Genomic DNA, 72,089 nt, shown 5'->3' with positions numbered 1-72,089 from the left:
TATTGTCAGATAGAACCTTATAATTCAAAGGTTGTAGGCATAATATATTGTCCATATTAGAAGCCAAGGTCTGTGTGCAGTGAGAGCTGTCCTCCAGGAACCAGGAAAGCTGCACAGAAAGGAAGGCCTGTCTGCTGCTACGACTGTATACCATGTGCAGAGGGAGAGATCAGTAACCAGACAGGTAATTTCAGCATTACCAAGATTCAAAGACAAGTTGTTAATTGTACATTGTGTATCCTCCTTTTATTATTTAGGATACAGTTCCTCAGCAATGGTATTAATAAATAAAACCATTAGTTAAACTTTATTTTGCTTCTTAATGATAATAAACATGATTATTTTGCAGATTCAAATAACTGCGAGCAGTGTCCAGGAGAATTTTGGTCTAATGCTGACAGAGATAAATGTGTGTTAAAGGTCATAGAGTTTCTTTCATTTACAGAGGTTATGGGGATAGTACTGGTACTTTTTTCTTTGTTTGGAGCTACATTAACTGTGTTAGTAGCTATTTTATTTCTAATAGAAAGGGACACTCCCATTGTTAAGGCCAACAACTCTGAGCTGAGCTTCCTGCTGCTGTTCTCCCTGACTCTGTGTTTCCTCTGTTCACTTACTTTCATTGGACGGCCCTCTCAGTGGTCCTGTATGCTGCGCCACACAGCGTTTGGGATAAATTTTGTCCTCTGTATCTCCTGTGTTCTGGGAAAAACAATAGTGGTGTTAGTGGCCTTCAGGGCTACACTTCCAGGCAGTAATATCATGAAATGGTTTGGGCCTCTACAGCAGAGACTCAGTGTACTTGCATTCACTCTCGTACAGGTCCTTATTTGTGTGCTTTGGTTAACAGTTTCGCCTCCTTTCCCCTATAAGAACATGAACTACTACAAGGAAAAAATCATATTAGAATGCAACTTGGGCTCAGCTATAGGTTTCTGGGCTGTGCTGGGTTATATAGGAGTTCTTGCTTTTTTCTGCTTTGTTTTGGCTTTTCTCGCTAGAAAGTTGCCAGATAATTTTAATGAAGCTAAATTCATCACATTCAGCATACTCATATTCTGTGCTGTGTGGATAACCTTTATTCCAGCTTATGTTAGCTCTCCTGGAAAATTTACTGTAGCTGTGGAGATATTTGCTATTTTGGCCTCTAGTTTTGCTCTGCTGTTCTGTATATTTACACCTAAATGTTATATTATTCTGTTTAAACCTGAACTAAACACAAAGAAAAATATGATGGGTAAAATGGCATCTCAATCATTTTAAGAAACAAGTTGTTCAAATCTTCAAACATATATATCATGTTAGCTGTAAAATGTTGAATTTGGACACATACTGTCAAATATAATCAACTAAATAATATTTATAAAACTTACTTCTAATTAAATCTGTCCATAACATGGATATGCATAAGAACTGATTAAACTAATCAGAAAAAAAATAATCAGTGTTGTGTCTTATCTCTGCCCATAGAAATATATTTTGTATTCAGCAGCATGCATGTTTCAAGAATGTAATATAATTCTCTCATTGGCACTAACAATTTGTGATATGTCAATTTTCCTGACAAAAGGGAAGCTAAGAGTGATATCTTCTCATATTATTAGGCCCCAGTGTATATAAGCATAAATCAACAAATCAACCAATAAACAAACAAGTACATAATGTATAATGTAAGACAATACGTCATGATAGAATAAAAAAATAAACTTCACAAACAAAATATGATTGTGCTAGATGATGGATGGTCTTTCCTCTACTTTTAAAATGCATCTGCTATGGGATCCATTAGATCAGCAGAGGGCACTGAAGACGGACCTTTAAGACCACAATCACATGCGCTAGATAACATTTCTCACACAATTTACCCAATATGCTTATTTATTCCAATTCAGATATAGGAGCAGGAACATGTGGAATGGTGATGGAGGTGGTTCTGGTTTTGCAGGCTCTGAGAAGATTGTCCATATGGATAATCAGTTGAATGAAGTGCAAGAGGAAAGCGCTGGGAATCATTTCTGCGTTTGCAGAAGGGGTCACATTACTCACATTAGAAGCCCAGATGTGGCATTGCGGGTGCTCGTTGTTCCCCCTTGCAGACTCAGAGGAGATCTTGTACGGTTGTGGCCATTTACTGAAGAAGCTGCTCATGGTCACCAAAAAGTTGGCCACCGGAGGAAAAATCAGTCTGGAGATTGTGCATCTTAGCTGGATCCATCTTGGCAGGCAAAGCCTTCTGTAATGTGACCAATAGTAATAAGTGTTTACAATGATAACATTTTAACTGATCAAGACCTCTAGTCTAATGCAACCCAAACCAGGTTAATACTGACCTCACTACTATGGCACAAACAAAGGTTCATTTTAATACATAGGAAAAAAAGCAGGACAGAGGCATGATTCATCCCACAACTCAGATGATTGTAAACAAATCAGTTTATGGTAAACTTTGGCATATCTAAAAGCAAACATAGGGCAGCTGCTAAAAGACAGCAGCAAGCAGGGTCAAAGAGAATAAGCTGACACTCTAATAGCAAAGAACTGCATTTACAACTGGCAGACACTGTTATCTACAGTGACTTATATTTATATCATTTATGTAACTGAGGGCTAAGGGCTTTGTTCAAGTGCCTAGCTGTAGCAGCTCGGCAGTACCGGGATTTGAACAACCTTCAGAGCAGTAGTCTAACAGCTTAACCACTGAGCTATATTTAAACAATTGCAATTCTAAAAAAATAAATAATCATTTATTTCAATTAAAAAGTTCGTTTTAAGAAAGGCTAAAATGTATAAGAGAATTACAGGACCCCACATCAATTCAATGGGCAAAAAAACAAAAGAGCAACTGACAACAGAAACCACTACATAATCAACTAAATGGGCTCATCTGCATGCTTCCGCTTTGCTACACTCATGGTAGACACAACGAAACCTAGAAGGGGCGGAATATGGAAAAGAACTCAAAAGACATTAACAAGCAAATCACAAGAAACAAATTGCATAAATAAAAATGGCAAAACCAAACAACGAAAACAAAAAAAAGGCAAAAACAAAAACATACACCAAGACAAAGACCAAAAGCAAAATAAAAGCAAATACAACTAAGCAAACCAAAATAAAGGCAAAGTATGACAATGTGAGCATGCAAGCAAGATGGTGTTGCACACAGATGCAGCGGACCAGGGCTCCCCATGTAAATGCCACTTTTTCTTTTATCTTTATTATCTCATTTTATTTTTAAGCACACTTACATTAAAGAACCAATCACAACTATTGGATATTGGACTAAAAAGCTTCAAATCATCTCCTTCTCCCCACATCCCAGACGAGCTACTATGGACAACAGAGCCTGCTTGGGTCACCATCCAGGAGAAGAGGAGGTGCAGGTAGCGGCAAGAGAGGAAGCAAAAGCAAGTGTAACGCATGTCGCGTCACGAGTGCAATCCCCACTCTCACCCAGTGACTGATGGAGACTGATGGAACAGAAGACTAAACTCGCTCAACAGACAGGCTCGACAGTAAGGAGGAAAGGACACACAACAGCACTGGATGCATTAGAAATAGGTAGGATGTACTGGGAAAACAAAACAGCAAAATTCAAAACAGTGTCACAACTTGGGGGAAAAAAAAACAAAAAAAAAAAACAGTAACACCTTGTCCCAACAATTTAGATTTACACTGTTTTCTTGTGTTTTTGATCCTATTTAGCTCTTTACCCATTATTACTAATTTTTTATTTGTTAATTAGTTTTTCTTCCTTTGACCTACTTAGGTTCAAGCTAATAAAATTAACTACCCTTTATCTGCTAATGTGGGTTTATAATTACTCTTCTCCTATTTATTTAATTTGAATTTTGTAGTAAACAGATCTAGCTTCGCTTGGGGCTTGACAATTTGGGGGTTGGTTTGAGTAATGTGCAGTTCCCTGTACTTCAGTTTAGCAGCGGGTTATATGAAGGCTGTGTAGCTTGGCCTGTGAACGGATCATAAAGCACCTTTGTCCTCATTGGTAAGTGTCTTGCATGTGGTTACAAGTGGGGTATTTTAGCGGGTGATCATGTAATTAGTGACACTGTTTTGTTATTCGTATTTGCCGCAGGATTCTCCCTCCCTTTCGTTCTGGGCGATTATTGTTGCCGCGCTGCAAGAACGCTGTTACCTCGCAACTAATAAAAGGGGATCGCTGCTGCTGTCTGGTTTCTTCTTTATTTTTAGTTTATTTAATTTATCTGTTTTATCTCGGGGCGGAGGATCGTCTATTTCATTATAAACTATTTGATTAAGCAATTTTTCGATCTTGTTGAATTCAGTGTGAATAAATTTTGCATTTTTATACGACACCTACGTTTCCTGCCTACCTTTTTTTTTTTTTTTTTTTTTTTTTTTTTTTTTTTTTAAATAAGAGAAGCGAACCTGTGTGGCCTAATAATAAACTTTGATGTTTGGGGTGAAAATCCCCCAGGTGGCGTAGTCAAATTTTCTACAAGTAGATGAACTTGATGGGCTTGTGTGTTAAAACCTGTTCTGCACTCCTGCCACACTAACATAAGGACTTAAAGACAAAGGTGGTGGTGTTTGTATTTATATAAAAGACTGATGCAATACTATTGAGCAATTCTGCTCTCAGGCCTTGGAAGTCATGATGTCAAAATGCAGACCTTTCTATCTACAGAGACAATTCACTGTTGTCATCATAAATGCACAAGCTAATGCTAAGCTAAAACAGGCTGAACTTCATGATGCCATATGTGAACAACAGAACGCACACTCAGACAGTGTTTTCATAATAGCAGGGGATTTTATTCTGCCTGTAGATTTTCCAACCACCAGGAAATATACCTACAAGAATGACTACAAAGCATCCCCCTCCATGTCGGCCGGTCAGATCACCTTTCTTTCTTCCTAGCACCAGCGTACAGACCCATCATTGCAAAATCAAAACAAACCATGCTAATTGTAACAATCTTGCCTGAGGGAGCCATCTCAGAACTACAGGACTGTTTTGATAACACTAATTGGGATCCGTCTGCACGAGATGCCACCAGGGCTCTCACACAGACTTATGTCTTCTCCGTTGTAGCCTATATTAACTTTTGTATGGATAATGTTACCACTGTACAGAACATTTGCACATTCCCAAACTGGAAACCTTGAATGAACAAGGATGTCCAAACATCCTGTTAAAGGCTTGTTATCATGCCTTTCATGCAGGTCATATGGGGGCCTACAGAACAGCCAGGTCTGACCTAAGGAAAGGCATCAGGAGGCATGAGGCTTCAGCACTGCCATAAACTGCAAAACGAAGTGCACTTTAGCAGCTCAGACCCCTGACGCTTGTGGCAAAGCATAAAGTCCATCACTGATTACAAAAGCAACAACATCTGCACAACCACAATCAACACATCTCTCTCATGAACTGAACAACTGCTTCACATGATTCGACAGAGACAATAGTGAACTCATCAATAAGTTGATGTTGGTAGGGGATGCACAATCACTTGTGCTGAGCTCCCACAAAGTGAGATGAGCCCTAAGCCACACCAACCCTAACAAAACTTCTGGACCAGATGGAGTTCCCAGATGGGTAGTGAAGCACGGTGCTGGGTAGCTGACAGCAATTTTCACCAAACTCTTCAACATCTCCCTAGTACAAGCCACTGCCTCAAGTCAGTGACCATCATTCCAGTTCCAAAGCTAACAGCTGTTAAGAACCAGAATGATGATTATACGGTAGCACTGACCCCCATAATCATGAAGTGCTTTGGATGACTAGTCCTGGCCCACAAAAAAGCCACATCTACTCCACCCTAGACCAACTACAATATGCCTACAGAAAAAAATGAACAAAATGATTCCCCCCAACAAACTAGGCTTCGACCTTCATAATCTTGGCCTAATTGCACATGTATGCAACTGGATTCTGGACTGTCTAGGGCCCCATTCACACCTGGCATTATGTGATATTGTCATATGCATCCCAGACCACCTCTGAATGTGGTTTGTGTGGTCGGATCACAATCCGTCTTCGACACATAATCAAAGTTCACAGATGCCACAACCTTCATAGTGCTGATCTCAGACATGGGATAACAAGTCAGCCTACAGGGAGGAAATCAAGAACTTGGAGACATGGAGTCGTAATAACACTCTGGCTCTCAACTACAAGAAAACCAAAGAACTGATCCTGGACTTCAGAAAACAAAATCACAGTGTTCATCACCCAATCAGCATCAGGTTGAGGCAGTCAACAATTTACATTTTACAGCCCACATTAGGTCCACATTAGTACAGCCTGTCATGGTCCATCAGTACAAGTGTGATGGCAAAAAAATCTCAACAGAGGCTCCATTTCCTAAGAAGGCTAATGAATGCACAGCTTCCCCAACAGCTCCTTCTGAACTTTTACTGATGCACCTCTGAGTCCATAATCACATACTCTATAACAGTGTGGTACTAATGCTGCACCTCAGAGGATAGGAAGGCAGTCCAACGCATCATTGAAAGAGCACAATCACCGGATCACAGCTTCCAACACTGGAAGACATTTACAGAATTCGCTGCATCTGCCAAGCCACTAATATTTCCAAAGCTAGAGCATTTTCACCCATCTGCCTTCTGGTAAATGCTACAGGACCCTGTACACCTGTACAACCAGACTGAGGAACAGCATCTTAAAGGATCTGTTACATTACTCAACACTCAGTGTTTACTCCTACTTTATTTCTACTTTGCTTTATTTCTATGACATTTGAATACTTTTTATATTTTTATCATGTTTATTTGCATCCTTTATTGTATATCTATTGTCTTACCCTATACTCATTGTACTTGTACAGTGACAATAATGGCATCTCATCTTATCTCATCAGCGAATCTGAGCCGCTTTGATACCCTCTGGTCTGGTTTTTTCTTCCATATATATATATATATATATATATATATATATATATATATATATATATATATATATACATATATATATATATATATATATATATATATATATATATATATATATATATATATATGTGTCAGGTCATTTGGACAATGACAGAGTTTTTGTGATTTTGCCTTTATACACCACCACAATAGATTTGAAATAAAACAATCAAGATATGACGGAAGTGTAGACTTTCAGCTTTATTTTAAGAAGTTCCACAAAAATATGGCATTTACCATTTGGGATTGCCATTTTAAGCAAAGTACTTCCATTTTCAGGGGCTCAAAGGTATTTGGACAATTGGCTGACAAGAAGTTAATTGACCTCATTACTTCAAGACAAATGAAGCAGATAAAAGGTCTGCAGTTGATAGGTATTGAGTTGGCATTTGGCAGCTGTTCAACTGGAGCTACCAATATGAAGTCCAAGGAGATCTCAATGCAAGTGAAGGAGGCCATCATTAGGCTGGAAAAAACAACATAAATCTATAAAAGAGATAGCAAAAACCTTAAGTGTGGCCAAATCAACAGTTGGGTACATTCTTAAAAAGAAAAAAGCACTGGTGAGCTCAACAACATCGAAAGGCCTGGAAGACCACGGAAGACAACTAAAGTGGATGATTGCAGAATCCTTTCCTTGGTGAAGAAAACCCCCTTCACAACAGCAACAGAAGTCAAGAATACTCTGGAGAAGGTAGGCGTATCATTGTCAAAATCAACAATCAAGAGACGCCTTCACGAATGTAAATACAGAGGGTTTACAACAAGGTGCAAACCACTGGTAACATTCAAGAACAGGAAATCCAGATTAGACTTATTAGAAAACATCTAACAAAGCCTCCCATGTTCAGGAATAAGATTCTTTGGACTGATGAAACCAAGATTAACTTGTACCCGAATAATGGGAAGAGAAAAGTATGGCTAAAGAAAGGAGCAGTTCATGATCCAAAGTATACCACATCATGTGTCAAACATGGTAGAGGCAGTGTTATGGCATGGGCATGTATGGCTGCCAATGGAACGAGCTCTCTGGTGTTTATTGATGATGGGCTATGGGCTATACTCTCTGCTCACATTCAGACAAATGCTACAAAACTGATAGGATGCCGCTTCACAGTGCAGGTGGATAATGACCCTAAACACCTGCCTGATATTGTGTATGTCCCCCTTGTGCCTCCAAAACAGCTCTGACCCATCAAGGCATGGACTCCACAAGACCTCTGAGGGTGTGCTGATATATCTGGCACCAAGATGTTAGCAGCAGATCCTTTACGTCCTGCAAATTATGAGGTGGTGCCTCTATGGATGGGACTTGTTTGTCCAGCACATCCCACAGATGCTCGATCGGATTGAAATCTGGGGAATTTGGAGGCCAAGTGAACACCTTAAATTCTTTGTCATATTCCTCAAACCATTTCTGAGCAATTTTTGCTATGTGGCAGGGCACATTATCCGGCTGAAAGAGGCCACTGCCATTAGAGAATACCATTGCCATGAAGGGGTGTACTTGGTCTGCAACAATGTTTAGGTAGGTGGTACGTGTCAAAGTAACATCCACATGAATGCCAGGGCCCAAGATTTCTCAGCAGAACATTACCCAGAGCATCACACTGCTTCCGCCGGCTTGCATAGTGCATCCTGACCAGACCATCCTCATGATGTAAAAGAATATGTTGTTCATCTGTCTAGGCCACCTTCTTCCATTGCTCCGTGGTCCAGTTCTGATGCTCACGTGCCCATTGTAGGCACTTTCAGAGGTGGACAGGGGTAATTGTGTAACCATGAAAGTTGATTATAGTTTACACCTGAAGTAAATTTTGTTGAAGTTATCAACTGTTCACTGATTTTGACTTTAATGCAAAACTGTTTGTGCAAATTTCAGTCCTAAAGCTATCAAAGGAAATGTAATCCTAAGCCATCTTAGCAAAACTGGAAATGTAATCCAAAGCCATCTTCATGGTTTCTAAGTGGTACTATCCACAGTAATCTCATGTATCTTTCCTTGGTTTCCAAGTGGTGAGAGGGCATCAGGATGGATTAGGCAGGTCTGGAGGGCAGAAGGGGTCAGGAATTACAGGCATGTCAGGAGTAGCATGTGTAGCTCAACAGGGTGGTTGCCTTTTGATCAAAGGTTGAGATTATGTTAGACAGATCCGGCGTGGATGGCCTCTGCTTGCTGTATTTGAACAAAAACCAAAAGCGTTCTTTGAGAAAAAGAAGGGAAGAAGGGAAAAGTGAAAAATACAACAAATAAAAATGTGCGAAAGTGAAAACGAAATGAAAAAGAATTTAAAAAGAAAAAACAGTATAATTTAAACGCCAACACAGGCAGGAAACTCTCTGCAAAGGAATCGAAAACAGGAACTACTTGCTGCCTAATATATCCCACCCCTTGATAGGTGCCACTGTAATGAGATAATCAGTTTATCTCATTACAGTGGCACCTATCAAGTTATTCACGCCACCTGTCAGTGGTTTTAATGTTATGGCTGATTGGTGCTTGCAAGGATTTTGAACTCTCTACAGCCAAAGACTACCATGTACAGTGCTCCTGGTGAAGCCATAAGGTACTGCTCTGTGTAGCTATTGAATTGTTTGTAGATACAGTCAGATTGATTGATCATACAAGTGCCTTCATTCTATCCAGCTGAGTAGCAGTTTATACAGGCCATGTTAGATAGGTGATGAGGCTGAAGTTTGCATTCAACTTTGTGCCTCTAGATTGGACCATGAATCACACTAATATCACATACAATTTCCTATACCATTATCTTCTCATTATCAAAATCTCATTATCTCAAAATCTGAAAAAATCATATAAGAATTGAGTACTGTAGAAATACACGATATGAAGAAGTTTTTCTGTAGGGTTTTTTAATAATGATCCTGTGAAACTGGCATGTGGGACTTTTGGATGTGGGAAAAAGGCCAGAAGGTGGAAGAACTTTACAGCAGACCTCACCCAGAACCCTCCATCGGCTACACCCATGTATGTCACTTGTCGCATTTTGGATGAACATTGTGGGGCTGCTTTTATATTTTGGTCATGGGCAATGCCCAAATGTTTACTGAAAACCATAGCTCTGAGGAAAGCAACATCTTACAGAAAGCTTTCCTCCTTCCTCCATGGGGACCGAACTGGGAAAAATTCTCTACGTGAGCCTGAGCTACACCATATCCACACGGATGAGCTGATCAAGGGATTTAATCAAATGCTGAAGAGGGTGGCAGCTGACGGTGTATGTGGCTGGGACCTATTTCCAGTTTATTTATTATTTGCTTTTTTTTAGGATTTGCTTCATGCCTCAAGAGCTTCTCCCTAAATGATTTACTGTGGCCAATGACCCCATAGCCACTGGGGGCTTCTAGAAGCCCCATAGGCTTCTAGCTGTCACCAAAGAGGCCTAGGAGTACCATCTACTCCCCCACTGATCAGTGAACACTCACAAGAAAATACAACAACGTAAAAAGACTGGACATAGTTTGACAGTACATGAAGGCCTAGCGTGCATAAGGCAATAAAAGTGTTTGTAAATAATTTACATGGTCATTGTTGAGTGAATTAAATCAGATATAAATGAAAGATGCATCTACCATCCTGTCCCATAATGACATCACCAAGATTAACACTTCTCTGATATGTTTAAACTGAATGGTCATACCCAGAAGACCCAAAGCATGTCTATAAATATCTGAAGAGTATATCTGTTGAGGACTGAGCTAGCAAAAGCATTAGACAAGCTTTGTGATGTTATTCCTTGTACTATTCATTTGTCTTAGCCTGGCAAAGGGAGAAAATTGCCATATTCTGGAAAACCATGAATATCCTCTTATATATAAAGATGGAGATGTTATAAAGCTATCTTTTCAATACACGATGGTACACAGATCGAGTCACTGCCATATACTGAAAAACCTCAACCCTTAATTTGCATTAGGTTTGTTGTAATGGAATATTCCACATTGTAGTCATTTTTTAGGAAACATGTATTGTATTTGTGCATTGTGTTGGTTTTATGTAGCTTTCATTTTATATTAAATATTATTTGAAATTATTATTTTTATGTATATTTGTAGATTTAACCTCAGTGAATTACACCTTGCTCAGACCATGACTTTTGCAATTGATGAAATCAACAGAAGCAACAGCTTACTCCCAAATATCTCACTTGGTTACAGGATTTATGGCAATTGTCTCTCAAGATTGTTATCTATGAAGGCAGCCATGACTTTGATGAATGGTGTGGAAATAACAGCAGATAGTGGCTGCTCTGGACAAGCAGTAGTACAAGCCATCATAGGGGAGTCAGAGTCTTCTCCTACTATAGCACTTGCAAAAACTACAGGGCCTTTCAAGATCCCAGTGGTAAGTATCAATAATATTAATCATTATTTAATAACAATTTATTTAATAGTTATAAGACACATTTGAAATATGCATGAGATGATTATCTTCATTTATAGAGCAATGCCTACAGTTAAGTAATTACATATCCATTCTTATGTATTTACTAATCAACAGTCCTCTGTGATGAGTCACTTTAACTTCAACAGCTAAGAGAAGCCTAATTTTACTTTGAGACACATTTGTAATAAGTATGTTTAATATTCCATCAAATTTGCATGATTAATCTAGATATCTATTTGTTTTTGTACAAGGCATGTTATTCTTATGGGTGGTATGGAGGTGCAGTAAGCATCATTGCTTCCTCATAACCTCATGGTCCTGGGCTCAGTCTTGTGCTTGGGTTACTGCCTGTGCAGAGTTTTGCGTGCTCGCTCTGTGTTCATGTGGCGTTCCTCTGGGTTTCTACCCACTGTGCATAAACAGTCAGATAGGCAGACTGGCTACACTTAATTGCCCCTCGGTGTGGAAGAGTGTGTGAATGTGAATGTGTGTGTGAATTGTCTCCGTGTCCACTGCAACCCTGACCAGGATAGAGTGGTAAAGATTAATGAATGAATGTTATTCTTACTATCAGCATTATTTACATGCGTGTGCTTTTGGCCTTATAGTGTACATGATAATTAAGAATTGTTATCACAGCTTATGATTTTCTTTTGTGTTTTTTAGTGTTTGATGCGAGTTATATTATCCATTATAACAGGCTTCTGTCTAATTTCCTCTTGCTATGAAAAGTAAGCATAATTGTGTATAAATGTGTACCATCTCATAAATGTGTCTGCCTGGTCATTAGACTGTGAGTGATGCCCCAAGGACAGTGGTCCCTAAAAGCCTTCAAAAGGCTTTCTAGAAGTGGCTAGTGAACTGGAGCAGCTCAGCAGTGTGTTTGGCTGATGGAAGAGCCCGGCAGGGGTATGAATCAACAGGCCTTAGAAAAGCAATCAACTACTACTAGGATCACAGAGTTGCCTCAAAAGATCAGAAGACCCATAGTAAAATCGAGGGAGAGATGGGACCAGGAGAGAGAGAATAGGAAAGGAATGGAGCAGGCCAGCTGTTGGTGCCCTAGGGTTTTTGTTTTGGGCACACACCTGGCAAGCTGTGACATAGGAGTGGACATCCTGATGGATGGTGGGTCACCTGAAGTGTCTGCGTAGGACTTCTAAAGTTCTGGTAACACCAGGATGTCAAGCCAATCAGGAAACATGCCTCCACTGCAAGACCCTGGCTGCAGAGGGGACATACAGTTTTAGGAGTGGAATGAGAGGCAAGTGCAGCCTATCTGGATGGGCTGCTGAAAAGACTCAGTGCCCTGTGACTGCCACAGTGGTGGGCTCAGGGGGGGTACTTAATTCAGGAGGTTCCCAAAGGCAGTTTTTGAGTCTCAGAATCAGCTCATATAGTGACTCGAGATTCAGCTGGTTCGCGGGTAGTGAGCTGATTTCCTCCTGCTAAACCCTGCTGATAAGTGGCCACGGGTGCCTCTGAGTTCCAAGCACTCTTGGCCAACAGGGTCTAGAACTCTACGGCATAGTTGGCCACACTGCATCTGCCCCGCTGAAGGCGGAGAAGGCGAGAGGCGGCCTCTCTCCCATGCACTGGGCTATCAAAGGTCTTGTCCATATCCTCAGTAAAGGCACCAATGGAAGACGGTTGTTGTTCAAATACTAGCAAACACTGGAGGAGGAAACCTCTACACCGCCCAGGGTCCCATTGTCAAGGTCAAGGTCAAGTTTATTTATATAGCACCCTAAAAGCAACAAGTGCTGACCAAGGTGCTGCACAGGCAAAACATCAGAAATATCAACTAACAAAAGCATTAAAACATATAAAATTTAAAATCATTAAATAATACAATAAGTAATGCAAAACATCACCAAACAAAAGAAACAAACAGAAACAAAACAAAAAGTGTTTTCAAGTTAAGCAAAAGCCTGAGAAAAAAAGATATGTTTTAAGAGATGATTCAAAAGAAGATAATGTAGGGGATGATCTGATGGATAAAGGCAAAGAGTTCCAGAGCATAGGACCCAGATGTAACGTAAGGGGTCGACAACGGAGTTGGGGATCCAAATGCAAGGCTTTATTTACTAGCGTGGTCAAAACAGGCAGGGTCGAGCACCAGCAAACAGTATAATCCAAGGCAGAAGCAAAAGAGTAATCCAGAACACAGGCAATGGTCAGGGCAGGCAGCAAACAATCAAAAACATGGAAAACAGTCCAAGGGTCAAAAACACAGGTAAACTAGGAAACACAAACATGGAAACTCGGAAACTCGGAATGGCTATAACAGTCACAAACACAAAACAACAATCCGCCCCTAGGAGCGTGGGTGAGCAACTTTTATATAGAACAGGGAGAACACATGACAAAACCAACCAATGAAAACATGACACACGAAACAAAGGAACCAATCAGAACATGACACACAAACAAGGGGTAGCACATGACACAGGTGGGGCAAGGGACACATGGGAAATGGAGCCCTGGGAACAATGGCAAGAGTCCGGGGTGGAGTGCCCTCTAGTGGAGTTCGTGGGCACTCCAGCTGGTGATCGTAACACCAGAACTGCAAAAGCCCTGTTCCCTTTAGATTTTAAACGAGACTTTGGGACAATCAATAACTTCTGAGAAGATGATCTAAGCATTCTCACAGGAGAATAGAAATGGAGAAGATCTGAAATGTAAATAGGGGAAAGACCATGAAGTGCTTTAAATACAAATACTAAAACCTTAAAATCAACACTGAATTTAACAGGTAACTAGTGAAGTGAAACTACCACGGGGTAATATGCTCCCTCTTTTTTGTCCCTGTCAAAAAATCAGCAGCAGCATTCTGTACTAATTGTAAACGCGATAGTGAAGACTGGTTAATTCCAGCGTAAAGAGCATTACAGTAATCCAGCCTGGTTGAAATGAATGCATGAATAACAACCTCTAAATCGTTAAAACTGAGAAAACTTTCAGCTTGTGAAGCTCCTTATGCTGCAAAAAAACTGGCTCTGATTACAGAGTTAATTTGTTTGTCAAATTTTAATTCAGGATCAAAAACAACTCCCAGATTTTTAACCTTTTCATGGATGTTTTCTTCAAAAGGGCCCAGAGTAGGTTTTAAATTATGTAAAAGGTGAGAAGGGACAAACAAAATAACTTCAGTCTTTTATTCAACTGTAGGAAATTATTTTCCATCCAGTTCTTGATGTCATCTAAACAAGCCAGCAAGGAGGACACTGAATCAGAACCTGATTTTAGAGGGAAATAAAGCTGAGTATCATCTGCATAAATGTGGTATGAAACTTTATGAGACTCAGATATAAACCTCCTTTTATAGCAAATACAGGGAGGATAAAATTGTACCCAAAATAGAGCCCTGGGGTACCTCACAAGTGATGGGAACTGAGCTTGATGAAAATTCACCAATTTCCACCGAAAAACTCCTATTTGTGAGATACGATGCAAACCAATCTAATGCAGTACCACAAATGCCAACCTCAAGATTTAATGTTTTTAACAGGATGCGGTGATCTACTGTATCGAAAGCAGTGCTCAGGTCCAATAATAAGAGAATAGTACAGTTACCAGAGTCTGCAGATACAAAGAGATCATTTACTACTCTTAAAAGAGCTGACTCAGTACTATATTTTGCTCTAAAGCCAGACTGAAAAGGATCCAGAATATTATTAGAATTTAAGTAGAAATCTGATTTAATACAACCTTTTCTAAAACTTTGTGCAGAAATGGCAGTTTTGAAATAGGCCTATAATTATTTAATTCAGTGGGATAAAGATTTGTTTTTTTGAGTAAAGGCTGGACCACAGCGTGTTTAAGGCAGGAACAATGCCTGTCTGTACAGAACCATTAATAATATAAAGTAAGCTAGGCAAAACAGAGGGCAGAACATCCTTCAGCAGCTTTGTATACATCACAACAACAAGTAGTTGATTTCATATTAAAAAAATTATGTCTGACAACTCAGAAAGTGAGATAGCTTGAAAGTTTGAAAACACAGAGGCGCTAGTACTTTCATAATGAAAATTCTGGGATAAATTACAAGAAATCTGCACCCTGATAGAAGCAATCTTGTTAATGAAGAAGTTACAAAACCTCTCACATAACTCCAAGCTAGGATCTGGGCCAGTTGGTCTAGATGGGTTCAACACAGAATTTAACTTAGAAAACAAAATCTTTGGACAATGAGAATTTTTTGAAATTAAATTTGAAAAGTATTTTGCCTGTTCCAAAGAGACGGTTTCCCAAAATTTAGACAAGCTGCTCTGCAAGAGTTGATGTGAAATTTGTAATTTATGCTTTTTCCATCTTCTTTCTGCCCTCCTGCAATCCTTCCTTAAAGCTTTAATGTTGTTATTAAACCATGGCTGATTTTTTTTTGGTTTAGTCTTTTTGGATTTGAGAGGAGCAACTACATTTAAGATTGCTGAACAAGAGAAATTAAAACTATTTGCCAACTCATCAACACTTATATCCTGTACTGCCAGGACACTACTTTGAGCTGGCAGGGCTATAAAAGCTTCGGTAAACTGCAAGGCCGTGAAGGGGTTAATAGATCGAGAAAGGTAGGTAGAAGACTGGTTTACAGGGCTAGAACAAGCAATCACACTGTCAAACAAAACTGGCCAGTGATCAGACAGTCTGGCCTCACTAACAGTCACATTACTGACAGAGAATCTTGATGATAACACAAGATCAAGAGTATGGCCCAGCTTGTGTGTGGGACCTGAGACATATTGCGTGAGATTAAAAGAGTCCAAAAGTTGTACAAAATCTCTTGAAAGAGGTATCGAAGGACAACACAGATGTATATTAAAATCACCAACATTCAAGAGAATATCAGCACTTGGAACCACGTCTGACAGAAATTCTGAAAACTCCTTTAAAAAGTCATTGTTAGCTTTTGGAGGTCTGTATATCAGAACACAAAGTAGAGGACTAGAAAGCTCCACCCTGCACATTAAAACCTCAAAACTAGAGTAGGCATCAACAGGCAAAAGTTTGCATTTGAACAGGTCCTTAAAAATGACAGCAACTCCTCCACCCCGACTAGAAGTTCTGGAACAGTTAAAATGGTTACAGTGTACAGGGGAAAGATCAGATAGAGGGCTTAGATCATTTGGCGTAAGCCAGGTTTCAGTAATAAATAAGAAGTCTAAATTATTTGATAAAAGAAGTCATTCAATAAAAATATTTTGTTCAATACTGATCTTGCATTTATCAAAGCCATTTTAATCTCAAGCTGATTTGACTCTTGCGTTGAGACGCTTCTGGTAGCGAGCAAAGGTGATTCACCCCGCACGGGGATAAAGAGCGTTGCCACGAATGTCGCTCATTAGACAATATTACAGGAATATTGCCTGTTATTGCAGTCATAGAAGACAGTGTACACCGTGTAGAACGAGTGCCATGGTGAATATATTGTGACCGACGAAGAATCACCAGACCAGCGCATCATAGATAGACATCTGATGGCAGCAGAACTGACCGATCATTCAATCGGATAAGTTCAGAGGACGTGAACGTAATTGCCATAGTCTGTAGAAATGAGGAGACATCAGAGAAGTGTTGTTCACTATTATACTACTATATAATACTACTATAACAGCAGACAGAGTACAAATTCACAGTTAAAAGTCCCATGGAGAAAGACACTCACCGGGCAGATCCAAGGGAGTTCAATGGGAGTTTGACGGCATACCTTTGATAAACAATTAGACGACGCTCAGAAGTCCAGAAGAAAAACTAGGCATAATAATAATCCAAAAACTTGCAGCCCAAATGCAGCAGAAGTCTGAGGAAAATTCAGCAGCAAAGACTCTGATGAAGCAATCACAGCACCGAGTTGCCGACACCCAGAGGATGACATAAACGGCAATATGTTAAACCAGAAGACGTTTAAACACCAGGCCCGGTGTTAGCACCACTCCGACGGAGCGAGATTCCCAGGTTAGCTTTAGCATCAGATTGTAGACTGCTTGAATTTAATATTGCACCAATCGAGAGGAACTCAGCCAGAAGAGAAATTCTTGGTTATCACCAACTTGAAGACACCGTAAAACAGAAAGTAATTAACTAAAATAAAAATAAATAAATAACTAAATAAAACAATAAGACCGGAGAGCAGCGGCAGACAATTCACACAGCGTTCACTCAAACGGAAGTTATCTGTACCTTTGTACCTTTTTGTGGGAGGCACCTTTGTGGGTGACATCTGGAATGACAGGAGGTTTCTCATAACTTGAACCCGCAGCTGGCTGAGCAGATTCTGCTTCTTAATCAGAGCCCTCAGATAGTGCTTTCAATTGTAAGAGGATTTGTTGTAGAATCTTCTCATGCCTGCCTACCACAGCAACCTTGTTGCCAATGTTCTTAGCTGTTCCAGCTCTTCTGGGTCCATGTTGATGGCTCAGTCTTGCTGTAATATGGTTACTCATCCTGCAGCAGATTTGAACTCAGGCCTCAGTATACCGGAGACTTGAGCAAACAGTGAGAAACAAACAATTATCAAGATATAGAACCAAAGTACAGAGCAGCTAAATAGACAAACAGAAACCTCCAAAAAGAGAAATAAATACTAAGGCCAACACACTCTGTGCTGGATATAGAGAAAAGGAACAAACTGAAAAAGCACTCTCCTAACATACGCAAATTAAAGATCACCCAGAGTCACATTCGAACTCACAAAGGAGCTAGGCTTAAGAGGTATGAGGCCTGACACTCACTCTACAGCAACCCAAAACAAAGAAACCCAGATGAGGTAGTGAGAATGAGAACAAAGGAGAAACTAAAGGCATAAACTTAAGCCCATCGGGGAGAAACCTCTAGTTTTCAAAATACCATGGTGAACTCTTTGTTTGTTTTTATGTCACTGTTTATAATTGTGTTATTTGTAATTGTATAATGTCTTTATTGTTGTACCTGCTTTTTATGCTGCCTCATGGCCAGGTCGTCATTGTAAATGAGAACTGGTTCTTAATTGACTTACCTGGTTAAATAAAGGTTATTATTAACTCAAGACTGAGTGTTTGAGCAACTTGTAAGCAGTCCTTACATGGGGCAGTCACAGGTGGAGCCGGTTGCCATTAGTTACCCAGAGGCTGCTCTCTGGCTCCTTTGGGTGGTGGGCTGGGGCCATGATGGCCTGACCCCTCCAGATATTCCTATCTATTAGCACCTTTGAGAGTATGGATAAAAGTGATGGCTCAAAGATGACTGGGCAGTAGGGCTTCAAATTAACAATTCATCAATATTTTTTTTCATCCAAACTTTGGTGTTAAATTGCTTTAAACTGTTTTAAATCCATTGGTTTTGATGTGGGAAAATGAACACTGGTGGTTTTGATAACTATGTTATAAAAGAGTTTTTGCAAACAGCATTCCCTTGCTTACATAAAGAAATGTTTTCAAATTGAAAACATCTGCAGCAAAAATTGAGGTATGATACCATTTACTACAATCAAGATATATCAGAATTGAGATAGGCACAAAACATCTACAGTGCAGTTTATGCTGTGGCACATTCTATACACAACATTTTGAGATGCACAGAAAACCAGAGTTGTGAGAAAGATAAAACAATACAACCATGACAAATAACACAAAAAGGAGAAGTAAAGTCTATTAGTTCTGTCAAACAGTAAATATAATACAAACATAGAGTCTAAAATAAACACATCAGTTATAGTAATAGGATCCATAATTCATTTTGACTTCATAGTCCTCTTTGTCCTGGTATATGCAACAACGACAACAACAACAATAAATAGAATATTACTTTTATATGTCTTTATGCAGTGCACTTCTAATGCTTGAACACAAGTGCAAAAAAAAAGAAAATTAATTAGAAAAGTTAATAAAAAAGAAAAGTTAATTCTGTAAAGCTGTGGGCAGTGCCACCCACAGTATGCAGATCTGTACTGCCACCACAAAGATGGTGCAGTGTCATGGCTATAAGGCAGATTGAACCATGGAGAATATCCACAACAATCAGCAACAAAGATGAGAGCAAAGCAAATCGCTTTGCCATTAACAACAGCAGTGGATCATGTAGAGTTGACAGTCATAACAGAGCCCAAAATGGCACTGTAGACTCACCAGGAAAATCTAGCTAGCTTGCGAATATTTATTTTCCCACCTTTAGCACCTCATTGCCAAACTTTTGCACAACCTAATTAAGTTAACCTATATTACAGTAGAGATAGTGGAAAGCATTACAACCTAACCCCCAACCCGTCTTTTTGTCACATCACCATTGTGAAGAACGTTTGGCCTTGACATTACTGAGCTAGCTAGAAATGCAAGTTATGTTAGCCACTGACTGTCTGCACCTGTTAACCAGCATTAACATTCACTGAATGCATGAAGAAACATGGCCCTAACCCATCCTCCTAATGCTAATTACTACGGCTTGCCTTGTCCAAAACATTTGCTAAATGCAGTTAACATTAACCCACTCTCTGCATTTCATCGTTTTGATTAGCTGTAATGCTACTGTAACGTAGGGGTCGTGACAACAGAATTGGGGATCCAAATGCAAGGCCTTATTTACACACGTGGGCAAAACAGGCAGGGTCGAGCACCAGCAAACAGTATAATCCAAGGCAGAGGCAAAAGAGTAATCCAAAACATAGGCAATGGTCAGGGAAGGCAGCAGACAATCAAAAAACAAGCAAAACAGTCAAAGGATCAAGAACACAGGTAAACTAGGAAACACGGAAAGGGAAAACATGGAAACTAGGAACAAGGGATGGCTATACAATAGTCAGCACCCTAGGAGCGCGTGTGAGCAACTTTTATACAAGACAAGGACAACACATGACAAAACTAACCAATGAGAACAAGACACATGCAACCAAAGAACCAATCAAAACATAACACACAGACAAGGGTCGTACATGACAAGATCACATGTGGGGCAAGGAACACATGGGAAATGGAGTCCAGAAAACAATGGCAAGAGTCCAGGGTGGAGTGCCCTCTAGTGGAGTTCATGGGCACTCCAGCTGGCGATCGTAACAGCTACATTATCATTCACTTTCAAAATGGAAGTGAGAATGTATAACATTACAGTGAGCTGTATGCTAGAGTAATGTTATCAACTCAATGAGTGTCTGTGTTCCTACTGTGATTGGTGACAGCATCCACCTAGCTAACCCTAACTTGGAGCGTCAGATAAGATGCAGACCAAAAGAATTATAGAATAATCTCAGTCCATATTTCACAATCAATATAAACACATGACACTAGTAGCGTAACGCCAATACTGAGGAAACTGTACAAAATATTGACTTTTGATGCTGTCACAATAGGTAAAGTTAATTATCACTTGCTGAGTTACTGTTTTCCAGTGAATACATTTTCAAAACTCCCTGCCTAAACATCACAAACTCTACCAGGCATTTTTTTAGCAGCATTAATGCTAAATAGTGACAAATGCTAACTTACCTGTCTTCAATTCGTTTCCTCACCTCAGTACTCTGACTCCACTGTCACAATCAAAAGGAACAAACATTCATTTTGGGACGAGTTTAGATTTGGATGATGATGTCTGCACCGCAGTCCGCACGTGATTGGACAATAATTCAACAGATGTTGTGTTGGTCACTCGTGTGAAATGTTTTTATTTTTTAACACATTTATTGGATAATTTAACACAACCTGTGTTGAAATAGCAATAACAAAAAAGTGTGTAGGATACTGAAACATTAATTTAATACTCCTTTCTGATTTAGCCAAGCTCTGGGCTTGAGTTTATTTGGTCCTCACTTAGCACACTTTCAAAAAACTCTACAAAACAGGACAACAACAGAAAATGGGTCCATCATGGACTCCTAGCTTTCACTCTGTCAGGTTCAAGTTCATGCTCCAAGGCATGTGTATGAGTGAGTGTGTGTGTGTGTGTGTGTGTGCTCATGCATGTCTCATGAGCTCCACCAGCTATATCACTGTCTCTCTCTCTTGCCAGTTATGGGAGTCACTGAAAGCACAAAGAGACAAGTAGATAAGTAGACTGGCAGTAATAAGACACAGGTGAGAATCATCACGTGTTAACTGCTGGTTCAACCCTCTTTCTCTCCATCCACAGCTGACGCTTGACCACGCCCCTGCTGCCACATTCCTGTGGCAGGAGAGCTAAACTGCCACCACCATCTGCGCCCCTCGCCTGTGGACTACCTAGAATTTGAACGGCTGAAGTGCCAGATACCAAAGAGTGATCCCCCCATTGGCATCCTTCATGTGGTGGAGCCATTGGAACGCGGACATGATCGAAACATGATCGAGGGTAAAAGGGTGCCCCAGTAGGTAATACCAGAGGGTGAGGACCACCCACTTGATGGAGACAGTCCTTCTCAATCATCCTGTACTTGGTCTCCCATACCATCAGCTTCTAGCTGATATACAACATGCGCCCCTCCCCCCTCCACCACCAGGGAACAAAATGACCCCCAGCCCTCTGTCCAATGCATCAGTCTACAGAACAAAAGGGAGAGAAAAGTCAGGAGAATGCAACAGCATGCTTCCACAGAAAACCGCTTTTACCTGGCAGAAATCCCGCTCGCACAGCTCTATCCACTGGACCAGATTCTCCTTTTTTAGTGAGGTCAGTCAGCAGGCTGGTGATGTCTGAAAAATTAGGAACAAACCTATGATAAGCCACAGTAACTGCCTCACCCCCTTTTTTGGTCTTGGGTCTTGGCAAACCGCAATCGCTGCTGTCTTATTAATTTGGGGACGCACCTGCCCATGGCCCAAGTGGAAGCCCAGATACCATACTTCCACCCTCCCAGAGATATTGGAGCCAAGTGAATCTGCCAATACCACTTGGTTAAGTCCAGTGCCGAATAACAGCGAGCTTACCTAACTGATCGAGCAGTTCATCAATGTGAGGCATCAGGTATGTGTCAAAATTAGACACCGCGTTGACTTTTCTAAAGTTCACACAGAAACGGACAGAGCAGTCGATCTTGGGCACCAAGACCACCGGGCTGCTCCAATCACTGTGGGACTCCTCAATTACTTCCATGTCGAGCATAGCCTTGAGTTCATCCTGAACTACATTTTTTTTGTGTTCAAGTAACCGGTATGGGGTGACTGCGCACAACCACACCTGGAGGAGTCTCAATGTGGTGCTCTGTGAGGTCCCTGTAACCAGGTAGAGGAAAAAACACATCAGACAGTTCCCCTTGCAACCTGGCAACCTGTGCTCTGTGCGATGATGAGAGGTGGTCTCCACAGGGGACTGGAGTGGATTGGGCTGCACTTTTTAAACTTACCTCTGGTCCCAGCTCCTCCATCTCTGGAACCACCATAGCCAGCACCACAGGAACCACCTCTCTTCATGGTTTCAGGAGATTGTGGTGGTGTATTTGATGTGCATCACCTCTATCTATTTACTTGACCTCATAGTTGACTTCTCTGACTTGCAGTGTGACCTCAATAGGGTCCTTGCCACTTTGTGAGTAATTTAGAGCTTGAAGTAGGTAGTAAAATGAGTACTTTATCTCCTAGTGCAAATCACCATAGTACCCCCGTCATACAGTCGGGACTGTTGTTCTTGGACCTGATGCAAATTCTCCTGTGTTAGTTGACTTAAGGTGTGGCGTTTTGCTCTCAGGTCCAGAACATACAATTTCATTTTTGCTGTTAGAAGTCCCTCCTCCCAATTTTCCCTTATGATGTCTAAGACGCCACAAGGCTTGCGCCCTTACAATAATTCAACTGGAGAAACCCCATGGAGCCTTGTGGGACCTCTCATACTGCAAACAACAGAGGTTTGAGCCACTTAACCCAATTCCGAGCATCATCATGAATGAACTTATGAATAATATTTTGAAGTGTTTGATTAAACTGTTTGATCAGTCCATCCCTCTGGGGATGGTAAACACTGGTGCAAATCGATTTAAACCCCAATATTTCTGAGTCTTCCCTTGTAGAAACCCTGTGTGTGAGGGAGGCAGAATTTTAGCTGAAGCCCAGGCTCACATTTATTCGGTCTGCACACTTCAGTGCACCTTCAAAAAACTCAACAAAAACAGGACAACAACAGAAAACGGGTATGTCCTGGACTTGCAACTTTTGCTCCGTCAGGTTCACGTTCACAGATGATGCTCGACCATGCCCCTGCTGCCACAGTGTTTTCTAATATTTAATTTTTTTTATATAAAAATGCAGTTTGTCAGCCATATGTCCCCACAAGATCAATACTGTCATATGTTCATATCCTTGTTGGCAAATTTGGTCCCCACCGAGATATAAATATATGCCCATTATTTTACTGTAAAATATATATATAACTGATAAAAATCTGCCTTTTGTGAAAAACTAATTCCTAGACATAGGAATAGGCCTAATTTCACTACAGACATTGTATAACCCTAGAAGTCTGCTAAAACAATTCACTTTTAATTAAAACTTCTTATGCATATGGAACAAAAATGATACTATACATATAAACAGATTTCATAATTAATGATATGCTGCCTTGAGGCAAACACAGTGTAGCTGATGGGTACTTTGATAAAAGAAATGCAAGCTTCTCAGAACCTCCCCTAAACCTTCTGAGATGAAAGAACATTCCACAGAATTAACATTAGAATGTTATCTTCTATTAGATTGGAGAGATACATTGATCAAGCAGCACTAAGTGGTTTTCTATAGCTCAGGAGGCTCTCCTTCCATGCTGTTTGAAATAATACCAATTTAGTTTGATGCCATTTATGTTCTAATTTTCGAGTGGTCTGTTTTAAGGTGCATGTGTGATCGTTATACCATGGAGCTAATTTTGATTCTATAATTATTTTTCTTTTAAGTGGAGCTACATTTTCTAGGGTATAGTGGAACTTTGACTATAAGCATTCAGTCACCTGATCAAGTTATGTGGGGTCAGGCAGTGATCCAATCAAAGTTGATAACTCTAGGAGATTATTAATAAAACTACGTGCAGTAGCTGATGTGACTGTACATTCGACATGGCAGCATGGCAAAGTGCATATACTATGATCAAGACACATTTTAAATGAGATAAGGTAATGATCTGAGATCTTCAGACTGTGGAAATGTAACTATATTTTCTATATTTAATCTGAATGTTATTATTAGATCAAGATTGTGACAGCCATTATGAGATGGTTCTGTTATGTTCTAATTAACTCCTACTGAATCAAGAATGGACACAACCACTATTCTTAGAGGGTCTTCTGGATTATCAGAATTAATATTAAAGTCTCCAACAATTAATGCTTTGTCTAAAGAAAAAACAGGTTTGAGATGAAATCCACAAATTCTGAAAGGAATTCAGAATATGGCCCTGGGGGTCTGTAAATAATAACTTGGTAGACTTACTTTTTTGTGGCTATATGTTATGTTAGCTTAAAGAACTTCAAATGCATTGAATCTATGTCTATGTTTTTGTGTGTTCACTAGATTATCATTATTGTAGGGAAAATTTAGCTCAATTAGATTAAGCTGATGTATTCTCCACCAATATGTAAGGAAATTAGCTGTTTAGGTTAAGCTGTTGTATTCTCCACCAAAATATGTAGGAGAATAGCAGATCAGCACAAAAGGGGAAATTTGTAAACTTAATATTTTAATAGCTGATCAACTATTCGTCCAGCGATAAGTTGAAATGAGTGTATTTATTAATTGTGCATGGGATATTACCTCCATGGCCACCGGCAATAATATCTTAAATATAGTGAAACACTATATTGAGAGCACAGTAACAAGATCGGCAGTTTAAGGCAATAAATTTGAAGCACAGAGACACAAGACACTGGCCTTTATAAAAATCAGACGAGACTTTATTACTATTCTAACAACACAGAAACTAATCTAACACAAACACACACACACACACACATATAAACAGGGGTGAAAATGGCTTTGAAGAGAGAGTGAATGAAATTCCAAGTTACTAGCAGTTTCTCAGACCATGACCTGAATGAACCATCAACTTATCAGTTATTTTAATATTCGCTTCGTTTAGAAGGGCTTTAAACTTGTATTAAATGCACCAGTTCAGTGAGAATCTGGAGGTACTATACTTGCGTTTGTGTTGCCAGGGATTCCCTCGTTGCGTTGTTGTTTGGAAGGGGTTTCCGGCGATGTTGATTGGTCGGCGGTCTTGTTGGCCTTATGTAGCGTCTCGAAAGACCAATGAGGAAGATAAACAGAGTGAGGCGCGAACCCGGCGGAGTCTCATAGGTGGGTTGCAAAACTTTGAAGAATGGTTCACAGACGTGCGAAGGTGAGAGTTGGAGGCTTTGCAAAAACCAGTCTGGATGCAGAGTCTTGGAGCAAGCCTGATCTCCTCGTGATGAACGTCTAAAGCTCTTGGTTGATGAGACTTCCTTCAGATGTGGATGGAGACTCTTGCAGAGATGTAGTGGATGAGACTCCAAAGATGTGTTGGATTCTCTCAAAGATGGATAGGATGAGACTCAGAGTTTCCTTTGTGTCAGGGGGTTTTAACCCTTTCCAGTTGGGCTGACCCCAAAGTGTTTGCTCCAATCAGCAGGATCTTGGGGCAGGGTGTAAACTGTATTCTCCTCCTTTGACACTAATTAACATTCTGGTCTCTGCGTTATGGGCTTTGCAAACTTTGCATAAGGTTAAGTTAGAACTTTGTTAAGGAATTTGGTAACATGCATGTAATACATCATACTCAACTTTACATTATACCAACCCTTAGGAAATTCAATAGTGATCACACACATACCAAACATGACATACCTGGTGTTATTGATACACACACGAACACTATGGTCCCTGTTAAACGATCAAAAAGCATCATGATGACCTGGTGGCTATAAGCATGACACACATACGGAATGACATTAAAAGAGGCAACAAGTTTCCAAACTATGGTGCATCATCTTAAAAGTCATTGTCCTTATAGGAGATATAAAGTAGCCTTATGCAGTCTGTTAAAGCTGGGTTCTGTGGAATGTGTGAAGGCTGGTGAACTTTGTGTTCCTGGGGAGAAAAAAGGTCTCATTCCATGAGGTTCCTTGGGTCAGTCCCCCCCCTTTTTTGTAGTTATCAGTTTTAGCATCGTGTTGGGTGAGCCATCTGGTCTTGGCCAGCAATCTAGATCTAGCGATCTAGCTTCTTCCTCAGTTCCAGGAGCTCTTGGGTGGTGGCGTGGAGGCTGCGGAATAGCTCCTGGGACAGGGCTTGCTGCTGCAGGCTCGCTTGGAGAAGTAGTTGAAGTGTGGCTTCCATCACGCTGCTAGGTGCTGTGTTCATGCCCACATTCTCCACCACTGTGAAAAATTATGTGCGCGGGCCACGGGCCCACCATCACAATATGTTTTTTAAAAGAAAAGAAGAGTTGCATGATGAATCTGAATGTTAGTATTAGACAATTGTGACCACCATTATGAGTGGGTCCTATAATGTTCTGATTAACCCCTACTGAATCTAGAATGGACACAACCACTGTTCTCAGAGGGTCTTCAGGATTATGTTACTCTTAGTAACCTCTGACTGACAAAGTCATATATCATTAGCTCCTACATGAAAAACTTTGAAAACCTATGCTCACCTAAGACCCTAAGATTACCTGCTATGTCCGGTGCCCTGGCTCCCTGTATACAAATAACTATAGCTGCTGGTGCCCCTAAAGGCCTAGCTAATTTCATGCACCATAAGATAGAGTCGCCTATAACCAGAGCTCTTTTAGGTTTCTCAGTGGGTGCTTCACTGAATAAAGCAAACCTGTTAGACACGTGAAGTGGAGAGGAGGGTTGCTCCCTTGGGTAAGCCTTAGCATTAGCTCTGACTTTGAGATTACAATGCAGAGTCTTCAAATAAAGCTATTACTAACAATGGAGGAACAACGACTAAAGATCCTGCACTCAACACACTGAACATGTTGAATGTTAAATGTAACTTGGTCAAAGATTTGTTGACATTATTTTAGACAGATCCGACGTGGATGGCCTCCACTTGCTGTCGTTAGTTGTCTTTTTAGCTGTCTTTGTTCTAGATGATGGATAGTCAATCCTATTTTGAAATGCATGGTTTCCATCAGATCAGCTGATGGCACTGAAGCCTGGCCATATGTTTATTTGGAAAACTCCATGAGTACATTTCATCCATTTAATAAATGTTATAGCATACAAGTGTGTAATTTTTTGTACATTTAGTTGAGGACTTAAGGGTAGCAGTACAGATGAGAGCATGTAATAGGAACCAGTGGGGCGTTGGTTAGGTGTCAGGTCAACTCCCGCGTCCACCATCAATTATGTTTCCCAGAATGTGCACTGCATCAAAAGAACTCATTTCCTTCTATGGCACCCATACCACTAAGCACCCCATTATTCTGGGGTTTCCATGGATGCAACTACATGATCCCCACATATCATGGACTGATAAGGAAATCACTCATGTAGAAAGCCCAGGGAATCATGCACCACTCAATATCCCACCAGTATACCATGATCTTCTAGGAGTCTTCAGTAAATCCAAGGCTAGCGTTTACCGCCCTTATGATTGTGCCATTGAGTTCCTGCCAGGAGCCACTCCCCCACATAACTGGATTTACCTGCTTTCTCTCACCAAACAACAAGCTATGAAGGAATCTGTGAAGGAATTCAGGAATCTTTATAACAGGGGTAAATCAAACCCTCCACATCTCCCACCTCAGCTGGCTTCTTTTTTGTGGAAAAGAATGTATCAGTTGTTGGGGCCTTAATCAAGTAACAGTAAAATACCTATACCCGTTGCCACTGGTCCCCTCAGCCCTCAAACAGTTGCTTTCAGCTCAAATCTTCAACAAAGTGGACCTCAGGTGTGCATATAATATTGTTCGAATTCGGGAGGGAGATCATTTTGATCTAGTCTCCCTCCCCTGAAACCCATGTTCTTCATGTCCGCCAAGTCCTGGAGCACCTACTGCAAAATCACCTTTTCGTAAAAGGAGAAAATGTGAGTTCCACAAGACCCAGATCTCATTCTTAGGATATATCATCAGTGTTGAAGGAATAATCATGGACCAAGCCAAGGTATCTGCCATCACTGAATGGTACACACCCAAAACAGAAGGAGTCACAAAGATTTCTAGGTTCCACAAATTTTTACAGAAGGTTCATCTGGGGCTTCAGCTCAATAGCCCATCCCCTAACGTCTCTCCTCAGAAAAAGGGCCAAACGTTTGGCTTGGAACGATGTGCCTGCAGAGGTGTTTACCAAACTCAAGACCATCTTCAGAATATACAGAATCCTGAAACATCCAGACATTGCAACCCTTTGTGTTCGAGGTAGAAGCCTCAGAGCAGGCATGGGAGTCGTGCTCTCACAGAGATCTGTTAAAAGCCCAAACTCCATCCTATGGCATTCTTTTCCAGGAAGTTATACCCTGCAGAATGGAACTATTACATAGGGAACAGAGTTGGAGGAGGCCGCCCCCACCCATTCAGAATCTTCACTGACCATAAGAATCTTGAGTACCACAAGTCAGCCAAGTGTCTAAACCCTTAACAAGCCTGATGGACCGTATTCTTTCATGATTTCAGGTCAGCCTGTCATATAGACATGGCAACAAGAGCACAAAGGTGGACCTCTCAAGTTTACATGCTGCGAGCCCCAAGGAAAACAGCGAGGAAATCTCCTTCATGCTTCTTAAGGGCAATAACCTGGGACTTTGATCAAGAAATAGCACACACTTCCCCACAGGAGATTCCTAGATCATGCCCTCCCAACAAGCAGTTTGTGCCCCCCACACTATGATGTAAACTCACTTACTGGGTGATAAGTTCTGGTGGCCCGACAAGCTAAATAACATACAAAATTTTGTCTTCTCCTGCACCACCTATGCACAAGCCAAGGTCCCTCAAACCTTGCCGGCCGGTAAGCTCATGCCCCTGCCCACGCCACAGTAGCTGTGGTCCCACCTGGCGGTGAACTTCATCACTGACTTCCCAGAGCCAAATGAGATCATGGTCATCCTGGTCATTGCTGACGGTTTCTTCAAGTCTCTGCACCTTAGTCCTCTGCTTGGCCTACCCGTGGCCTTTCCTACAGCTTAACTGCTATTAACCCATGTATTCTGTTATTTCGGAATCCCTGAGGATATTGTCAGTGACCGAGGCACTCAGTTCACATCACGAGTCTGTTCGAGCTTTATGTCGAAACTTGGGGTAACCATGAGGCTAACCTCGGGTTACCACCAGCAGACCAATGGGCAGGTGGAGAGGACCAATCAGGAGGACTTTTTGTGCACAGAACCAGGAGGATGAGGCTCAGTTGCTGCCTTGGGCCAAGTATGCCCAGAACTTTCTCAGGCACTCAGCAACATAGTTGACACCCTTCCAATGTGTAGTCAATTAGTGATAAATCAGCCCATACAAGATCTTGAAACAGGTCACATATAAACTCGACCTACCACGCCGCTGCAGAATAGCAATTTCCTTCCACATTTCATGTTTGAAGCCCATTGACCTCTGGCCACTAATATTCCCCCAGTACTCTGCCAGCACCACTGGAAATAGAAGGCCAACATGCATACCTGGTCAGGTCCATACAGGCTCCTGTAAGAAATCACTCACAGGGATAGCAATCTGATAGGTGGCCATATGAACACTGTAAAGACAAATAACAACCATATTAATTAAACACAACTGGCATCAAAGTATGTCAGTAAACATTTTAAACATACTAACTGGTTTCAATCATATGTTGAGAAATGTTCCGTAATCAGATTTGTCAAACAGTTGTCACCAGCTACACTGTGGTTGTTACTTATTACAAGATCTCATATTCATTTGGTAAAACATAAAATATAATACAAATGAGACTAATATAAACACACCACATGTTACAGCACAAGGATTCATACATCAGAGAATACACACATGTCTTTTTGACCGAATAACTACTATACAGGCCTATGAAGCTCCTGCTACACAGAGTCTGAAGGTCCATACTGATGTCGGACAGCGGCACCACAAAGACTGTACATTGGTGCGGCTATAAGGCAGCTTGAACAATGCAGAACAGAGAGAACAATCAGCACCAAAAGAAAACCTAAAAAGAGAGCAAAGCAAATCGCTTTGCCATTAACAACAGCTGTGGATCATGCATGGATTATGGATGGATTATGCCATAAAGTGGCATAAAGTGATCAAGAGCTGCTATCAACTCACACCTGAGTTTCATGTCCCCAGGGGATCCTCCTTATTGCATTTTTAACAATAAAACTGGTTTGGAAAAAAACATGTAAATTGAGCAGCAACAGAGAAATTGAGGTTATATTGAGTGTATGATCATGTATATACAGAAAAGAGCAGTTAGCATTATTTCCCAAGCACATATTCCAAGCATATGTAAGCCTTTAGTCTTATGCTGGGAGAACAAAGGTAGAGGCAGATAACCTCAGACAATAAAAGTGCAAGCCAACATAACATTTGAGTGTACTGATAAAAGTGATGGCTCAGAGAAGATGAGACAAATAACAAATATAGTAAAAGTTGGTAATGGCAAATAATTAATTTCTGACAGAGTCATGAGGCCAGTCATTTCAAAATGTGTCTGCATTATACTGTGGTGTATATTTGAATAAGTCTCTCAGGCCATTTACATTTTCTTTGCTCAGCTTAATACTTCCCATGCCAAAATTTCACTTGGTAAGAGATGCTGTTGAAGAACTGTGAAAAGAGTGGGAATATTGGAACAACAGGTCAGTTTGTCAGTGGTGTCGTTAGAATCCATCACTATGGCCTTAAGCCTACATAGCATGTACATAGCTGACAATTATTTTTCCTCCAAAAAATCTTTTATCTTTTATGTTAACAACACCTGGACTGCTTTAATGTTTGTTTGATTAATTGAATTGGCTGAGAGGGTGACCATGGATCACTCAATAGCAGAAAGAAATCTCCAGAATGGTTAAATCTAAAGGGTGGACAGGATCTAATGGGCAATGGCATGTCACATAGGAATGAAACTGTCAAGAAGGCAATGTAAACTTGTCAGATCTGCATGCTTCAGCTGGAAACAAAAGCCAAGAGGTAGAAGAACCTGATAGTAGACATCACACAGAAGCGTCCATCAACTTTACTCATGTATGTTGCCCATCATGCATATTGGGATAGACATTGAAGGGATGCCATTACATTTTGGCAAGGGTCAACTATGCCATATATTTATTGAAGAGCATAGCTCTGAGGAAAGCAACATCTTAAATTATTGCTAGAGAGCTTTTCCTCATTCCTCCTCTATGGCTGAATGTAGGAAGCATTGCTAGGTGAGCTAGGTGAGCCATGGTATGGTACACCATACCACGAGATGGTCAAGTCATTTAATCAAATGCTGAAGAGGGTTACAGCTGAGGATGTATGAGGCTGGGAACTATTGCTACTTTATTTATTATTTGCTCTGTAGGATTTCCTCCAGGTCTCAAAGGGCTTCTCCCTAAATGAAATAATAATTGATTGATGACCCCATACACTTCTAGCTGTCACCAAAGACGCCTACTGTCTGTGCAGAGTTTTGCAAGTTCTCTCAGTGTTTGCATGGGGTTTCCTCCAAGTTCTCTGGTTTATACCCATTGTCCAAACACATGCAGATAGGCAGACTGTCACTAAATTGTCCCAGATCTGAAAGCATGTGTGAATGTGTGTGCACAGTGTCCTGCGATTCTCCTGCCTTGATCCCAGTGTTTCTAGGACTGGCTCTGGATCCACCATAACTGCAATCCAGAAACCCATAGACTGTCTCCAAAGAGATGTGCCATAATGACATCACAAAGCTCACAACCTTTCTGATTTGTCAATACTCAGAAGACCCAGAGCATGTCTATAAATTTGTGAAGAGCATATCTGTTGAGGACTGAGCCAGTAAATGCATTGGACACACATTGTGATGTTATTCCTTGTAGCATTCCTTTCTCTTAGCCTGGCAAAGGGAGAAAATTGCCATATTCTGGGAAACCCAGCATATCCCTTACTGGCTAAAGATGGAGATGTGATAATTGGAGCTGTCTTTTCAATACATGATGGTACACAAATGCAGTCACTGCCATATACTGAAAAACCTCATCCTTTAATCTGCATTAGGTTTGTTGTAGTGGAAAATTTCACAATGGAGACATTTTTTTTAGGAAATCTGTATGGCATTTCTGCATTGTATTATTTTACTTACTTGTACTTTTAGTTTTGATTTTATATTAAATATATCATTAACTTTTCTTATGATTTGTATGTATATTTTTAGATTTAACCTCAGAGAATTCCGACTTGCTCAGACCATCACATTCGCAATTGAGGAAATCAACAGAAGCAGCAGGTTGCTCCCAAATATCTCACTTGGTTACAGAATTTATGACAATTGTGATTCAAGATTGTTATCTATGAAGGCAGCCATGGCTTTGATGAATGGTATGGACATAAGAGCAGATGATACCTGCTCTGGACAAGCAGTAGTACAAGCCATCATAGGGGAGTCAGAGTCTACTCCTACTATAGCACTCACAAGAACCACAGGACCTTTTAAGATCCCAGTGGTAAGGATCAATGATTTTAAGAATTATTTAGTAATCATTTATTCAATAGTTACAGAACATGCTTGAAATGTACATGGGATAATCAGAGCAATAATTAGAGAAATAATATAGAGAAAAGTCTACATTTAAATCATTATATATCTATTTTTATCTATTTACTAATCATAAATCTTCTGATATGAGTCTCTTATATATCTTCTGATATAACCTCAGAAGCTATGAAAAGCTCAATTTTACTTTAATACACAAAGAGGTTAATTGTATTACTTATGTTAAATATTCCATCAGACGTGCATGTTCAGTCTACAGTCCAGGGTTCTGGGTTCAGTCCTGTGCTTGGGTTATTGTCTGTGCAGAGTTTTGCAAGTTCTCTAAGTTCACTAAATTGCTCCAAGTCTGAAAGAGTGTGTAAAGGTGTGTGCATGGTGAATTCTCCTGCCTTGATCCCAGTGTTTCTGGGACTGGCTCAGGATCCACTGAAACTCAAACCATGGTAAAGCAGTGAAGATGAATAAGGGAATGTTATTATTACAACCAGCTTTATTTATAGAATTTGCATATATAGTGTATATAATGCCTAAACTCTACAGTGTTTTTCAGTACTAGCTGTTAATTTTTCAGGCTTCTAAAAACAGGCTTCTAAAAATAAACATGTAAATGTTTTGGCGTAAGATGCACACAAACAGGCTTTAGTTATCTTTCTCTCCTCAGATAAGTCATGCTGCCACATGTGACTGTTTGAGCAACAGAAAAGAGTACCCCTCTTTTTTCAGGACTACTACGAGTGACTACTACCAATGTAGAGCATTGGCATATTTGGTCAAGCACTTTGGCTGGTCATGGGTGGGAGCTGTGAACAGTGATAATGACTATGGCAACAATGGAATAGCCATTTTTCTGAATGCAGCCAAAGAGGAGGGAATATGTGTTGAGTATTCTGAGAAGTTTGACCGGTCAGATACTGCCAAAATCATGAAAGTGGTCAATATTATTAAGGAAGGCACAGCCAAAGTAATTATCTTAGTTCTTGCCCAAATTGACATGAACATTCTAATAGACCACCTTATCCTAAAGAATGTCACTGGCTACCAGATTATTGGTGGTGAAGGATGGATTACTGCTGTCAATCTAGTAACACCAGCAAGTTACAATATTTTTGCTGGATCCATTGGATTGGATGTGGGAAAATTGAACATTAATAGTTTTGCTGACTATGTGGTAAATGAATTTTGGCAAACAGTGTATCCTTGCCTGCATACAGGGGGAAACATTTCTCAAACTGAATACAACTGCAAGAAATATGAAGATATGATTCCATTTGAAAACTACAATGAAGACATTTCAGAATTGAGATATGCAAAAAACATCTACAATGCAGTTTATGCTGTGGCGCAGTCTCTACACGGCCTGTGGAGATGCACAGAAAATCAGAGCTGTGTGAAAGACAAAAAAATACAACCATGGCAGGTAACACAAAAGAACAGAAGCAGGCTATGCCCATTACTGATATTTTAAGAAATAAATAACTATTTTCTTTTAACTCTGAAGGTTGTTGAGTCTCTAAAAAAGGTAAATTTTACCACCAAATTGGGAGAACAGGTGTGGTTTGACAGCACTGGGGCAACGGCGGCAAAATACGATGTGGTGAACTGGCAACGAGGGTTCAATGGAGAAGTGCAGTTTAAGGTTGTGGGCTATTACGATGCCTCTCTGCCAACTGGACAACAATTTGTCCTAAATGATGAAGATATAATCTGGGCTGGAGAGACAAGAGAGGTACATCCAATGTTTGCTAATTTTAAGTTTTTATTAAATATAATATAAGTTGGACTAGGTGATTTTTTTAATCAGGCCTTGTAAGGCCCTCTACAATCTTTCTGGCAAAACAAAAAACAATGTTCTTCTAATGTTAGCTATACAACACTGAATATACAGTACTGTGCAAAATGCAAAGAAATGCTGTAGAGCAAAGATGCCTTCGAAAATAATGAAATTAAACGTTTCTACATTAAAAAAATATTATAAAGAGCAGTAAACAGTAATAAATGAAACAAAGTCAATGTTTGGTGTGACAATCCTTTGCTTTAAAAAAAAGTAGTCTGAGGTACAATTTGTGCAGTTTTATAAGGAAATTAGCTGGTAAGATTTACTGAGCATCTTGCAGAACCAGCCACAGTTCTTTTAGAGACTTTGACTGTCAAACTTGCTTCTTATTTTTGCATGCAAAACCCAGCAGCCTTCATTATGTTTTTTTGTCTGAACAGTAGTTTCTTACATAACATGCTGCTTTCTTTACTGACACACAAACATTTTTCTGTAACATTTAATTTTGCACTGGCAAACTAATGTTTAGAAATCTTTAGAAAAGTTTTTGTACTGACTCGATAATGTAGAAGTCATAAAATAAAAATCTATAAGAAAGTTTGTACTAAAAAAAGGATGTCTAAGACTTTTGCACAGTACTGTAATGTGAAATGTTTTACACCAAAATAGTGCTTAAAGGTATTTTTAAAAAAATACAAAGCTGAAAAGCTGCTTGGATTTCATTGATGAGCAAATGATTATGGTTCAACAGCTTCATGGAACTGACAGATAGAACCTTATCATTTCAAGGTTCTGAAACATAGTCTAAATTAAAATATATGGCCAAAAGTATGTGGACACCTGACAATCACATCATCGTCGCCATGCTCTAAATCTATTGGAAAGCCTTCCGAGAAGAGTGGAGGCTATTATAACAGCAAAGGGGGTACTACATCAGGAGTAGGTTGTTCAACAAGCTCATATAGGTGTGATTGGTCAGGTGTCCACAAACATTTTCAATATAGTGTAATTTCTGACTTCTTTGTGAGGTGTACTGATTATAGCTATAATATATTGTCTGTCTTAGAAGCCAAGGTCTGTGTGCAGTGAGAGCTGTCCTCCAGGAACCAGAAAAGCTGTACAGAAAGGAAGGCATGTCTGCTGCTACGACTGTATTCCATGTGCAGAGGGTGAGATCAGTAACCAGACAGGTAATTGCAGCATTACTGATTTTCAAAGACAAGTTGTTCATTGTACGTTGTGTATCCTCCCTTTATTATTTAGGATACAATTCCTGAACAACAGCATTAATAGATAAAACCATGAGATAAAGTTTATTTTCCTTCATAATAAAATGACCATGATTATTTTGCAGATTCAAATAACTGTGAGCAGTGTCCAGGAGAATACTGGTCTAATGCTGAGAGAGATAAATGTGTGTTAAAGGTCATAGAGTTTCTTTCATTTACAGAGGTTATGGGGATAATACTAGTACTTTTTTCTTTGTTTGGAGCTACATTAACTGTGTTAGTAGCTATTTTATTTCTAATAGAAAAGGACACTCCCATTGTTAAGGCCAATAACTCAGAGCTGAGCTTCCTGCTACTGTTCTCCCTGACTTTGTGTTTCCTCTGTTCACTTACTTTCATTGGACGACCCTCTGAGTGGTCCTGTATGCTGCGTCACCCAGCCTTTGGAATCACATTTGTCCTCTGCATCTCCTGTCTACTGGGGAAAACAATAGTGGTGTTAATGGCCTTCAGGGCTACAATTCCAAGCAGTAATGTAATGAAATGGTTTGGACCTTTACAGCAAAGACTCACTGTTCTTGCTTTCACTTCCATACAGGTTCTTATTTGTGTGCTTTGGTTAACAGTTTCTCCTCCTTTCCCCTACAAGAACATGAACTACTACAAGGAAAAGATCATATTAGAATGTAACTTGGGCTCAGCTATAGGTTTTTGGGCTGTGCTGGGTTATATAGGATTTCTTGCTTTCTTGTGCCTTGTTTTGTCTTTTCTAGCTAGAAAGCTGCCAGATAATTTTAATGAAGCTAAATTCATCACATTCAGCATACTCATATTCTGTGCTGTGTGGATAACTTTTATTCCAGCTTATGTTAGCTCTCCTGGAAAATTTACTGTAGCTGTGGAGATATTTGCTATTTTGGCCTCCAGTTTTGCTCTACTATTCTGTATATTTACACCTAAATGTTATATTATTCTGTTTAAACCTGAACTAAACACAAAGAAAAATATGATGGGTAAAATGGCATCTAAATCACTAGAATAAACAAGTTGTTCAAATCTGCAGAAATCTAAATCATTATTTTAGGTGAAAATGTTAACATTGGACAAATATTCTCAAATATATTCAAAATACTTGTAGATATTTAACATCTAATCTATGGATGTGGTTTTGGATATGGATGAGAACAGATTAAACTTCTCATAAAAAAAAATATCACAATTGTGTCTTATCTCTGTCCAAAGAAAGTAATTTTGTATACAGCAATATGCATGTGTGACGGTCTTGCCTGGGCGGCCTCTTTACCGTGTGGAGCTGCACACTGCACAATGGAGATACAACACGTGGAAAAAAGGATTTCGTTGCACAGAGAATAAATCAGTTCCACAGCATGTCTCTTTAGCTCTGCTGTTTATTTAAAACAGTTTTCTTCTTTTTAATCCTTTTAAGCAAATGATATCTTTTAGTTTTGTGATCGTATAGTGGAATGAGTTTTCAAGATTAGCAGTTACAATAAACATTTTCAATGAATTAATCACAAATCAATTCAATAATTAAACAAATACAATGTTTTCAGTGAAATACAGAACAATGCAATTAAATTCAGAATTTAAGGGACAACATCCCCACCTAGTGGCGAACACGCGCAACTCTACACTAATGAAACAATTAATCCATTAAACACATTAAACAGCATTTTCTGTAACATACCTGCACAATGGAGATACAACCCATGGAAATAAGGATTTTGTTGCAAAGAGAATGAATCAGTTCTACATAAAACACAAGATAACACAAATTAATTACGATTGTGACAAAGTCAAAATAACTCAACATAAAACAACACATTCGACGCCAAATGCATATTAACAATTCCCCAGTGAGTTCACAAAGGGATAAATCCAAAATAAAACTGTTATTTGTGTGTTTCGATCACTTTTAATTGATATTTCTCTGACAGCTTAAAACGTGCAACTCAACCACAGCATGTCCTTATTCCACAAGTTAGATGCCATCACACACCCCCACAGCCGGCGCTGTCCCCATTTATGCATACATTTAACATTTATTTTACACTCCGTTACACATGTTTGTAATCAATTATTTTACAATCATTAATATGCCCCAATGTAAATAACCATAAACCTACCAGTCAACTGAATATTCAATCAATCGATCAATTAAAACTAAATAAAAGGATAAATCTGTCATTAGAGAATAAATAATAAAGTCCCCAAACAAAATATAAAAGTGCTTGTACAAGATGATGGATGGCCAGTTCTCTATTTTTAAAATGCATATGCTAGAGTTTCCAACAGATCAGCAGAGGGCACTGACGACTGGCATTTAAGACCGCTATCTCGTGCACCTGGCAAAATGTCTCCCACAATTTACGCAATATGCTTTGGAAAACTCCATGAGTACCTTACATGCACATAGTAAATATTTATAGAAATAAGTATTTAATTTACTGTGCATTTAATGTTGAATATCACTATTCAATATGCCAAATTAAAAGAATAATAAACAATAAACTATCTATTTTGTTTACAGTTATCACAAATGTAAAGTAACATTTTAACCATAATCAGATGTGTCCGCTATATTACCAAGGGAATGAGGACACGGGAAACAGGTGTGGCACAGGTGTGGGTTTTAATGGAACGAAAACCTGATTTTCAGCCTTGTTCACCAATATCACATGGATACACACACAGACACGCACACAGCTCCATGTGTCTCAGCTCTCTCTCTCATGGCTATTCTCTCCCCCCTTTTATCTCCTCATCACCACTCACTGAAACAGAGTAAACCCATTAGAAGAACCACCCACAGGTGCAGCCTCAACATTACCACTCACTCTCCCAACTCTGCCCTCACAAACTGACAATCGACCATGCCCCCGCCGCCACATACCCTCATTACCCGACTCAGGCTGGGGATAGTGTTGGAGGGTGAAGACAGCCCAACTGATGGCCAGACACTCATTCTTGATCATGCTGTACTTACTCTCATGCACTGAGAGCTTGTGCCTGATGTACAGCATGGGGCGCTCCTCCCCCTCCACCACCTGGGACAACATGACCCCCAGCCTGTGTCTGATGTGTCATTCTGCTAAACAAAGGGCAGAGAGTCAGGAGAATGTAAGAGTTGTCCACTACAAAGTGTAGCTTTTACCTGAGTAAAGGCTTGTTGGCATAACTCCATCCACTGGACTTGATCTGGTGCTCACATTTTAATGACATCAGTCAGTGGGCTGGTAACATCTAAATAATTTGGCACAAATCTATGATAATAGTCAGCTCCAGAAACTGTCTCGCCTCCTTCTTCGTCTTGGGTCTTGGGCAAGCCACAGTTGCTGCTGTCTTATGAATTTGGGGATGCACCTACCCATGGCCCAAGTGGAAGCCCAGATATCGTACTTCCACCCGTCCAATTGCACACTTCTTTGACTTTGCTGTGAATCTTGCCTGTCTCACTGTCATTACTATAGATAATACTGTCATTAATAGGCAGTGGTGTAGGAGGCATGTGGGCAGATGTCCATGAATTGTTGCAGTGTGGCTGGGCCCCAAATAACCTGAAAGGAAGGGTGAAAAAATTGGTGTAAAACAAACAGAGTGGAAAAGGTCTTTTTTTCATGAGATATGGGAGTCAAGTGGATCAGACAAAATCCCTTTGTCAAATCCAGTGTCAAATAATGGCAAACTGCACCTAATTGATTGACCAGTTCGTCAACACATAGCATTGGATACGCATCAAATTTAGACACTGTGTTGTCTTTTCTAAAGTTCACACAGAACCGGACTGACACATCTGCTTTGGAAACCAGGACCACCGGACTGGACCAGTCACTGTTGGACTCCTCAATTATACCCATATCGCGCATGGCCGTGAGCTCCTCCCACACCACTTATTTTTTGTGTTTGGGAAAACAGTAGCGCTGTCTGCATACAACAACCCCCAGGGGCATCTCACTTTTCAGTTCGATGAGATTACTGTGAACTGGTAGAGGTTAAAACACATCTGAAAATTCTTCTTGCAACTTGACACTCTCCGTGATTTGAAAGATGGTACCAGTGCCCCCACTTCCATCATATGGCATTGGTCCTGGAAATGCCCGACACCTGGAAACACCAGCACACTTACCCAGGTCTTACTCCCACACCTGTTTCTCCAGAGGCACTAACCTGGGGAGGTGGTGCCAGAGAAGACATCAATATAAGCTCTGCATCAGGGAGACACAGAGGGTGGGGAGGGCTCTCACTTTGTAGGTATTCCCCTCAGGGATTTCCCCTTGCAGCTTTTGCGCAACAAGATCCTGAGGCATGCCTTCGACCAAGTGAGAGCAATTGATGGTCAGCAAGTTCAGCCCAATGTTGCACTATCCCCCTTGTATTTGTCTGTTATCAATGATAGGTAATATCAAGTGATGCAGGACACTCAGACTAAGGAAGAGATGACCCAATTGTTGGTGCCAAACAGCCATAGGGAAATGAAGTTCCATGCAGCTCATTATAATCCCATGGCAGGGCATTTGGGGCAGGGTAAGACACTAAACTGTTGCATGGCCCCTTTCTGTAGGCTGGGCATTTGTAGCAATGTTCACAGGTGGTGTGTGGAATACTGGGAATGTCAGAGGGTGAATCTGCCAGCCACCCCAAAATCGCCATTGCAACCCCTTTCATTGATTGAGGTTCCCTTCATCAGAACTGGTATGGATCTCATTGGGCCATTAGAACAGTGTGCACAAGAGCATCGCTTTCTGTTAGTTTAGTTAGTTTAGTGGACTATACAAAGTGATACCCATAAGCAGTGGCTCATTTCAGCATGCAGTGTTACAGAAGCATGCTTCTGAGTTATCTCCCAAGTCGCGATACCAAATGAGATCCTGACTGATTAAGGCACGTCTTTTATGTCACACACCCTTTGCAAACTGTATGAATTAGTAGGGATTAAATTAATTTGCACCAGCAAATGGATGGGTTGGTTGAACAGTTTAATCAAACACTTAAAAATATGATTCGTAAAATCATTCCTGATGATGCTGGGAATTGGGATAAGTGGCTTGAGCCCCAGTTGTTTGCAGTATGAGAGGCCTCCTCAAGCCTCCACGGGGTTTTCCCCATTTGAATTGTATGCCCACAAGCTCCAGAGTGTCTTAGACATTATTGGGGAAAATTGGGAGGAGGGACCTTCTAACAGCAAAAAGTGTAATTCAGTATGTTCTGGACCTGAGAACTCCACACCTTGAGTAACATAACACAAGAGAATTTGTGTCCAAGGCTCAACAATTACACTGCATAACAGGGGAGCTCAGCTATGGGAATTTGCACTGGGGGAGAAAGTGCTTATGCTACTTACCACATCAAGCTCTAAACTACTTGGCAAGAGCCCTTTGAAGTCACATAGCGAGTTGGGAAAGTCGACTATGAGGTCAGGTGAACAGATAAAGGCAATGCAATCTCTTTACACTATGGAGAGAGGTGGTTCCTATGACTCTGAAAAACAATTAGAGAGAAAAAAAACTAGCACCCTGGTATAATGACCTCACACACACACACCTCCCTTTTATTTCTAAGATCCTAGAAATAGGATATATAGAAATAAGCTTGTAGCACAGCAGCTCATTCCTGCATATAAATAACTATCAGTCAGGATTTAGGCCTCATCACAGTACTAAGACTGTGATAGTTAAAGTAGTAAATGACCTGCTACTGGCCTCTGATCAGGGTTATTTCTCCTTGCATGTGTTGCTTGACCTTAGTGCAGCCTATGAGACCATAGATCATAACGTTCTTCTAGATAAACTAGAAAATGTTGTTGGAGATAAGAGTACAGTCCTCTCCTGGCTCAGGTCTTATTTAATTGATAATTATCAGTTTGTAGATGTAAATGGTGAGTACTCTATGCACACTAACAAAGTTTGGTGTTCCACAAGGCTCTGCTCTAGATCCACTGCTCTTTTCTCTATATGCTACATGCCAGCCCTGGGTACAATTTGTGAACATGGTATTAGCTTCCACTGTTATGCTGATGACACACAGTTGTACGTTTCAGCAAAGCCAGATGAGAGACAACAGCTTAATAAAGTTGAGGAATGTGTAAAGGACATTAGACACTGGATGCTGAGTAACTTCCTCCTACGTAATTCAAACAAGACAGAAGTACTTCTCCTAGGACCACAGGCAGATAGATGCAAGCTTTCTGATTACATAGTAACTCTGGATGGCCTTTCAGTTACATCATGTGCAGCAGTAAAAGACCTTGGTGTGATTATTGACTCCAGTCTCTCATTTGATGTCGAAAACATTACTAGGATAGCCTTCTTTCATCTCAGAAATATTGCTAAGATAAGAAATATAATGTCACTACATCATGCTGAAAAACAAGTTTTACCTCTAGGTTGGGTTACTGTAATGCCTTGCTGTCTAGATGCTCCAGTAGGTGAATAAACAAGCTCGACTTAGTCCAGAATTCCACCGCAGGCACATTGGAAAGCTCTCCTGACCACGCGAAGAGTGGGGGCTGGTGGAGGGCAGAGTTTTGGGCATACTCTGACCAGAGGAGTTATCTGCTCCACTCATGCTGATTGTTGTGACAGTAAGCTCTCAGGAACCACTCAATCTCCTGATTCAGTCTCTTTCTCTGGCTGTTGGACTGGGGTGGTATCCTGAGGAGAGACTCACATTGATGGTAAATCTTTGGAAGAAGGCCATAGAAACTGAACACTTCTTTAAACAGGTCTTTGGCTGTTTCAAGAGCTATGGAAATTTTGGTTAGTGGAGCAAGATGGCAGTCTTTAAAGAAATGGTTAATAATGATTAGAATAGTTGTGTGGGGATGTCGGTGACAAAGTCAAGTGCTATGTGGGACCAAGGACATTGGAAAATATGGAGTAGTTCTAGGAGGCCTGTGTGTAGTTCGGTAATCAAAACTGAACAGGTGTTGTCATACCTTTCCACATCTTGTTTCAGGTCTTCCCACCAGAACTTGTTCTCCACAAAATTTTGTGTTCTCAAGATACCTAGTTGACCTGAGCTGATGGAAGTATGAATCAAGCATTTCACCTTTTCCCACATGGTTTGTGGCACATAGACTCTTGTGGCAAGGCACTGTGTGTGGGATCCTCCCATTGGGCCCATTAGATGTCATCCATGATCTCCCACTGGACTGGGGCTGCAAAGGACACCACAGAGAGGATAGAGACCTGGGATAGTGCATAAGCTTTGTCATTCTTGGAATCCAGTCTATATATGAGTGTGGAATTGAAGTGGGTAAAGAACAGTGCCCACCTGGCCTAGCATGGGTTCAGTTTCTTGGCTGAACCCAAGGTTTTCGCTTCTTGGCCTTTTGGCTAAGATCAAATATAGTATCTGTTCTTATCAGTTTAATATCTGATGCGTCCTCCATTCGAGGACTTTATATTAAACAGATTTTTAGAGCGGCCACCTGGTATTACAGTATGTAACAAATGTCAAAGATGGGCAAGAAGGACAAGAAGAGAGTCTCCAGCTGCTCCTTTCCCTCCCTCCCACTGATTAGCCAACTCAGTGCCAGGCATGCATCCTCACAGCCTGGCCCCCTCCCTCCTGCTTGTCACACAGTAACTCCAGGAAGGGTGCACCTTAGTGGCAGTGGTGGCCAAATGGTTAAGGCTCTGGGTTACTGATTAGAAGTGTGGGGTTCAAGCCCCAGCACTGTCAAGCTACTGCTGTTGGGCACTTGAGCCCTTAACCACATCTGCTCCAGGGTTGCCATATCATGGCTGACCCTGCGCTCTGACACCAGCTTCCTACCAAGCTGGGATATGTGAAAACTGCATTTTCTTGGCTCTGTACTTGTACTCTGCACAATGACAATAAAGTTGAATCTAATCTAATCTTTTTTAGACAGCCATGATAAAATAGGGGAACTTCATACCCTCTAGCCATTGATGCCATTCTTGCAGGGCAGCCTCAAAGTTTCCCGCATCAAAATTTCTCTCAGCATGGGTTGACATCCTTGAAATGAAGGCACATGTGTAGCATTTAGCTGGGTTACCTAAGACAAGACAGCTCTACCAGCCAAAAAAGCCAGACAATTCTCTGATCTCACCTTCAGTTACTGCATGCAACCTTGGGGTAACCATGGACAACCATCTGTCTTTTTCTCTCATACTGCTAACTCAGAAGGATTCCTCCATTTCTATACACACACAGGCCACCCAGGTGAGATCTGCCCTTGTCATTTCGAGACTGGAATACTGCAACTCGCTCCTGGAAGATCTGCCTTTGAGTGCCATTTGATCCAGAATGCAGCTGCATGACTGGTTTTCAACCTTCCTAAGTTAGCCCACGCCATCCCATTGCTACCTTCCCTCCACTGGCTTCCTGTAGCTACCCACGTCAGATTTAAAACACTGATGCTTGCCTACAACCCAAAAACAGACCAACACCCACTTACCTCAAAGCACTTTTTCACACTCCACACTGCACCACACTCCCTCCAATCCTCTAGCACTGCTCGACTGGTCCCACCATCTCTCAGAGTACAAGGAAGGCATGCATCAAGACTCTTCTTTGTTCTGGCACCTAGATGGTGGAATGAAATACCCCTAGATGTCTGAACAGCTGAGTCACTGGCAGTCTTCAAACGACCCACCTTCTAAAGACCCACCTCTTCCTAAAGTACTTAAATTAGCACTTAAATAATAAGTGTTAGCAAAAAAAAAAAAAAAAAAGAAAAAACACTTTGTGTTGTCTGTGTGCTTTTTACTATATTACCTCTCCAACAGAATATATAGACTTCAAAGCACTTCTGTAAGTTGCTCTGGACAAGGGCGTCTGCCAAATGCCATAAATGTAAATGTTGAAGGGTGGATGTACCATTGGGCCAGGGCTTTTGTTTTAGGGAGAGAATGGGGATAATCTTGCCCTCTAAGGGGAGTGGTACCTGCTAGCAGATCTATGGCATAGTCCCATGATTGGTGAGGTGGAAGCTTGGATGCCTTAGCTTTGCTGAACACCTTAGCTAGGTTGACATAGGCTTCTGAGTACTATTCTTCCATAAGATGCTACGGTTGTGAGAGAAGAGCCAAGAGGAACCTGGGATAATAGACTTTTGTGGTGACTTAGTGATCATAACAAGAGTGTTTCCATGTGGAATATGCCAGTGTGCATCTGGAAGGGGACAGTGGATTTAATTACCTTTCATCCTCCAAGTTGAATGCCATTTGACAGTCAGTGGGCCTGTTAGAGGAATGGGAGGGATAGTTAATCTCTCCACTAGGGTTTCATCCAAGGAATACCTAGCTGCACCACAGTCAACAAAAGCAGAAACAAAATGTTCTTCTTTGGATAGCCCAAAGACAGCAATTTCTAAGAACAGTTTACACTCAAGCCTCAATCACTGAACAGTTGATAACTTACGTTTGATATGATAGAGTTAAAATTATAATGATGATCATGCTGAAGTTCCTTTTAACACACTTAGCAATACTTACAATAGTATGCTATAGTACACAGTTAGAGATATAATTTATAGTTGCACTATCTAATATAATTGCACTATTTAATTCTGGCAATACGGAGAAGTATAAACAAACCAGCTTTGCCATCTGTAAAACCATCAGAACAGAAAAAACGCCAGTACAGAGACAAGATGGAGGCACAGTTCAACACCACTAACACAAGAGACATGTGGCAAGGAATTAACATCACAGACTGTAAGGGAAATAAACACTCCATTATGAACACTGCCGCCTCTCTACCGTACGAGCTTAATATTTGATATGCTCGCTTCAAGGCAAACACCTGTGACCAAATTCATTTCTTGGTACAAATTTAATTTGCAACAAAAAAAAGCAAAACACAAAATCATCCAAATATGAAAAGAGAAAATGCTAGTGAGAATTGGCAGCACTGGTGCACACAGTGCCCTTGAAAATTACTAATGCAGCTAATTATTGCACTACAATTAAATCTAACTGATTTAATGGTGCCGTGGCAGTAGCACACAGAGGCCACTCCGGATACAAAATGGTGTTATTGTTGTGTTTAGCCTGACTTTTAATGGCACATGGACATCAGAGCTACTGGTGTTCGTGTATACCACCGCCAGACACTCCTAAGTTTCAGAAACAACACTACAGCTGTTACGATGATCTGGTGGAGAATCTACGCGAACTCGGCTTGCTGCGGGGACCTTGTTGTTGCCTGATCTCGGTGGCCGGGGGAGGGGACGTCGCATGCGGTGCGCGAGAAAGCAGAAGCACGGCAAGAGGGCGGGGGTCTGTGCTAAAAACAAACCCTAGCCGGCCGGCTCTCCAGTCCATCCTGCACTCCAATGTCTGCTCCCTGGACAATAAGTTGGATTACATCCCACTCCAGCAAACTATGCGGCGTGAGTTTAGAGACTGCTGTGTCTTTATTTTCACTGAGACATGGCTCAGCGACAGAGTTCCAGATGCCGCCATTCAGCTAGATGGGCTGTGGCAAGGCTTGCGGCGGTGGCTTGTGTGTTTACATCAACAAGAAATGGTGCAAGAACTCGTTCTAGTTTCTAGTTACTGTGGAGTTTGTGAATGTTAGATGCAGACCATTTTATTTACCATGGGAATTCACCACTGTCCTCATAATCGGTGTGTACATTCCCCCCAGCGCTAATGCTAAAGACGCGCTCTGTGAACTGTATGGGGCTATTAGCGAGCTACAGAATTCACACTCTGACGGACTGTTTATTGTTGCCGGAGATTTCAACCATGCAAATCTCAAGTCAGTGCTCCCTAAATTCCATCAGCATGTGGACTTTGCAACAAGAGGGGAGAACACGCTGGATCTTGTTTACAAACATCCCCGGCGCATACTGGCTAAAGCCACACCCCCACCTCAGCTATTCAGACCACATCTCTGTTATGCTAATCCAAAACCTGGCCAGCAGGAGCCATCTCTGCTCTTCAGGAATGTTTTGAACACAATGACTGGCACATGTTCAGGGAAGCGGCAACTGACAGAGACTTAACCAACTTGGAGGAATACGCGACATCAGTGACCAGCTATATCAGCAAGTGCATTGATGATGTCACTGTCTCCAAGATCATCACCACACGCTCCAACCAGAAACCGTGGATGACTGCAGAGGTGCGTGTGCTACTGAGCAGCCGAGACTCCGCCTTCAGAGCAGGCGACAAGGTGGCCCTAAGAACAGCGAGGGCCAAACTGTCCCGGGCCATCAGAGAGGCAAAGCGCATACACACACAGACAATCCACAGCCACTTCAAGACCAGCAGGGCATCCAGGCCATCACCAACTACAGGACAACATCACCTGTCTGTGACAGTGATGCCTCCCTCCCAGATATGCTGAACAACTTCTATGCTCGGCTTGAGGCGCAGGATGATGTGAGGGCGAGGAAGACCACCCCTCCTCCCAATGACCAGGTGCTGTGTCTAACCACAGCTGATATGAGGAAGACTCTACATAAAGTCAACCTGCGGAAGGCTGCTGGATCAGACAATATTCTTGGCAGAGTGCTCAGAGGATGTGCAGACCAGCTGGTGGATGTTTTTACGGACATCTTCAACACCTACCTGAGCAGCGCCATCATTCCGACGTACTTCAAGGCCACCACCATCGTCCCTGTGCCAAAGAAGTCTCCAGTGTCCTGCCTCAATGACTACCGTCCCGTTGCACTTACACCCATCATCATGAAGTGCTTCGAGAGGCTCGTCATGAGGCACATCAAGACCCTGCTGCCCCCATCCCTGGACCCCCTGCAATTCGCTTACCGTCCCAACCACCATCACCACCACCCTCCATCTGGCCCTCACCCACCTGGACAATAAAGACACATATGTTCGAATGCTGTTATAGACTTCAGTTCAGCATTCAACACAATCATTTCTCAGCCTCTGATTGGAAAGCTGAACCTGCTGGGCCTGAACACCTCCCTCTGCAACTGGATCCTGGACTTCCTGACTGGGAGACCTGAGTCAGTCTGGATCAGGAACAGCATCTCCAACACCACCACACTGAGCACTGGGGTCCCACAGGGGACTGCTGTTCACTCTGCTGTCTCACAAGTGTGTAGCAATGCACAGCTCAAATCACATCATCAAGTTTGCCGATGACACGACCGTGGTGGGTCTCATCAGAAAGAATGACAAGTCAACATACAGAGAGGGTGCAGTGGCTAAGGGACTGGTGCAGAGCCAACAGCCTGTCTCTAAATGTGGACAAAACTAAAGAGATGGTTGTTGACTTCAGATGGTTGTTGAATGATCACTCTCTGTGGAACATTGGCGGCTCCTCCATGGAGATCGTCAAGAGCACCAAATTTCTTTGTGTTCACCTAGCGGAGAACCTCACCTGGTCGCTCAACACCAGTTCCATAACAAAGAAAGCCCAGCAGCGCCTGTACTTTCTGAGAAGACTGAGGAAAGCACATCTCCCACCCCCCATCCTCACCATGTTCTACAGAGGGACTATAGAGAAGATCCTGTGCAGCTTCATCACTGCCTGGTTTGGGAATTGCACCGTGTCGGATCGCAAGACCCTTCAGCGGATAGTGAGGACAGCTGAGAAGATCATCGGGGTCTCTTTTCCCTCCATCACAGACATTTACACCTCACGCTGCATCCGCAAATCTGCCAGCATTGTGGATGACCCCACACACCCCTCTCACACACTCTTCACCCTCCTACCGTCTCGCAAACGGTACAGATGCATTCGGGCCCTCACGACCAGACTGTGCAACAGTTTCTTACCCAAGGCCATCAGACTCCTAAACACTCAGAAACTGGACTGAAAGAACACACACATACATATATACACACACAACTGTGCATCCTCCATCCTCTTTGCAATTTTTTTTGCAAGTTTTTGCACATTACATAATGCTGCTACAATATTTATTATACTGTACATAGGCTGCTACTTCTTATGTTTACACTATTTCATCAACTTATATTGTACTCTTTGCACTATTGAGACTGGATTCACTTTCTAATAGAACTGTGTACTGGTCGGCGCTGCACTGGGACTTACTGTGCCCATTGTCTATCCCAGTAGTCATTGTACTGTCTTGTGCTGTCTGCATGTGTTTGCACTTGTGCACTTTATGTAAATTTATGTAGTCCCTTGTAGTTCTGTGTTGTTCTGTGTTTGTCTTATGTAGCACCTTGGTCCTGGAGAAACGTTGTTTCGTTTCACTATGTACTAAATGGTTGTATATGGTTGAAATGACAATAAACTCCACTTGACTTGACTCTAACCTTAACCTCAATAAAAAAATATATTTTTTTCACTTTTAGTTTTTAAAATAAATGTAAATAAAAATAAGATAAAATACATGCCCCCTGCTGTACATAAAATGTGTAGAGCAGTGATAAAATCTGCCTTTTGTGAAACCTAATTCTTGTATATGTCATTTCTATGCTGGAATCAGCATCAAACTACATTCACCAAGTACATCATGGCCTACAAACATGGTTGCCTTGGAATACGATTCCCTTCGCCCACTCTCATTGCCACATTCACAATCACTTGATTACAAATCATTCACTCCTGATTTCAATCACACACACACCCTATATAAACAAACTCTGGACTCTCAATCTTTGTAAAGTGTCATTCAGTGTTGTTTATTCACCTGACATACCTGACCTTCAATCTTATCCGCAAATGGCCAGTGTGGCGGCACGCTTTCATTCCAACCAAGCAGGAGCCACACTTGATTTCTTGTTCACCTTAGTCTCCAATCAACTACCAAGTATGCCTCCAATTTTGCCATAATGAAAGCCTGCAGCCACACAGGCCCTTTGCGGATAAGATTGAAGGCCACTGTACTAAGCCTTTTGGTTCTGTGTATGCTCATCTGGTATTTGATCTTGCTTTGTTTTTCTGGTTTTTGGTTCTGATTTTGTCCTGGTTATCCTATTTGCGGATTGCCTGAACTCTTGCCTGTTTTTAACCACAATTTTTGCATAACATTTTGGAACTGTCTGTCAGTCCTATTTTTTATAATAAAGTAAGTGTGTAACTTCAGCCATCTGCTGCCTGACAGTACACTTCACCTTCAGCATGGATGCAGCAGAAGTGTTGGACTGGCGCCAAGAGCTAGTGGCTCAGTACCAGCCAGTGGGGGATCAGCAACAGCAGCTATCCACTCTCAGCACTAAACTCACACAGCTAACCAACTCACACTTTTTTATGACACAAAGTTGCACAGTTTATCAACATGCTCAAAGACAAAGCACTAACCCGGGCAACAGTGGTCTGGTCACAGTGTGGGGAACACACCATGTCATATTACCACTTCAATGAGCTTTTTTTGTCATATTTTGATCACATTCCTGATAAAAAATAGGAGAACAACTCCTGAAAGTCAAGCAGGGCAATCGTAGTGCCACTGAGTTGGCACTTGAGTTAAGAACACTCATCATTGGCTGTGGATGTAATGAGCCAGCTCTCAAAATGGCCTACTGGTGTAAGACTTCAGCCAGAGAGATAGCCCTCGACCACCTACCACTGGCAAGATACAGGCCACTGGTACGGAGAAAGAGTTGATGAGAAGAACTCTTGACCTTTCATGAGGGCAAGGAATTCCCATCAGCTGGGATTAGGCTAAAAGCATCAAAAGTGCCCAGAAATCATCTGCCTAATCTACACTATTTGGGCACATTGACAAGCCACTCACCTATTATCCAATGAGGTCATCATAAAACAAGGTTGTTTGACAGGGCACCACTTAAGAGCATTCCTTCACCAGAGTGTTTAATCTCTACTGACCCTTGCCAGGTACAGATGTGTTTATGACCAAGCCATACACTGGAACTGTGCAAAGCAAGGACACGCAAAAACAGTCTTCTTGGGGGACACCCCTAACCATCACAATTTCACAAAAAGACCATTTTCCTTGATATAGAAAAGGAAATTTCACAGGACATTCATAAACATTTAGCGACATGTGTATATAGGTGCAAGGTGAAGTGAATAACATTGATTATCTCATTACAATGGCACCTGTCAAGGAGTGAGATATATTAGGCAGTAAGTGAACAGTCAGTTCTTGAAGTTGATGTGTTAAAAGCAGGAAAAAATGGGCAAGCATAAGGATCTGAGCTACTTTGACAGGGGCCAAATTATGATGGCTAGACGACTCAGTCCAGGCATCTCCAAAACGGCAGGTCTTGTGGGTGTTCCTGGTATACAGTGGTTAGTACCTACCAAAAGTGGTCCAAGGAAGGACAACCGATGAACCGGCGACAGGGTCATGGGCACCCAAGGCTCACTGATGCACGTGAGGAGCGAGGGCTAGCCTGTCTGCTCCAATCCCGCAGAAGAGCTACTGTAGCACAAATTGCTGAAAAAGTTCATGCTGACTATGATAGAAAGGTGTAAGAAGACACAGTGCATTGCAGCTTGCTGCGTATAGGGCTGTGTAGCGGCAGACCGGTCAGAGTGCCCATGCTGACCCATGTCCTCCGCCAAAAGTGCCTATAATGGACATGTGAGCATCAGAAATGGACCATGTAGCAATGGAAGAAGGTGGCCTGGTCTGATAAATCACATTCTCTTTTACATCACGTAGATGGCCAGGTGTGTTTGTGTTGCTTACCTGGGGAAGAGACGGCACCAGGATGGACTATGGGAAGAAGACAAGCCGGCAGACGCAGTGTGATGCTCTGAGCAATGTTCTGCTGGGAAATATTGGGTCCTGATATTAACGTGAATGTGATTTTGACACATACCACCTACCTAAACATTGTTGCAGAAAAAGTACACCCCATCATGGCAACCGTATTCACTAATGGCAGTGGAGTCCATGCCTCAAAGGTTTAGAGCTGTTTTGGTGCCACAACGGGGATCTACACAATATTAAGCAGGTGGTTTTAATGTTATGGCTATATATATATATATGTATATATATATATATATATATATATATATATATATATATATATATATATATATATATATATATGTATGTATGTATACAGAAGAGCCTGCTGGTTCTGGTGGGAATGTTCCTGTATCTCTTCTTGGAAGGAAGTAGGTTGAACAGTTTGTGATTGGGATAGAAGGAGTCCCTTGTGTGCTCTATGCAAACATCTACTGTGGTGAAGATGTTCAATGGTTGGTAGTTGGGCACCAATGATGTGTTGGGCTGTTTTCACCACCCTTTGCAGGGCTTTTCCTTCAGACACCATGGAGCTGCCATACCACATTGTGACAGAGTTGGTCAGGGTGCTCTTAATGGTGTAGCAATAGAAACTAGTCAAGATCTGGGGAGACAAATGAACTTTCTTCAGCCTCCTCAGCAAGTATAGACACTCTTGCACCTTTCCAACAAGAATTGAAGTATTATGGTGCCAGGACAGATCTGCAGAGATGTGGACACCAAGGAACTTGAAGCTGGAGACACGCTCTACTTCAGTTCCATTGATGTAGATGGGAGAGTGTCTGCTACTTATGGATTTCCGTAAGTCAACAATGAGCTCTTTGGTCTTCTTGGCGTTGAGGGTGAGGTTGTTAGCGGAACACCATGCTGTTAGTCTTTGGATCTCCTCCCTGTAAGCCGACTCATCATTGTTGCTGATGTGACCTACCACCGTGGTATCATCTGCATACTTGATGATGATGTTGGAGTTAAGCACACAGTCATGGGTAAACAGCGAGTAGAGCTGTCGTCTCAGCAGACAAACCTGTGAGACGCCAGTGTTCAGGATGAGGGTAGAGGACATGTGATTGCCCAACCTAACAGCTTGGTTAGGAAGTCCGGAATCCAACTACATGTGGAAGTGCTAATGCCCAGGTCATTGACTTTGGTGATCAGTTTATTGGGGATGACAGTGTTAAATGCAGAGCTAAATTCAATGAATAGCATCCTTATGTAAGTGTTGTTGTTGTCCAGATGGGCGACAGCTGAATAAAGAGCAGTGGAAATGGCGTCCTCTGTCGGGTGGTAGGCAAACTGGTGGGAGTTCAGTATAGGTGGTAGGCCCGCTATGAGGTGACTCAAAACCAGTTTCTCAAAGCATTTTGTTATAATGGGTGTGAATGCAACAGGGCAGAAGTCATTCAAGCACACTGCAGTAGAATGCTTAGGCACCAGTATGATGGTTGTTGTCTTCAGGCATGTGGGGACAGTTATCTGGGCCAGTGACAGGTTGAAGATGTCAGTAAAGACCTGTGCCAGCTGTTCAGCACATGCCTGGGTATGCCATCAGGGCCAGAGCCCTTATGTGGATTTACTCTGCTCAGTGCTGAAAGCACATCTGTTGTGGAGAGTAAGAGGGGATGATCAACAGTAGAAGGTCACCATAGTTTGCTGCCTGCTGCCTTGGTCAAAGTGAGCATAAAAATGATTGAACTCATCAGGGAGGAAGGTACTGCTGGTTGGGAGAGTCTGTGTTGTTGGTTTGTGGTCAATGATGGTCTGGCTGCCCATCCACTTGCATCTGGGGTCAGAGTTGTGTGGAAGAGCTCCTCAATGTGAAGTTCTTAAGAATGTTTAACTTTCCTAATGCCCCTTTTCAGGTTGGCCCTGGCTCCTGCTGTAGGCCTCTGCATCACCAGATTTAAAAGCAGCATATCTTGTTTTCAGCAGTAGTGTGACCTCAGAGCTCATCCACAGCTTCTTATTAGGAAAGGTTTTCACATGTTTGAGGGTTGTGAGATTGTCTATACATGTCTTAATATAGTCCAGGACCAAAGATGTATAAGTGTTCAGATCTGTGTGTGAGCCCCAGGTGGTCTGTGAGGGAAACATGCTCCAGTAAGTATCTTGAAACTTGTGTTGTACTGAAGAAACCACCCCCTCTGGTCATACCTTCATTGTAGCATGTACTTGGGTAGCATGAACAAAGATAATTGATCAGACTGGGCCAAATGGGGGAGGGTGGTAGCCTTGTATGCCACAGCAATGTTTGTGTAAACATGGGCCAGTGTATTGTCCCCTCTGGTAGAGCAGGAGACATTCTGGTGTAATTGTGAAAGTACAGTTCTTACATTGGAGTGATTGAAATCTCCAAGAAAAAATGCCCCATCCAGATGTGCAGACTGTTGCTTACTGAGAGCTGTGTGCAGTTCTTCCATAGCTAGTTTAGCATTAGCATCTGGAGGAATGTAAGCTGCAGTCACAACAATGGCTGAAAATTCTATAGTTAAATAGAAGGGTCTGCACTTAATCATTAAATACTCTAAATTAGCAAAGCAATGACTTTCAGTTACAGTAGAGCCCATGCACCATTATTTGTTAACGTAAGTGCACAGACCTCCTCCTTTGCTCTTACTAGAGTCTACTGCCGTTCTGTCTGCCCTGAAGACACTGCAACCCTCTAGCTCAGGGGTGTCCAACCTTATCCATAAAAGGCTGGTGTGGGTGCAGGTTTTCATTCAACCAAGCAGTTTACAATGTTTACAATGTTGACAATGTTTGCACTGCACTGCCACTTTAATTCCACTCAAATGCTGTATCTACTATGTTTTTCCCCCTACTGCACTACCACATCACACACTGACATTGTATTCTTTTTCTTTTGTGTATATATTTACTAATGTATGTTTATTCTTATTTGTTTCATTTATAATGTCAAATCACTTTTCCATTTATAATGTTAAATCACTTTTAGTATACTTCTAACTACCTGTGCTGCTGTAATAGGTAAATTTCCCTGTGGGATGAATAAAGTGATCTATCTATCTATCTATCAGCTTTTCCCTGCGTTCCCAAGTGTTTGGCATGGCGGTTTGATTCCAGATACTGTGATACTACTGAACTTTGTTTGGCTCTGTTATCATATGTTAATTAGTCCTACTCATGATTTTATTTTGAACCTTAGATATTGGTACCTCTTGATTTTATCTATATACACATACAGTATATCCTTTGTACTGTTTAAATCATTCCAGTTCAGTTGTTTATCTTGTCTGGTATGCTATTGTCTTGTTCCCATATATATATTGCATTACTCTAATATCTTGCTTTATTATTAAATTGTGTAAAGGTTTTGCCTATGTGTGTATCTCTTGTCACAGGAGTTGTAGCATTTCACATATCACATCAAGCAAGTGCTGGCTTGCCTACTCCAAAACAGTCTTTATGTTAAAGGTGAAAAGTGCGAGTTCTATGTGTCTCATGTCTCATTCCTTGGCTAGATCATCAGTTCAGAGGGGGTGTTCCCAGACCAAAACAGGCTCACCGCCATCAAGGAATGAGCCACATCAACCACAGTTTTTTTTTTACCACAGAGATTTCCAGGTTTTGGCAACTTTTACAGGAGGTTCTTCAAGGGGATTCAGCTCCATTGCAAGCCAACTGACCTCACTGTTGAAAAGGGGCCCCAACAGGCTAAAATGGAATCTGGCAGCTGACCAAGACCTGAAATGGGGGCCTTCACCACAGCTCCTATGCTCAAGCACCCAGAACCAAGCAAGCTGTTCATAGTGGAAGTAGATGGAGGTAGATGCCTCAGCACGGGGTTGGCACAGTGCTTTCACAAAGGTTTGGAGAAAGACCCAAGCTCCACCAGGTGGGCTTCACCCCTGAAAGAAATTATGACATTGGAAACAGATGTAGGAATCGAGACTATCAAATTAAGGAAACTAACTGTCTCTACAACCACACAGAGGACAAAGACATTCCTTCACACCCAACGGACCTAAGATGGCTCCGGCCTGTCTAGATTAAACGACAGGTCATTAAACATTAAGGGATGATAACGGTCATCGGAATGCAAGAAACCCCGAAAAGAGGGTGTAAATTACTCCTCCGTGGGACTAACCTTGGATTGACCACCCTTAACAGATGCCTTTTGTTTGGATTAGGGAACTGGTTGAGATTTATTACACTAAACCCTACTCAGCTTCAAGTGACCTTTTTGTTCCCAACTGAATCAGCAAAAGGGCCCCAGACCTGAGACTCCTCCACTTCTTGGAATGTCTTTTTCTTTCTCTGCATCTGCCTTATTTTATTTCAATATAATCGCTCAGTTTGTGTTAAATCTGTATGGGGAATATGCATTCCCACAACCTGTATTAAACCAGAGGGCAAGAGTTAACTTACACTTCAGCCACGGCGACTTCTCACATGGTGGGAAGTCCAGTGTTACCTCCAAATCATGTACTCTAACCAGCATTATATTACAACCCCACTATTAATGGAATTGTATAATATTAAGTCTGTTTCTTTCTGTAAACACGCCATTATACCCAGTAGCTAATGGCCATGGCTAATGTATGTCATGTGTGGTATCTGCATGCTTGTCTTCATGTGCTGAAGCTGTTGATGATTTGCAATTCTCAGTACCTCATATCATACATGTATTATAAACATTAAAGGTAAATAAGACCACATTACATGGACATTAAAAAGGAGGCAGCCCGGGAGGGGTCGCTTGCAAATTAGCTGGAGGGCCAGCCAAGCCACTCTCCAATCATCTCCAAACCGGCCTGCGGTTGGTTGAAGACCTCAAGAGGCCGGCTCATCTAAACTAACATAAAAACCACATGCCCAAGCAAGAAAACACACAGAGAAACACAGAAACACAGAACACCTCGACCAAGAAAAGAACTGAGCCGGAGTTGGAGCTGGAGCTGGAGCTGAAGCTGGAACCCGAACAGAGCTGGAACAGCAAGAGAACCTGCCTCAGAAGGTCCCAAGACTGGCAACCTCGAACTTCGCCTGAATCAACTTTTCTCCCAGCCGTTCAGACTCCAGCCTCCCTCTCCGGCGACGATCCATAACTCCTCTAACACCCTCCAACTCCGATCCGACTAGAACCTGCTGACCGACACCAACTCCTTCCACTCATCACCCAAGCAAAGCAAGTATTGATACCTCCCAACTTCATTTAAGCTGGTGCAGTAAACCTAAAACCCTTTTTGATCAACTAATGCTGATACAGAATGATGGATCACTCAGGTCAGGGTCTAGTAAAATGGTCATGCATATGCTTCAGAACTCAACTCTCTGGTTATTATCACTGGTTCTTCTCATGTCACATACCCACATGTATGAATGTGTATGAATGTGTATGTCTGTGTGCGTGTTGATTGTGTGTGGTAAGTTAGGATGTGTGTGCGTGTTGATTGTGTGTGGTAAGTTAGGATATGTGTGTAGTAGTTAGGATTTGTGTGTGTTGGTCATGTGTGTAGTAGTTAGGATATGTGTGTAGTAGTTAGCCTGTGTCTGTAGTAGCTTAGTACAATAAAGTCTCGTCTATGTTCAAGGTGATGTTGTTCTGTGATTTCCTGCTCACCATCTGAGTTCCTAGTCTGCCCGATCTGTAGTACCGTGCTCTATAAAGGTTGTCCTCAAGGGAAGTTATTACTGTCGACGGCCGCGACCGTAATGACTTGCCAGAGTGAATAAGACGCCTCATCAAACCTATTTTGATAAAATTCCCTAAGATAATCAATATTACTGATTACATTAATAATCTTTACGTCATAATGAGTATAAGACACAACTAAGTCAACATCTAATGAGCTAAAAGTTCTTATATAATGGTGGAGAATACGTCAGCTTAATTTAAATGAGCTAAACTTTCCCTACATATTGGTGGAGAATACGTCAGCTTAATTTAAATGAGCTAAACTTTCCCTACACAGAGAACTACTCAAGTTAGTCCTAGAAGAATGGCAGCACAGACCAAAAGAACCTTGAATATCTGAAAACAGGCAAGAGACTAAATTCACACCCAGTTTAATGGGCACTGTTCTACTACAGGTTTCATTTCAGCATCTCCTATTGGCCTGATTCCAAGACTGGCTCTCTGTCTCGAATTTATCCAGCCCTATCCAAAGATCCTGGTGATAATCACATCCTCTGACAGGCATGCTTTGTGGGTGCAATTACTTTTGACATTGACCAAGAGGTAACACAAACCCGTAACACCAAGCATGGAAAAGCACATACCAACAAATTGAACAAGTGGCTCAAACCAGCCTCTGGGTCAACTTCCCCAATACCAACCAGGTGACTGACTAGGGACAGTAAAGTCACACAAGGTTGCGTTCACTAGGGGTGTAACGTACGAGATCTGCACTGTATGAAAACCGCCACATAAATATAATGGTATTATGTTATAAAAATATAATGGTATTACGTTATGGCAGTATTACGGTGAATTGCTAGTGACACTGTAATATGTTCTTTATTTTTCCAGTGCCAAAGCCATAACAGTAATGCCATAATATTTTTATAAATACTATTGATTTTTTGTGATTGTAGTATTGTAAAACTATTTAAAAATAATTTAGGAAAAATACTTTTTAAAAATCTTTATAATAACTGATATTATATAATGCAATAATACGAATCATATGACAACCGTCTGTGGTCTCCCAGTGGTTTATAACATGGTCAGCATTTAATTCACAACAAAACAAAACAAAAGAAAACATGAATGCCTTCATCTCCGAAAACATTTTTGGTCTTACATTTCATAATAAACTCGGGGGAGCTCAGTGCCAACTGGTGTCTCGCCATTTTTTTTTTTTTTTTGAATTTAGGACTGTGTGCGAAGGATTGCAGGTGATTAGAGGACGCGAAGGATACATTGATGCATGCTTCAAAATTCAACCAAATGAAAGAAACAAAACGAAGGCTGCCTTCTAAGGATCCTTCAAATTGAGACGGCCTTCCACGGCGTTTGATGACGTGGCACCCGAGATATGCAGCCTTACTAGGATGCAGCCTTCTGTTTGAGAAACACCGCTTGTCACTTTCACATTCACCTGATTACTAATCATGCACACCTGGTTCAATCAACCACACATCATAAATAAACAGACTCTGGAGTCTCAAACTTTGCAAAGTGTTGCTCAGTGTTGTTTATTCACCTGACTTACTAAGCCTTTTGTTTCTGTGTATGCTCATCTGGTATTTGATCTTGCTTTGTCTATCTGGTTTTTGATTCTGGTTTTGTCCTAGTTATCCTGCTTGCTGATAGCCTGAACACTTGCCTGTTTTTGACCATAATTTTTGGCTTTCCTGTCCTATTATATAATAAAACACTTTTGCAACTGCAGCTGTCTCTGCCGCCTAAAATATACATAGGCTTAATTTCTCTAGAAACAACACATATCCCTAAAAGTTTGTACTTAAACCTCCTTAGCCCCTCCATATATATATATATATACAGTCATTACAATTTTTGAAATTTTGCTTCTGTACACCACCACAATGGGTTTGAAATGAAGCAATCAAGATGTGAAATGTAGACTTTCAGCTTTAATTCAAGGAGGTTAACAAAAATATTGCTTTAATTGTTTAGGAATTACAGCCATTTTTTGCATGAGTACCTTCATGTTCCCTGGCTCAAACGTACCTGGACAATTTACTGAACAGCAGTTTCAAGGAGATAAAAGGTCTGGAGTTGATTCCAAGAGTTGAATTTGCATTTGGTAGCTATATATGGGAAGAGGTGTCGATAAAGGAAGCCATCATTAGGCTGAAAAAACAAAGCAGACCTATCAAAGCAGAAACTTTATGAGTGGCCAAATCAACAATTTAGTACATTCTTAACAAGAAGGAATGCGCTGGCAAGCTCAGCAACCCCAAAAGAAGAAGACAAGCAAAGTGGATGATTGCAAAATTCTTTCCTTGTTGTAGAAAAACCCCTTCAGAACATCTAGCCAAGTCGAGGAGGTAGGCATATCATTGTCAAAGTCTACAATCAAGAGATGCCTTCATGAATGTAAATACAGATGGTATACCTCGAGATGCAAACCACTGATAACACTCAAGAACAGAAGGGCCAGAATAGATTTTGCAAAGAAACCTCATAAAAAAAGCCTGACCAGTTCTGATGCAAGATTACCTTGTACCAGAATGATGGGAAGAGAAGAGTGTGGAGAAGGAAAAGAAGGGCTCATGATCCAAAGCATATCACATCATCTGTCAAACCTGGTGTAGGCAGTGTTATGTGTGCAGCAAAGTGTGGAGCACAAGCCTTGTTGACCTGGCAAACTGTACTGTAGTCGAAGCCAACATTAGCACTTCAGAGAGTATTTATGAAAGTGATTGCTCTGACTGGGATGACTGGGAGCAGGGCTTCAAAATAACAATCCATCTACACACCAAATGTGGGTAAAAGGTGGTAATGGCAAATAACTTCATTAATCCTCACTGGTGTACATTGGTGTAGAATATACACTCTCCATTCACTTTATTAGGTACACCTATACACCTGCACTGCATGTTCTGGTTTTTGTATTTCAGAAACTGCTGATCTCCTGGGATTCTATGTGAAATTCCCAGGAGATCCACAGTTTATGACATACTCAACCATGCCACGATCAAAGTCACAGAAATCAAACTTTTTCTTCATTCTGATGTTTGATGTGAACATTAACTGAAGCGCTTGACCTTTTTTGCATTGCGCTGCTGCCACATGATTGACTAATTAGATAACTGCATGAATGTGCAGGTATAGAGGTGTTCCTAATAAAGTGGACAGTGAGTGTATATGAAGTAACTGTATTAGGCCATGCACATTTTCTACAGTCAGCTTAACAGTTCACAGGCCAAAACTTAGTTTGGTCAGTCATGCAAACAGAGCAAGTGAATAGAACTTACAGACAATGAAGAACAGAAAAGAGTGGGAAAATTGGAACAGCGGGTCAGTTGGTTAGTGGTATCATTAGAGTCCATCACTAGACTGACAATAATGGCTGTTTGTGTTGTCATTGTTGAATGAATTAAACCAGATATAACTGAGCTACCCTCCTGTCCCTTAATGACATCACAAAGCTCATCGCCTCTCTGATTTGTCCAAACTGAATGGTCATACCCAGAACATCCAGAGCATGTCTATAAATATGTGATGACTATATCTTTTGAGAATTGATCCAGCAAAAGCTTTGGACAAAGTTTGTGATGTTATTCCTTGTACTACTCCTTTCTCTTAGCATGGCAAATGGAGAAAATTGCCAAATCTTGGAAAACCCAGCATATCCTCTGCTGTCTAATGATGGAGATGTGATAATTGGAGCTGTTTTTTCAATACATGATGGTACACAGATGCAGTCACTGCCATATACTGAAAAACCTCAACCTTTAATCTGCATTAGGTTTGTTATAGTCGGCAATTTCGTATTGGACTCATTTTTAGGAAAGGTGTATTTTATTTCTGCACTTTATTTCTTTTAGTTCTCATTTTATATTAAATATTCCATTTGATTTTTCATTATGATTTTTAATATTTGTAGATTTAACCTCAGAGAATTACGCCTTGCTCAGACCATGACTTTTGCAATCGATGAAATCAACAAAAGCAACAGCTTGCTCCCAAATATTTCAATTGGCTACAGGATTTATGACAATTGTGGCTCAAGAATGTTGAGTATGAAGGCAGCCATGGCTTTGATGAATGGTCAGGACATAACAGCAGATGCCTGCTCTGGACAAGCAGTAGTACAAGCCATCATAGGGGAGTCAGAGTCTACTCCTACTATAGCACTCACAAAAACTACAGGGCCTTTTAAGATCCCAGTGGTAAGGATCAATGATTTTAACAATTATTTAATAGAATTTATTTATTAGTTAAAAAACACACTTGAAATTTTGAAAAAGAAATGCTTACAGTTAAGTCATTACATATCTATTTTTATCTATGTACTAATTATAAATTCTCTAAGATGAGTCTCTTTAGCCTCAACAGCTAAGAGAAGCTTAATTAAACTTTGAGAAACTATTCTTGCAAGGAGGTAAATTGTAATTATGTTTAATATTTGATCAAATGTGCATGTTTAGTCTATATATCGCTTTGAGAAATGTATGTTATTCTTACAAGCAGCGCAGTGGGTAGGTAGTGGGTAATATTGTGGTCATGTTGCTGTCTGATCGGGGGACTGGCTACTCTAAATTGCCTGTAGATGTGAAAGCTTGTGTGATTGTGTATATGGTGTCCTGTGATCTGGGGTGAATGCTCCTGCCTTGCGCCCAGTGTTTCTGGGCTTGGCTCCGGCTTTACCATAAACCTGACCAGGATAAAATATTTAAAAATAATTAATGAATTTTATTCTTACTATCAGCATTAACCCAGCCACTGGGAGTGTACTCTCAGTGCTGGTCACAAGCCCGGATAAAACGGGAGGGTTGCATCAGGAAGGGCATCCGGCGTAAAACCTTTGCCAAAATCAAACATGCGTATCAATGATTTATGGGGTACATAATACATAAACTTTGTTTTCACAGACTATAATATTCTTTTAGTTTTTTATTTTATTTTTTACATTTTTTGCCAGTTGATATTTTCCCTGTTAAACAGGCTTCTGTCTAAGAGCAAATAAACATGTAAACACTTTGAGATGCAATAAGATACACTAAAACAGCCTTTAATATTTTATCTACCTTTCTCTCCTCAGATAAGTCATGCTGCCACATGTGAATGTTTGAGCAACAGAAAAGAGTATTCTTCTTTCTTTAGGACCATAGCAAGTGACTACTACCAGAGCAGAGCACTGGCATATTTGGTCAAGCACTTTGGCTGGTCTTGGGTGGGAGCTGTAAACAGTGATAATGACTATGGCAACAATGGAATGGCTATTTTTCTGAATGCAGCAAAAGAGGAAGGAATATGTGTTGAGTACTCTGAGAAATTTGAGCGGTCAGATACTGCCAAAATCATGAAAGTGGCCGATATTATTAAGAGAGGCACAGCCAAAGTAATTATTGTATTTCTTGCCCACTTTGATATGAACATTCTAATAGATCAGCTTATTCTAAAGAATGTCACTGGCTACCAGATGATTGGTGTTGAAGCATGGATTACTGCTGTCAATCTAGTTACACCAGCAAGTTACAATGTATTGGCTGGATCCATTGGTTTTGATGTGGGAAAATTGAACATTCGTAGTTTTGCTGACTATGTGGTAAATGAATTTTGGCAAACAGCTATCCCTTGCATGAATACAGAAGGAAACATTTCTCAAACCGAAAATAACTGCAGCAAATATGAAGATATGATTCCATTTAAAAACTACAAAGACGATATATCAGAACTGAGATATGCAAAAAACATCTACGATGCAGTTTATGCTGTAGCACATTCTCTACATAGCCTGTTGAGATGCACAGAAAACAAGAGTTGTGAGAAAGACAAAACAATACAACTATGGCAGGTATCACAAAGAAGAGAAGCAAAGCAGGCTATGTCCATGACTGATATTGTCATGAAATGAAAATTTGTTTGAATACTTGTTTTCTTTACCTTTTGAAGGTTATTGAGGCTCTTAAAAAGGTAAATTTTACCACCCAATTAGGAGAACAGGTGTGGTTCGACAGCACTGGGGCAACGGCTGCAAAATACGATGTGGTGAACTGGCAACGAGGGTTCAATGGAAAAGTGCAGTTTAAGGCAGTGGGTTATTATGATGCCTCACTGCCAAGTGGACAACAGTTTGTCCTAAACACTGAAGATATATTCTGGGCTGGAGAGAAAAGAGAGGTATATATATATATATATATATATATATATATATATATATATATATATATATATATATATTGTATTCTAATTCTATGTTTTAATTATAACCTTTTCTTTTTTTTAATTAACTAGGATATTTAAGTCCCTATATAACTTTTTTGGCAAAAAACAATGTTCTTAAAATGTATCTATAACCTACTGAATATACATGAAAGGTTTTACACCAAAATAGTTCTTCAAAGTTAAATATCCTGCTTATTAATGAGCATATGATTATGGCTCAACATCTTTTTTGGAATTGTCAGACAGAACCTTATAAATTGAAGGCTCTGAAACATCCAAATTAAAATAGATTATTACCATATGGACACATTGTTACAGTTGTATCTCAAACAAAAAGTAATGACTTCAGCTTTAATATATTGTTCACATTAGAAGCCAACATCTATGTGCAGTGAGAGCTGTCCTCCAGGAACCAGGAAAGCTGCACAGAAAGGAAGGCCTGTCTGCTGCTATGACTGTCTACCATGCGCAGAGGGAGAGATCAGTAACCAGACAGGTAATTGCAGCATTACCAGTTTTCAAAGACATGTTGTTAATTGTACATTGTGTATCCTCCTTTTATTATTTAGGATACAATTCCTGAACAATGGCATTAATAAATGAGCATATAAGATGAAGTTTATTTTCCTTCCTAATACGAATAACCATGATTATTTTGCAGATTCAAATAACTGCGAGCAGTGTCCAGGAGAATATTGGTCTAATGCTGATAGAGATAAATGTGTGTTAAAGGTCATAGAGTTTCTTTCGTTTACAGAGGTTATGGGAATAATACTGGTATTTTTTTCTTTGTTTGGAGCTACATTAACTGTGTTAGTAGCTATTTTATTTCTAATAGAAAAGGACACTCCCATTGTTAAGGCCAACAACTCTGAGCTGAGCTTCCTGCTGCTGTTCTCCCTGACTCTGTGTTTCCTCTGTTCACTTACTTTCATTGGACGGCCCTCTGAGTGGTCCTGTATGCTGCGCCACACAGCATTTGGGATCACGTTTGTCCTCTGTATCTCCTGTGTACTCGGGAAAACAGTAGTTGTGTTAATGGCCTTCAGGGCTACACTTCCAGGCAGTAATGTTATGAAATGGTTTGGGCCTCTACAACAGAGACTCACTGTTCTTGCCTTTACTCTCATACAGGTCCTTATTTGTGTGCTTTGGTTAACAGTTTCTCCTCCGTTCCCCTACAAGAACATGAACTACTACAAGGAAAAGATCATATTAGAATGTAATTTGGGCTCAGCTATAGGTTTCTGGGCCGTGCTGGGTTATATAGGAGTTCTTGCTTTCTTGTGCTTTATTTTGGCTTTTCTAGCTAGAAAGCTGCCAGATAATTTTAATGAAGCTAAATTCATCACATTCAGCATACTCATATTCTGTGCTGTGTGGATAACCTTTATTCCAGCTTATGTTAGCTCTCCTGGAAAATTTACTGTAGCTGTGGAGATATTTGCTATTTTGGCATCCAGTTTTGCGCTACTATTCTGTATATTTACGCCTAAATGTTACGTTATTCTGTTTAAACCTGAACTAAACACAAAGAAAAATTTGATGGGTAAAATGGCCTCTAAATCACTTTAATAAATAAGTTTTTCAATTTGCAAAGGTATACTTCATCATTTTAGCTGAAGAATGTTGAACTTGGAAATATAATGTTGAATATAATTAATTAATTACACATCTAATTACATTAGATGAGAACAGATTAAGTGTATCATAAAAACTGGAATTGTGTCTTATCTCTGTCTGTAGACAGATTTTTTTTTATTAAACAACATGCATGATTGTAATCAGTTTACAAATTAAATCAGTTTAATTTTGGCACAAAGAATATGTGATATATCAATTTTCATCAATAAATCAATCTGTTATAACAGAATAAAGACAAATCTCCACAACCAAACTGTAAAAATGCTTGTACTAGATAATGGGTTGTCAGTCCTCTACTTCTAAAGTGTATCTGATATTGTGTCCATCATATCAGCAGAGGGCACTGACCACAAGCTCGTGCACCACCACATTTCTCCCACAATTCACACAATGCTTATTTGAAAAACTATTTCAGTACATTTCACGCACATAATAAATATAACAGCATTTAATTTACTATACATTTAAATGTTGAACATCAATATTTTAACTATGTAGGAATATAAAGAAACCAGGGCTACAGAAGTTGTGCTTTAGGTGAGGACCTAAGGGAGACAGTACAGATGAGGGCATGCAATAGGAAACTTAGGGGGTTGGCTAGGGATTTAGAAGGGACAAAACAGGCTCATTAGAGAAATCACTCACCTAGAAACCAATTTGATAGGTGGCCCTATGAATGCTTTAATTACAAACAACCACATTTATCAAAATGCAGCTGTCAGAAACATAATATACTTTCATCAATACCTGAAAGGATGACATTGTTCTGAACAACAAAAACACAGCATCAGCACAATGCACAATTACATAAGGAGTAAACAATATTTTTTGTTTACAGTTATGACAAATGTAATTTATCATTTTAAACATACTAACAGCCTTGAATGATATAGTGAGGAATGTTCCATAATCAGAGTTTTCATATAGTTGTCACCACCTTCGATATTACGATGATGCGGCTATAAGGCAGCTCAACCCATGGAACAGCTACAACAATTAGCACTAAAAGAAACCCTGAAAAGAGAGCAAAGCAAAACACTTTGCTATTAACAACAGCAGTGATTCATGAGTTGACATCCATAAACAGAGTCCAAAGTGACCAAGAGCTGCTCCCAAGTCACACAAGAGTATCCTGTCCCCTTGGAATCCTTCTAAGTGCATGTTTAACAATAAAACTGGTTTGAAAAAATTATGCATGTGAATGGTGAAGCAAAAGAGAAATCCAAATTTCTTTCATATTTCTAAAATTATTAGTAGTGGAGAAATAAACTCTCATGTGGCAAAATAGTAAAGCAAATATTGTGTGCCTGTAAGCTCATGTATAAACAGAAAAGAGCAATTAGCATTCATTCCCAAGCACATATTCCAAGCATATGTAAGTTTTTAGCCTCATACTGGGACAATAAAGGTAGAAGATAGATACACCATTTGAAAGTGAAACCTCAAATTTAACTTACAGAAGATGTAGCACAGAAAGCACAGAAAAGTGCAGCGCAAGCCTTTTTGACCTGACAAACCACAGATATTGAAGTGGAAGCCAACATTAGCACCATTGAGAGTACTGAAAAAGGGATGGCTCAGAAATGACTGGACAGCAGGGCTTCAAATTAAAAATCCATCTAATCATCAACTGTAGGTAAAGGTTGTAATGGCAAATACCTTTTAATTTCCTAGACAGTCATGGGGACAGTCATTTAAAAATGTGTCTGTAATATACTGTGGTGTATATTTGAACTAACTCTCTTAGGCCATGTACATTTTCTTCAGTCAGCTTAACACTTCTCATGCCAAAAATTTGCTTCATCACTCATGCAAAAAGAGTGGGCCAAGTGACCTAACAGACATTGTCCTAGAGGGGAAAAGAGTGGGAAATTGAAATGACAGTTCCGTTTGTCACTGGTGTCATTAGAATCCATCACTAAGGTCTTAAACCTACATAGTTTAAACCTACATGTACACAGCCCACAACATTTTTTTTTCATCCAAACTTTTTTGTTAACAACTGATGATTTGCATTAATGTTTGTTTGATCAATTAAGTTGGCTAAGCAGGTAGCTATGTATCACTTCCTAGCAGTAAAAATTCTCCAGTCTAACCTAAAGAGTGCACAGAAGCCAACTTAGAAATGACGTTGTCATTGAAATTATACGATATGTTTCAGCAGTTGTATTCTTCACCTGAGAACAAAAAGCCACTACTTGCTGGTGTCATGCCAATGCCACATTTTTACTGAAGACCATAGCTCTGATGAAAGCAACATCTTAAGGTATTACTAGAAAGCTTTACCTCCTTCCTCCTTGGTGGCTGAAATGAGGAAATTTAGGTGAGCCATTGCTACTACATATCCACACAGATGAGCTGGTCAATTGATTTAATCAAACGCTGAAGAGGGTGGCAGCTGGGACTTAGTGCCACTTTATTTATTATTTGGTGCTGTAAGCTGAAAACCCAGCCACTGGGGTTGCACAAGCCAGTGTACTCTCAGTGCCAGTCCCAAGCCTGGATAAAATGGAGAGGTACCGTGAAGGGCATCTGGCATAAAACCTGTGCCAAATTAAATATGTGGATCATAAATAGGATTTCCATACTGGATCGGTCGAGGCCCGGATTACCAACGACCGCCACCGGCATTGTCGGTCAGCAGGGTACTGGGGTAAACTATGCTACTGTTGTGCGAAGGAGGAGAAGGAGAGGGGGAAGGCATGTCCATAGACAGCGGGAGAGGAAGAAGGGTAAGAGTGTAGAGGTGAGAGTCGGAACTTTAAATGTTGGCACTATGACAGGTAAAGAGAGAGAGAGCTGGCGGATATGATGGAGCGGAGAAAGGTAGACATACTGTGTGTACAAGAGACCAAGTGGAAGGGGAGCAAGGCCAGGAGCATCAGAGGTTGGTTTAAACTGTTCTACCATGGTGTGGATGGGAGGAGGAATGGTGTAGGGGTAATCTTGAAGGAAGAGTATATTAAGAGTGTATTGGAGGTGAAGAGAGTATGGGACAGAGTGATGAATGTGAAGCTGGAAATTGAAGGGGTGATGATAAATGACATCAGTGCATATGCCCCGCAAGTGGGGTGTGGGATGGAGGAGAAAGAAGATTTTTGGAATGAGTTGGTTGCTCTCATTCAGAAAATCATCCAGTAATGGGAAAAGCATCAAATAATGACAGTGACAATGATAATGACAGTTTCTCATTGATGCTTTAATTTTATCAGAAAGAGTGACGCATTTTTACCCTGAAGTCCTGCGTTCAGATCATTAGGTTTTCCTGCAACTCCCCTACTACCGCTTTGCGACCTCCAGGTTAAGAACCGCTGCGTTATGTCAAAAGATTAATTTCTTTTTTACAAAATGTACCTGTAATCTGGTTACTTTTTTTTTTTTTTGACGTAACTGTAAAGGATTACAGTTACCAGTTCTTTTGTATCCTGATTACGTAATGCTGTTACATGTATTCTGCTACTTCCTAAGCCTGACAGTGGGTTATTACAATGCCTCTCTGCTAAGTTGACAACCGTTTGTCCTGAATGCCCTGTAAGGCCCACTATAACCTTTATGGCAAAATGAAAACTAACTGGACTGGAAAAAGACCAGATGATTTTTTTCCCTAATTTTTAAATGTCATAGTTTGAGTGAGCCTGTGGCCATGATAGCTCAGATTCCTACTCTTGGCTATGTGATCTTCTGCTGTTGTAGTCCATCCACCTTAAGATTTGATGTATTGTGCATGCTGAGATGCTTTTCTGCTCACCAAAGTTGAAAAGAGTTGTTATTTGAGTTTCTATATCCTTCCTCTCAGCTAGAAACAATCTGGCCATTTTCCTCTGATCTCTCTTATCAACAAGGCATTTCTACCCACAGAACTGTCACTCACTCAATATTTTTTTTTTGCTTTTCACACAATTCTATGTAAACTATTGAGACTGTTGTGTGTAAAATTCCCAGGAGCTCAGCAGCTCAAAACAGCCCTTCTGGTACCACCATCCATGCCTCAATAAAAGTCACAGAGGTCACACATTTTCTTCACTGAGGTGTTTGATGTGAACATTAACTGAAGCTCTTGACCTGTATCTGCATGATTTTTGCATTGTGCTGCTGCCACATGATTGGCTGATTAGATAACTGCATGAATGTGCAGATATACAAGTGTACCTAATAAAGTGTATGGCAAATGTATGTCACCCTTCAAGGATATTGAGAGTAATATTTTAGTAATGGTCAATGCCCACATGTTTACTGAAGGCTGCCGCCCTGAGGAAAGCAACATCTTAAGCTATTACTTGATAGTTTTTTCTTCTTCTTCCTGAGTGGCTAAACTGAGGCAACTTCTCCGGGTAAGCAAGAGCTACACCATATCCCCACAGATGACCTGGTTAAGTGATATAATCAAAAGCTGAGGAGGGCAACAAGTATCAAGCTGGAACCTGTTGCTACTTTATTTATTATTTGCTCTCTAGGATTTCCTCCAGGCTTCAAGGGTTTCTCCCTAATTGAATTACTGTTTGGTTGATGACCCCATTGGCTTTTAGCTGTCACTAAACAGGGGTAGGACAGCATGCACAAAGTTGGTTGTAAATAATTGTGTGGTTATTGCTGACTGAATTAAACCAGACACTTGTAACTGAGAGATGCATCTACGATCCTGTCCCTTAATGACATCACAAAGATCACCACTTCTCTGATTGGTCCAAAACGAATTATCATACCTAGCATGTCCACAAATATTGTGACTCTATATTCTGGTTTTGATCTTGTTTTGCTCTCTGGACTGCCCTCACAGTGTTGTTTGTAGTTCACTTGACTTCATGCCTGTCACAGTTTACAATTTTTGCTTCATGTTTTGAATGAATCCATTTGTCATTGTTTCAATAAAATCTCTAAACTGCATTTGCATCCATCTCTGACTTTGCCGCATGACAGATATCTATTTGTCTTTGAGCAATTTATGGGTACCATTGCCACCTCATGGCTCCAGGGTTCTGTGTTGAAACATGTGCTTTGGTTGCTGTTTGTGCTGAGTTCCCCTTCAGGAACTCGAGCTTGTGCTGAGTTCCCCTTCAGGAACTCGAGCTGCGTCACGAAACGCTATGGGAACGCCCCCGCGTGACCGCTCTCTGAATCACGTGTCTAATCCGTCCAATGGATGGGCGAGACGTCACGGGCGGGGTGACGTAGCGACCCGGAAGCATAAAAGCCCGAGCGGCGAGCCCCGCGTTAGCTTCCTGTTTTCAGCAAGCGCTCTGTGTTTATTGTCTGTCTATTTTTGTCTTTTGGTGTTTTATCGTTGGCATGCCTAAAGCCAAGGATAAGACTAAGGGCAAGAGCGGGCAGCGCTTCAGGCCGTGTGTTCCTCCCTGTCCGCGATTTATTACGGGCGGGGATACACACAGTCTGTGCGTTGCCTGTTTGGGAGCGGAGCATGTTCAGTCGGCTCTCGAGGGAGCCGGCTGCGCACATTGCGAGCGTTTACCGCTGCGCACTCTCCGCTCCCGCTGGGCTCTCTTTGAGGAGGGAGCCCTCACTAGCGTGCCTCGCGGTGCCGGCCCTGCTTCTGCCGAGGCAGAGCGGCGGTTGCGCTCGTGGGGCTCGCAGATGGACCTGGCGGAGGGAATGGAGACGGGCCCGTCCCTTTCTCCTTCCTCACCCTCCAGGTCCTCTGTCCCCTCCCTGGGCTCGGAAGCACGCTCTGCGGTTTCTTCCCCCCGGGGAGCGGACTCGGCGCTCCACCTATCGTCCTCCGAGGAGGTCGATGTGGAGAGCGTCGACCCTGAGCCGCAGTCTCCTCAATACGGGGAGCTGCTCGAGGTGGTTGCACAGGCAGTCGCTAAGCTTAGCATTGACTGGCCCGCTGAGTCACGGCCTGAGCCTCAGGGCTCTAGACTGGAGGAGCGTTTTTTGCGCAGTAGGCCGCCACCTCCGCCCCGGAGCCTGCCCTTTTTTCCGGACCTCCACACTGAGGTGTAGAGGTCCTGGAATAGGCCATTTTCGGCCCGGTTGTTCAGCCCCACGTCTTCCCATTACACTAATGTGGCGGGGCTGGACTACTCCGGTTACAGGGCGATGCCCAGGGTTGAACAGACGCTAGGCAGCTATCTGTCCCCTGCTGCTGCATCGTCCCTGAAGGCTCCGGCGTTGCCTACCAAGCCGCTGCGGACCACCTCAGCGCTGGTAGGCAAGGCGTACACGGCAGCAGGTCAGGCCTGTGCATGTCTGCACACCATGGCGGTGTTACAGGCGTACCAGGCTGACCTGCTTACAGAGCTGGATGAGCAGGGGGAGAGTACGTCTGAGCAGGTAGCTGAGCTCAGGCGGGCCGCTGATCTGTCCCTCCGCGCCACCAAGGAGACCGCCCATGCTATCGGTCGGTCTATGGCAGTCCTGGTGGCGGCGGAGAGGCATCTCTGGCTGACCCTGTCCGATATGAAAGAGAAGGACAGGGTCATGCTCATGGACGCCCCGCTTACTCCCTCGGGCCTGTTTGGCGACGCGGTAGACTCCGTCGTCGAGAGATACCAGCAGGCCCGTGCTCAGGCGGCGGCGTTCCAGCGGTTCCTCCCCCGTCACTCTCTAGCTCGTGGGGCTGCCGGGCGGGGGCAGCCCCCTCCGTGTACGGCTCCCTCCTACAGGGAGGACCAAAAGCAGAGCGTCGCCTCCCGTGCTCCCCCGAGGCGGGAGCAGGAGTCGCGACGACGCTCTGGGCCCGGCCCTTCGGGCACTAAAGTGGATCTGAGGACCATCCTCATGTCCAGAAGGGCCGCGGCTGATGGTTTTGGCCCAGGGCTTCCGAGGGCGGGCCCCTCTGGGGCGACGCGGCGTACACCTCATCTTACGGTGCCCAGGTCCCCCCAGTGCACTCAGGAGGTCGATCTGCCAACCCTGCCACCTATGGTGCTTCAGGGCGCAGCGGCCTCTCCCACTTCTCGCCCGGCAACGTAGCGGGTCTGGGAGGCTCGCGGCCTCTCCTGAGGCCTTCGCAGCGGTTAGCTCATTTCCCCCATGTCGGTTCGCCGCCTCAGGGCACCCAGCTAACCCCTTCTATTACACCAGAGGTCAGTCTCGA

The 72,089-nt window shown here is 41.4% G+C and overlaps 3 protein-coding genes and 1 non-coding gene across 4 annotated transcripts in view; all 4 read left to right on the top strand.

The window, feature by feature from the left end:
- LOC113534729 (extracellular calcium-sensing receptor-like) overlaps positions 1 to 1,263 on the top strand; it is a 4,113-nt gene extending 2,850 nt beyond the window's left edge. The window contains exons 5-6 of the mRNA XM_026927685.3: positions 61 to 184; positions 350 to 1,263. Coding sequence (XP_026783486.2) covers positions 61 to 184; positions 350 to 1,263 — 1,038 coding nt within the window. The remainder of the gene's footprint in view (positions 1 to 60; positions 185 to 349) is intronic.
- A 28,237-nt stretch (positions 1,264 to 29,500) lies between these two features.
- LOC117597557 (extracellular calcium-sensing receptor-like) lies at positions 29,501 to 36,951 on the top strand. The gene is made up of 7 exons (XM_034305308.2): positions 29,501 to 29,571; positions 32,249 to 32,410; positions 32,568 to 32,856; positions 33,568 to 34,323; positions 34,405 to 34,632; positions 35,747 to 35,870; positions 36,035 to 36,951. Exons 1-7 carry the CDS (start codon positions 29,501 to 29,503, stop codon positions 36,949 to 36,951), a joined length of 2,547 nt encoding a protein of 848 aa, XP_034161199.2.
- Positions 36,952 to 43,244: 6,293 nt separating this feature from the next.
- LOC117597618 (U2 spliceosomal RNA) lies at positions 43,245 to 43,438 on the top strand. Its single transcript, XR_004578382.1, has one exon. It is a non-coding gene; the product is annotated as a U2 spliceosomal RNA (small nuclear RNA).
- Positions 43,439 to 56,396: 12,958 nt separating this feature from the next.
- On the top strand, positions 56,397 to 64,963 carry LOC113534730 (extracellular calcium-sensing receptor-like). The gene is made up of 7 exons (XM_053235012.1): positions 56,397 to 56,542; positions 60,804 to 60,965; positions 61,104 to 61,389; positions 62,262 to 63,017; positions 63,116 to 63,343; positions 63,764 to 63,884; positions 64,050 to 64,963. Exons 1-7 carry the CDS (start codon positions 56,397 to 56,399, stop codon positions 64,961 to 64,963), a joined length of 2,613 nt encoding a protein of 870 aa, XP_053090987.1.
- Positions 64,964 to 72,089: the final 7,126 nt, after the last annotated feature.

The sequence above is a fragment of the Pangasianodon hypophthalmus genome, chromosome 6 (genome assembly GCF_027358585.1).
Source record: "Pangasianodon hypophthalmus isolate fPanHyp1 chromosome 6, fPanHyp1.pri, whole genome shotgun sequence".
In the NCBI taxonomy this organism is placed as follows: Eukaryota; Metazoa; Chordata; class Actinopteri; order Siluriformes; family Pangasiidae; genus Pangasianodon; species Pangasianodon hypophthalmus.
The sequence above is the reverse complement of the archived record's forward strand: the minus strand, read 5'-3'. Positions and strand labels throughout refer to the sequence as shown.

What these genes read in the sequence shown, in the direction of transcription:
- LOC117597557 (XM_034305308.2), top strand. Translation starts at nt 29,501, where the DNA reads ATGAGGCTAACCTCGGGTTACCACCAGCAGACCAATGGGCAGGTGGAG. An exon ending in CATCCTTTAATCTGCATTAG is followed by an intron (nt 32,411 to 32,567) that starts GTTTGTTGTAGT and finishes GTATATTTTTAG; the next exon opens with ATTTAACCTCAGAGAATTCC. An exon ending in AAAAAATACAACCATGGCAG is followed by an intron (nt 34,324 to 34,404) that starts GTAACACAAAAG and finishes TTAACTCTGAAG; the next exon opens with GTTGTTGAGTCTCTAAAAAA.
- LOC113534730 (XM_053235012.1), top strand. Translation starts at nt 56,397, where the DNA reads ATGCCCAAGCAAGAAAACACACAGAGAAACACAGAAACACAGAACACC. An exon ending in AAGAGAACCTGCCTCAGAAG is followed by an intron (nt 56,543 to 60,803) that starts GTCCCAAGACTG and finishes CCTTTCTCTTAG; the next exon opens with CATGGCAAATGGAGAAAATT. An exon ending in GGCCTTTTAAGATCCCAGTG is followed by an intron (nt 61,390 to 62,261) that starts GTAAGGATCAAT and finishes TTCTCTCCTCAG; the next exon opens with ATAAGTCATGCTGCCACATG.